This window comes from Pelobates fuscus, chromosome 9, assembly GCF_036172605.1.
Source record: "Pelobates fuscus isolate aPelFus1 chromosome 9, aPelFus1.pri, whole genome shotgun sequence".
NCBI lineage: Eukaryota > Metazoa > Chordata > Amphibia > Anura > Pelobatidae > Pelobates > Pelobates fuscus.
Genome location: NC_086325.1, coordinates 9926603 through 9998691, shown reverse-complemented (window position 1 = coordinate 9998691; position 72089 = coordinate 9926603). Strand labels below are relative to the sequence as shown.

Below are 72089 nucleotides of genomic sequence, written 5' to 3'. Positions count from 1 at the left end.
ACTGTATACTATACAGATGGTAACACAGTTATCAAAATGATAGTAGATCGGTTTTCCAAGATGGCCCATTTTGTGTCTCTTCGCAAGCTGCCCACGTCTAGGGAACTGGCACTTATATTTGCTAGAGAGGTGTTTAGGTTGCATGGCATTCCCGTATCTATTGTGTCCGATAGGGGTAGCCAATTTATTTCCATGTTCTGGAAAGCCTTTTGTTCGGAAATGGGTATTACTCTCTCATTTTCTTCCGCATACCACCCCCAGTCTAATGGAGCTGCTGAACGTGCCAATCAATCTCTGGAGCAGTACCTTCGTTGTTTCGTATCCCACCATCAGAACAATTGGTCTGACCTTCTTCCTTGGGCTGAGTTTGCTCGGAATAACGCCACTCATGATTCTTCCGGCAAAAGTCCTTTTTACGTTGTCTATGGCCAGCATCCCGTTGTTTTTCCAGCTGCTTTCTCCTCACAGGGCATGCCAGTTCTGGATGAGCATTTGGCTGGTTTACGTAATACTTGGGAGCAGGTTCAGCGTTCTTTGGTGGATTCCTCTGCTCGCCAGAAGGTGCAGGCTGACAAGCATCGCAGGGCGGCTCCTTCTTATGTCGTGGGGGACAGGGTTTTGCTTTCCACGCAGAATATTCGCCTCCGGGTGCCTTCTATGAAATTGGCTCCCCGCTTTATTGGTCCTTATCGTATTTTGCATAAGGTTAATCCTGTTTCGTATGCCTTAGGTCTTCCTAAGAATCTGCGTATTCCTAATGTCTTTCACACCTCGTTGTTGAAGCCTTACGTACGCAACCGCTATACGCGGCATACTCCTCCTCCCCCTCCTGTCTCTGTGGAGGGTCATGAGGAGTTTGAAGTTTCTGCTGTTCTTGACTCTCGTTTCCTTTGAGGTCGACTTCAGTACCTGGTGCATTGGAAGGGCTATGGGCCTGAGGAACACAGTTGGATTTCCGCTGACGCTGTTCACGCTCCTCGCCTTGTGTGTTCTTTCCATTTTCGTTTTCCTGCCAGGCCTGGCCCTCTCCGCCCGGAGGGCGTGTCCTCAGGGACCGGCCAGAGTCCTCTGTTCAAGCCGCGCGCGGTCCTGCTGCTGCACGAGCCGAGCGCGGCTCATCTGAAGGCAGGAACAGGAAGGTGTGTCCCGCCTGACTCTAAGAGCGCGCCGCGGGTCTCAGGCGCGCTCTTAAAGGGACAGTGGGAGCCTAAATTGGAAAAGGCCTCCCATTGGTCCCTGTCATGCCACACTCCCCATACACTTACCTTTTGGGGGCGTGGAGATGACAGGGACCAATCAAAATAGATGTTTAGTTATTTATACTCACCTTTTTCCCTTGGTTCCTTGCACTATCGTGGTTTCTGTTTCAGTTCCCTTTAGCACTTGTTGTGTTCAGTTGTGTTCCTTCGTACTTGACCTTGGCTTTGTTTTCTGACTACGTTATCTCTTTATCCTTATCTGTTCTGTTTGCCGGCTTGCTGTTTACTGTGTACCAGACCCCGGCTAGTCCTAGTTTGCGCTGTCTCTTTGTGCCCTTGACCTCGGATCGTTCCTGACTCTGTACTTCTCCTATATACGTCGAGTCCGGCCACTCTAAGGTCCGGTAGACATATCTCTCCTCTGTGTTGTCTTCTGTTTAGCTGAATCCTGCGTGTTGGGGTATATTCTCGTTACAGTATGTCTCTGAAATATTAACAATGAAGGCACAGTCGCAGTTTAGAAATTGCCCTTCAAATTTGAGCTGGCTAGAGTGGAGTTTCAATGAATGTCAATGGACGGCGTGAGTTGCAAACAAATGGTCATATTGTGAAAACTATCAGGACTATGGCTTAGCCGTGGACATTTCTAGTGGCAGCAGGGATAGCTGAACGTTTTGATATAAGATTTGTGTAGGTGGGCTTGAAAATGAAGGAGTGGTGGCAGTTTAGAAATCATGTCCTGATTTTTCAGCTTTTGCCAGCTCCCACTCTAGTTTTGAACATTTTGCCATTCATTCCTATGGGACAAATTTCGCCACAAGAACGACGATATTCCGTGAACCATTCGGCAAAACGTTCCACAAAGTAATTGCAATCCAATCGGGAACAATCAGCGCGTTTCGGTATATTTCTGTCTATGTAGTGTAAAAACTGTGGGAGGAGTTAGGGTGGTAAATTTGGCTATAATAATAATAATAATAACTAGAAAAGCTACAATTTCTGGGGAAATTGTGTGAAGTGTTCTTGCCTCCACCAGTAGTCTACAACTGAAGTGGGCGGAGTAACTGTTATCATTTATATAGCACATTTAATTGCTACGTTGTTGCACACTTACATTAAAACATACATTTATAAAAACATTAGCAGGTGTACAAAAGGCTCTGTCTATGACATCACTTGCTGCTGCAGCCTGGCACAGGTCAGAGTATTTTGGCGGTAGCCATCTTCAAACGGTCGTATTTAAAAAACTATAAATCCTACAGCGAAGAGCTTTATATTGTGAGAATCACAAGACCCAGACCTACATTTTGATGCATATTATGTCTCTGCAATATTAACAATGAAGGCACAGTCGCAGTTTAGAAATTGCCCTTCAAATGTGAGCTTTGCAGAGTGGAGTTTCAATTAATGTCAATGGACGGCGTGAGTTGCAAACAAATGGTCATATTGTGAAAACTATCAGGACTATGGCTTAGCTGTGGACATTTCTAGTGGCAGCAGGGATAGCTGAACGTTTTGATATAAGATTTGTGTAGGTGGGCTTGAAAATGAAGGAGTGGTGGCAGTTTAGAAATCATGTCCTGATTTTTCAGCTTTTGCCAGCTCCCACTCTAGCTTTGCCATTCATTCCTATGGGACAAATTTCGCCACAAGAACGACGATATTCCGAGAAACATTCGGCGAAACGTTCCACAAAGTAATAGCACACTCACTACCCCCCACACCACCCTCAGCCTCACTACCCCCACACCACCCTCAGCCCCACCACCCTCAGCCTCACCCCTCACCCTCAGCCTCACCCCCCACCACCCTCAGGTAAACTGTGCATCAATGTGTATATGTGACACTTTTTTGTTAGTGGGGCCTTATGTTTGAGTTTCGCCTAAGGCCTCATAAAGTTTAGAGCCGCCTCTGGGTGACACAGACAGAAGGAGCTATGGGACACGGAGTCTGTCCCTCCCACTGCAGGGTGACACAGACAGAAGGAGCTATGGGACACGGAGTCTGTCCCTCCCAGTGCAGGGTGACACAGACAGAAGGAGCAATGGGACACGGAGTCTGTCCCTCCCACTGCAGGGTGACACAGACAGAAGGAGCTATGGGACACTGAGTCTGTCCCTCCCAGTGCAGGGTGACACAGACAGAAGGAGCTATGGGACACTGAGTCTGTCCCTCCCACTGCAGGGTGACACAGACAGAAGGAGCTATGGGACACGGAGTCTGTCCCTCCCAGTGCAGGGTGACACAGACAGAAGGAGCAATGGGACACGGATTCCGTCCCTCCCACTGCAGGGTGACACAGACAGAAGGAGCTATGGGACACTGAGTCTGTCCCTCCCACTGCAGGGTGACACAGACAGAAGGAGCTATGGGACACTGAGTCTGTCCCTCCCACTGCAGGGTGACACAGACAGAAGGAGCTATGGGACACGGAGTCTGTCCCGCCCACTGCAGGGTGACACAGACAGAAGGAGCTATGGGGCACAGAGTCTGTCAATTGCACCTGTGTAATAATCATGCTGTCTAATCAGCATTTTGATATTCCACACCTGTGAGGTGAATGGATTATCTTAGCAAAGCAGAAGTGCTCACTAACACAGATTTAGACAGATTTGTGAACAATATTTGAGAGAAATAGGCCTTTTGTGTACATAGAAAAAGTCTTAGATCTTGGAGTTCAGCTCATGAAAAATGGGGGCAAAAACAAAAATGTTGCGTTTATAATTTTGTTCATTGTATATTCGGTTAGTCAGTCATTCATTATTTGGACAAACTCCCGAATCGGCCAAATTTTGTCTGAATTGCGGTTCGTCCAAATGTGAATGTACAAGTCTACTGGCTGAGAGTAAAGGTGGCGGTGTAGGATTTACATCATTTAAAATTTATTTCAAACCCTTTTTTGCTAACATTGCTGTTATTTATCGCCCCCCTGGTTCCCCTCTCCTCTACCTTGACCACTTTGCTGCCTGGCTACACTACTTCCTCTCCTCTATTATAACATCTCTAATTCTTGGGGACTTCAATATCCCCGTTAACCCACCTTTGACATCAGCAGCCTCTAAACTACTTTCAATTACTTCCTCCCTCGGGCTATCACAGTGGGCTAATTCTTCCTCCCTCGGGCTATCGCAGTGGGCTAATTCTCCCACCCATGTAGTTGGCAATACCCTTGACCTAATCTTCTCTTATGCATGTACAGTATCTAATATCTACAACATTCCATTTCCTCTCTCTGATCACCACCTCTTACCGTTTGGTCTCGAGTACCCCCTCACCCAACAACTTCAGCCTAACCCCCTCTTAACTCAGGAGGAACCTTAATTCTATTGACCTCCAGCAGTTGTCAGCTGCTATCCATCCCTTCCTTCTCCTGCCCCTCACTGGCCATTTCCACAAATAACACTACCCTCACCTCTGCCTTGAATGCTGAGCCCCACTCAAAACATGCACCTCGAGGAGGACACGCCCCCAACTGCGGCATACTAAATCAACGCGTTACCTGCAAAGATGCTCCTGTTGCACTGAACACTCCTGGAGGAAGTCTCGTACCCAGTCGGACTTTCTCCATTATAGATTCATAATGGGTTCATACAGCGCAGCCCCAGTCCTCGCCAAACAGTCATACTTTTCCTCTCTCATTAGTTCATGCTCTCGCAATCCCAGGCATCTCCCCACCTTCCTGATCTCTTTCTCAACCACACGTAGATCATGCTTTTCCTACCATTCAGACTTTCTCCCCGGCTGCTAAACAAGACGTGGCTGTTCTCCTTTCCTCTCGTCTCACCACTTGCCCGCTCGATCCTATCCCGTCTCACCTCATCAGATCTCTCTCCCCCTTGTCCTGTGCCTTCCTTAACGCACATCTTCAACTGCTCTCTCTTCTGGCGTTGTCCCTCCTGACCTTAAATATGCCACTGTAGTAACTATCCAGAAAGAAACATCTCTTGACCCGTCCTCCCCCTCTAAATATCGTCTCATATCCCTGCTGCCTTTTCCGTCAAAGCTTCTGGAAAGACTTGCCTTTACCCGTATTTCTCAGTTCATACTAATTCTTCTTTACCTCTCTGATGCCTTTGACACCGTTGATCATGCTCTCCTTTTTCAAACTCTTCAATCACTCTGTCTCTGTGACTCTGTCTTCTCGTGGTTTTCCTCTTATCTCTCCCAATGTTTATTTAGTGTCTCCTTTTCTAATGATACCTCCTCCCCTCGTCCTGTCTCGGTTGGAGTCCCCCAAGGCCCTGTGCTTGGTCCCCTTTAATTTTCTCTTTATACTGCCTCTCTTATCAAACTTATTACCTCATTTCGATTCCACTACCACCTGTACGCTGATGACACCCAGATATATCTCTCCTCCCCAGACCTCTCCCCTGCCGTCCTGCAACGTGTCACTGCTTGCCTTTCTTCCATCTCTGACTGGATGTCCTCCAGAAACTCAATCTCTCTAAGACTGAGCTCCTTGTCTTTCCCTACTCCTAATACTGATCCTCCTCTTTTGCTCACCCTTCAAGTCCATCACATAAGTCCATCCTTGCAAGCGCGCTGTCTTGGTGTCATACTTGACTCTGGCCCACCTTTGAGCCACACACCCAGTACATTGCCAAATCCTGTAGATTCAATCTTAAAAACATATCCCGCATCTGCCCCTTTCTTACACAAGATGCTACCAAGGAGCTTGTCCATGCTCTAGTAATTTACGGCATGGATTATTGTAACCCTCTCCTAATTGATCTTCCCAAAAGCCGTATTGCCCCGCTACAGTCTGTAATGAATGCTGCCGCCAGACTGATTTTCCTCTCTAGTCGGTCCTCTCACACCTCACTCCTCTGTCGGTCCTTACATTGGCTTCCTGTAACCTATAGGAGTCAATTCAAAGTGCTAACCCATACATATAAATTATAAATTATAGCCCCTCTTATATCTCCTCACAGATCCATAGTTATGCCCTTTCTCAGTCTCTCCGCTCTGCCCGTGACCTTCTCCTGTCCGCTACTCGCACACGTACAGCCAACTCACGCTTGCAGGACTTCTCGCGGATGGTTCCCTTCCTATGGAATAGCCTGCCTACAGCTATCAGACTCTACCCTAGTCTTCAATCATTTAAGAAGGGTCTTAAAACCCATCTCTTTAGGAAAGCTTAAGGTCTCCCAGAGTAACCTCTACCTCACATACCTGTCTCTTGCTCTCTCCTAAAGGGCAGCACTCTACGCTCTCCTCCAGCTCTGCTTCACTCCCACCTTAATTGATTGCTATTTCCTGTCCTAATGTGTTTTATACCCCACTACCTATAGACTGTAAGCTCGTTTGAGCAGGGTCCTCTTCAACCTATCGTTCCTGTAACTTGTCTTGTAATTGTCCTATTTATAGTTAAATCCCTCTTCTCATAATATTGTAAAGCACTACGGAATAAGTTTGCGCTATAATGGCAATAATAATAATAAGCTTTCCTCAAGAGATGGTTTTTAAGGCACTTCTTAAACGATTGAAGACTAGGGGAGAGTCTGATGGCAGTAGGCAGGCTGTTCCATAATATACTTGTATATGTATAGAAAAGCATATTTTTTTTTCTATAGCGTATTATTCAGAAGGCTCTCTGTGATGTCCTTCAAAATATAGTAAATAAATAAAACGTAAATAATAAAAGTAGGTGCAAACTGTTTATTTTCCATCAAATTATCCCTTATTTCATCTCATTAACTTTTAGCCAGACTAAAGAAAAAAATATCTTATTCACTAAATTAAAGGCCAAAGAAGCGGAAATGGAAACATTAAAGAATTTCTCCAATGCATCTATTTTGGTCTTAAATTTGACATTAATGTTGAATTCTTGACAATTTTCACTCTAGTGAATAACACGACCTGTATTTCTCCCCTTATTTGCTGTTGGGTGCATTACTCCATAGACACACTAGATGGCGCCCCAAGCCTTAATACCCAAACATAGCAGTGATTGCAGCTCCTTGTTATGAAATATGAATGTACCCCCTTAACCCCTTAAGGATTGAGCCAAATGTACACGTTGTGATCAAAACAAAACAAAAACTTGAATTTGCGCTATATGTCTGTTCAGGCGTAATTCGTCTCTTTCATATTATGTATAATTTTTTTTCAGGGGAAACACAGCTTTCATTTAACATCAAATATTTAGGTAAGAAACATAATTTAATATGAATAAAATATAAAAAAAATGGGAGAAAATGTTCTGCGTGATATTTTAACTGTGAATGTCATAATATGGTTTGCTTTTACTGCAATAAAGTACACATATTTGTATTCAGCGATGTCTCACGTGTAAAACAGTGCCCCCTATGTACAGGTTTTATTGGGTTTTGGGAAGTTACAGGGTCAAATATAGCATGTTACATTTTTCAGTTTTTTCACATTGAAATTCGCCAGATTGGTTATGTTGCCTTTGAGACTGTATGGTAGCCCAGGAATGAGAATAACCCCCATGATGGCATACCATTTGCAAAAGTAGACAATCTAAGGTATTGCAAATGGAGTATGTCCAGTCTTTTTTAGTAGCCACTTGGTCACAAACACTGGCCAAAGTTAGTGTTAATATTTAGTAAGACATAAAAAGGTAAAGGCGCACACAAAAGAAAGGAGGTAGTTACCTGACGTAAAATATAATATTTAGTAAGTGATGATAGATATCTCCTCCTTATATACAGCAAATGTATACGCTTACACTATACACTGGGACGCTTACACTATAACTAGCTGTGGAGTCTAAGACAAGGGACAGACAGAATGTACTCTGACAATCTCTCCGTTACAGCTTTAGCTTAGTTTGATTTTGTAGGCTCAGATAGCAGCCGCTTGGGAACTTAGCCGCAGGGACACTCAGCTACAAGGAAGTTCCGTTCTTTTGCTCCTATGATTTTGGAAGTTACTAGTGGACTAGATCGAACTTGTTGTTTTAAAGTTCACTATGCAGACTAGAATTCGAATGAACTTGCTCTAGGTTACTATTCAGCCGAAAATTCTAATGAGCTCCTATAGATAGCTGATTGAGGTCATTTTAGCGGCTGGGACGTGGTTTATGCAACAGCAAGGAGTTTTCTGTATTTTATTTTCTCCTGGGTGGTTTCAAGATTTAGAGGGGAGTTTTCCTACTATAGGACTGCAGAATATACTTTGTAACAATTGTTTCTACTAATTATGCTCCCTCTCTATCCTTCTATTATACCCATTTCTGTTGCTACATTATTAAAGGCTATTTAGCCTAATTGCCACTAAACCAAACGGTCTGCTATTTATAGCCTAATTTCGTTTACATATTTTTTGATAATTAATTTTCTTGACACACTTTTCAATGTTTGCTATTAAAAGGTATATTTTAATATTTACTATATATGTACATCTCATGGGTTGCCTACATGGTACTAGTTCCAATCAATAAACTGAGAATGAGACATTTCTTTCTTTATATTCTTTGCCTCTAGTTATACAGCAAATGTATTCAATATTGTATTGCCTATACAAAAAATATAAGCTTTTCTATAGCTTTTCTCTCCTGAAAGGTAATATTTTGTTCAAATTTCGTAAGGGGCTTAATATTGTGGATATCATCCAGGCATGACTTCTCGAACACCTTTATGGTATCTGTCTTAAGGAAGGTGGGGCAAAAATCTGTTTTTTTTTCTTTAGATCTGAATGTATAATTCCTAACCCCTCGCTCAGGGGTGGGCTGGGAAGGGGGGCAGGGAGGCAATTGCCCCCCAGGCCGCCCTAAACCCAGGGCCGCCCGCACCCAGCAAAAAAAGGAAAAATCTGAATCCCCTGCTTCTGGCTGAGGAGATTTTTCAACTTACTGCACTCTTCCTGCAGCCTGCAGTCAGCCGGCCTCTCCTGATGATGTCAGGAGGAGGGGGCGTGACTTCCACTGCTCTTCTCACAGGACCGCTGGGGAGTCTGGGAGAAGAGCAGAGGAAGCCACGCCCCCTCCTCCTGACATCATCAGGAGAGGACGACTTCACTGGCTGCTGCTGGTTGCTGCTCCTGTTGGCTGCTGTCCACCCCTCCCTGGCCTAAGGTAAGAAGGGAGGGGGAAATACACTTTAGTGTTTTTTTTTATTCCCCTCCTCAGCCCCTGTCCCCTCCTCAGCCCCTGTCCCCTCCTCAGCCCCTGTCCCCTCCTCAGCCCTGTCCCCTACCTCAGCCCCTGTCCCCCTTCCTAAGCCCCTGTCACCCTTCCTAAGCCCCTGTCACCCTTCCTCAGCCCCTGTCCCCTTAGTCAGCCCCTGCCCCCCCTCCTCAGCCCCTGTACCCCCTCCTCAGCCCCTGTCCCCACCTCAGCCCCTGTCCCCCCTCCTCAGCCCCTGTCCCCTTAGTCAGCCCCTGTCCCCTTAGTCAGCCCCTGTCCCCTTCGTCAGCCCCTGTCCCCACCTCCCCTTCGTCAGCCCCTGTCCCCTTAGTCAGCTCCTACCTCAGCCCCTGTCCCCTACCTCAGCCCCTGTCCCCCTTCCTAAGCCCCTGTCACCCTTCCTAAGCCCCTGTCACCCTTCCTAAGCCCCTGTCACCCTTCCTCAGCCCCTGTCCCCTTAGTCAGCCCCTGCCCCCCTCCTCAGCCCCTGTACCCCCTCCTCAGCCCCTGTCCCCACCTCAGCCCCTGTCCCCCCTCCTCAGCCCCTGTCCCCTTAGTCAGCCCCTGTCCCCTTAGTCAGCCCCTGTCCCCTTAGTCAGCCCCTGTCCCCACCTCCCCTTCGTCAGCCCCTGTCCCCTTAGTCAGCTCCTACCTCAGCCCCTGTCCCCTACCTCAGCCCCTGTCCCCTACCTCAGCCCCTGTCCCCTACCTCAGCCCCTGTCCCCTATCTCAGCCCTGTCACCCTTCCTCAGCCCTGTCCCCTTAGTCAGCCCCTGTCCCCTCCTCAGCCCCTGTCCCCACCTCAGCCCCTGTCCCCACCTCAGCCTTAGTCAGCTCCTGTCCCCACCTCAGCCCCTGTCCACACCTCAGACCCTGTCCCCACCTCCCCTTCGTCAGCCCCTGTCCCCTTAGTCAGCTCCTACCTCAGCCCCTGTCCCCTACCTCAGCCCATGTCCCCCTACCTCAGCCCATGTCCCCCTACCTCAGCCCATGTCCCCCTACCTCAGCCCATGTCCCCCTTCCTCAGCCCATGTCCCCCTACCTCAGCCCATGTCCCCCTTCCTCAGCCCATGTCCCCCTTCCTCAGCCCCTGCCCCCCTACCTCAGCCCCTGCCCCCCTACCTCAGCCCCTGTCCCCCTACCTCAGCCCCTGTCCCCTACCTCAGCCCCTGTCCCCTACCTCAGCCCCTGTCTCCTTGGTCAGCTCCTTTCCCCCCTCTCAGCTCCAGCCCCATTCCCCAGCCCCATGCCCCACACCACAGCCCCATAACATCTCCACTACAGCTCCTCTCCCCCAATTGCAACCCATATTACCCACACCACAGCCCCTTTCCCAAATTGTAGCCATAACTACAGCCCTGTCCCCTTACTCAGCCCCTGTCCACTGGTTTTAAAAGTGTAAAGTTTGGGTGTGTGTGTATGAGTATGTCTGTGTGTGTGTGTCAGTATGTCTGTGTCAGTCAGTATGTCAGTATGTCTGTGTGTGTGTGTGCGCATCAGTATGTCAGTATGTCTGTGTGTGTGCGCATCAGTATGTCTGTGTGTGTGTGTCAGTATGTCTGTCTGTGTGTGTGTGTGTCAGTATGTCTGTCTGTGTGTGTGTGTGTCAGTATGTCTGTCTATGTGTGCGCAAGTATGTCTGTGTGTGTCAGCCAGTATGCCTGTGTGTGTGTGTCAGTATGTCTGTCTGAGTCAGTATGCCTGTAACAGTGTCTTTCTGTGTGTGTCTGTGTGAGTACCAGTATGTATCTGTGTGTGTGTGTGTGTCAGTGTGTCTGTGTGCAAGTATGTCTCTGTGTGTGTGCCAATTTGTCTGTCTGTCTGAGTCAGTATGCCTGTAACAGTGTGTCTTTCTGTGTGTGTCTGTGTGAGTACCAGTATGTATCTCTGTGTGTGTGTGTCAGTGTGTCTGTGTGCAAGTATGTCTCTGTGTGTGTGCCAATTTGTCTGTCTGTCTGAGTCAGTATGCCTGTAACAGTTTGTCTTTCTGTGTGTGTCTGTGTGAGTACCAGTATGTATCTCTGTGTGTGTGTGTCAGTGTGTCTGTGTGCAAGTATGTCTCTGTGTGTGTGCCAATTTGTCTGTCTGTCTGAGTCAGTATGCCTGTAACAGTGTGTCTTTCTGTGTGTGCCTGTGTGAGTACCAGTATGTGTCTCTGTGTGTGTGTCAGTGTGTCTGTGTGCAAGTATGTCTCTGTGTGTGTGCCAATTTGTCTGTCTGTCTGAGTCAGTATGCCTGTAACAGTGTGTCTTTCTGTGTGTGTCTGTGTGAGTACCCCCCCCCCCCCCCCCCCCACACACACACACACACTTTCAATCACATGGGAAAGGTGTTTTTACTCTCCTCTTGATGCAATGGGCCACTTGACTGGATTTGCCCCCCAGGCCTAAAGCTGCCAGCCCTCCCCTGCCCTCGCTTGTTGAAGCAGTATTAACAATTTTAGCCGACATTGTCTGCTTATTAAAAAAAAATTTAAACAAAGTTTCCTAGTGTAGCTGTTTAGATCAAGAAATATATCGAACTTATTTGCTGAACAACTGGGTACAAATTTAAAACTTTTTGATAGAATTTTTTTCTCTATTGGAGAAAGGACTCTATTTGACAGATTAAAAATCCTTATCTCATCTCCTTTAACCTCCTTTTTCTTGGCATAATCTCTCCCTCCTCTCTTTCCTCTTCTGATCTTCTGATCCTTTTCCTTGGAGTTTCTTTTACCGGGGTATTTCTCCTGATTCTGTTTCCTAAAAAAACATCTTCCTTGGGTTCTATTCTTAGGGCCTCAAAACGATTTCTTATAGTTATCCGTGGAGAGTCCATTCTACCTGGGCTCCTTCTCCTATTGTTGGAAATCTTTCTTTCTCTATACCTATTGTGTCTCTGATAGGAGGAATCAGACTTTGGATAATTAGGTTTAGGTGGCTCTGGTTGTAAGGTCCCTCTAGATCTCTGGTGTTTTTCTTGTTGGAATTGGGAACCCATCCTTCTAGACCCATAGTTTTCCTCCATTTGAGATTGAGAATTCTTTCTTCTAGGTCTATAATTACTGTAATCTCTGGGGTACTGGTGGGTATAATTATTTCCATGTTCAGTTGATATTTTATTCCTAATTTCTGGAATCCTAAATCTCCCTTTCTGTCTCTGACGGTAATTATCCTTTTTAAGATTAGGTGTCAATCTAACCCTATTGCTTGCATAATCTTCAAGATCTCTGTTGAATTTCTTTTTTTTTTTTTTTAAATGAGACTTTTTTAAATTTAGTCTATTTTATTACTGATTCTCTCTGAGAGACTTTCAAAATCTTTAGTCCCTACAAAGGGTTCTAGTTTAGTTTTGATTACCCTAATCAATTCATCAATCTCCTGTAAATTATCCCTTCTCTCTGAAACAATAATATTAATCATGGTTATTGAAAATGATTCCAGGGCGGAGGTCCATCTTTTTACAAAACTCTCTTTTTCCCTATTAAACGTAGGGAACTTTGTAAATCTAAGCCCCCTTGGGGTGATTTCTTTCTCAAGATATTTATCAAGAGTGAAGATCTCCCATTTGATCTTTAACTCCCGTATAAGTAGTTTTTCTAATTGAAACATACGCTCATCTAGGTTATCACTCAGGATAATTTTGGGTTCAATTGTCTGATCTTCCTTCCCAAATTTTTCTTGTGCTAATTTGCACCAATTATGTCTTTGTTCAAATATTGACATATTCCTCAGCAGCCTCAACTATAAAGTGGCAAGAACTAAACAAGTGACAAAGAAATATAGAGAAGTGGCGCTTGAGGATAAAGATAATGAATGGTGCTGCTATACCCAAGTATATCGCCACTATGTATACTTAGAAAGAATTCAGTAAGACATAAAAAGGTAAAAGCGCACACAAAAGAAAGGAGGTAGTTACCTGACGTATAATATAATATTTAGTCACTGATGATACATATCACCTCCTTAAATACAGCAAATGTATTCAATATTGTATTGCCTATACAAAAAATATAAGCACAAAACAAAACATAGTGTAATCTGTATATAATACACAGTAAAGTGGGAATTTTTAAGCTGAAATCACTCACACTTTTCTGAGCCGTTTAAAAGTAGGCTAGAGAATTATGCAGCTTTTATGTCACTTACATGGGACATACGAATTTCCTCCTCTCTTCAGGCAAATTCTCCACTTATCTGAATAACCATCTGTTGGAAAGTTGGAGTCAGGAGCCAGGAGTGTCAGGATATATAAATAAAGAATGTATTTGTATAAAACAAAAATAAATATAAAAGTATTGCACAACGCGTTTCAACCATCTACTAGTGGTCTTCCTCAGGTGCTGTTCAGAGTTACAATGGACATACTGTTGTTAATATAGGGGATAGTAATGAGACTTTAATTACACAATTCCCTACACATGTAACACTAATTAAAGTACATTGCCTTATATGGTCCGAACCGGATGTGAACTGTCAATTGGAAGATATGACTACATATGTTAAACTTAAAAAGGATCCTTTAGAAGAAATTAAAAAGAAGTTAAAAATATTTCTGGAGAAGGGCCTAGAGGACAATATTCTTGATAAGAAAGAGTTCTCTTTCCTATTCCCAGAATACCCAAGACTTCCTGTTATATACATATTGCCCAAGATTCATAAAGATATTGTCAACCCCCCGGGACGTCCTATTGTTTCCAGGATTGATTCAGTTTTGTCTGCATTGTCCCAATATATAGACTATCATCTCCAACCCCTAGTAAGAAGTACCCCGGCTTTTCTACAAGACTCAATGAGTCTACTTAATAATTTAAAAGATTTTAGATGGCATGATGACTATCTACTTGCCACATGTGATGTATCAAGCCTTTACACAATCATCCAGCATGAAAAGGGATGTAAAGCTATTGATTTCTACCTCGAGGCATCTAATGTATATGGGGAACTACAGAGAAATTTTATCTTGGAAAGAATACGTATGATTTTACATAACAATTATTTTTGGTTTGAGGAGGAGTTTTTCATGCAAATTAGAGGCACAGCCATGGGGACCAAGTTTGCGCCAAGTTATGCCAATTTATTTATGTCTTTTTGGGAACAGTCCTTTGTGTTCCAGGGGCATGACTTTGGCACAAACTTGGTCCTCTACAAAAGATACATAGACGACATCTTCATTATTTGGAAGGGGTCGGAAGAGACTTTTCTCCAGTTTTTTACATATCTGAACCAAAATGATTGGGGAATTACACTCACGAAGAGTGTGAGTAAATGTAGTATTGACTTTTTAGACTTGAATGTTTTTATCCAGGATCAAGTTCGGATGACTAAGACCTTTTTTGAAAAGACCGATGTTAACAGTTTCATCGAACTAGACAGCGGCCATCATCGCCCGTGGTTAAACAATATACCTAAAGGGCAGTTTTTAAGGATACGTAGAAACTGTACTAAGAAAAAAGACTACACTATCCAAGCAATGTCTCTTGAAGATCAATTGACACAGCAAGGGTATGCAGAAGATGATTTGCAAGACAAAATAGACCAGGTTGCGAATATGGATAGGTCTCCTTTGTTACAATATAGAAAGAAAGAAGATTTTGGACAGAAGAATGATTAGATCCCTTTTATTTTCAATTTTTCCAGTAATATTGGTGCCATAAAAAAAAAATCATTAATAAAAATTGGCACATTTTACAACATGAGGAGGATATCAAACAGTATATAGGGAATAAACCTAAGTTTATATTCAGGGGAGCAAAAAATTTAAAGCAAATGCTAACATCTAGTTTTATTAAAACTGAGGCCCCTAAGATTTTTTTAAGCAATTGGACATAAGAACAAAAGGGCTTTTTTTATTGTGGAACTTGTCGGGCTTGTTGCAATACTTTAAGAACCAATAAGAAAATTGAAAATTTCCACTCCTCGGTTACTAAAATGGAATATCATATCAAATCTTTCATTACATGCCATTCCACCTATGTTATTTATCTCTTGCAATGCAACTGCGGATACCAATACGTGGGAAAGACGTCCCGCCAGCATAAAATAAGAATTAGCGAACACCTTAGAAACATTAGGAAGGGTTTTCCGAATCATGGTGTGTCAAGACATTTTTTACAACATCATGATTCGGACCCAAGGTTTCTAAGTTTTTTTGCAATTGAAAAAGTGGTAGGAAACTGGAGAGGAGGAGATATATCCAGAGCTCTTAGCCTGAAAGAATCCAAGTGGATTTTCGAGTTACGCACCTTAATCCCAAAAGGACTCAATATTGATTTCGAAATTAATACATTGCTATAATTGAGGTTCTTTAGTGGATTTAAGCAACAGTTTCTATTTCTTTGTGATATTTTATTGTATATTTAGATTTCACATTCTTCCTTTATATGGAACACTCTTCTCCCTATACTGTCTTTTAGACCTATTGCTATGAGAAAGGAAATGCTGGACAACTGGGTTTTTATGCACTTTATATTTTTAATTGCACTTTATAGATTTTTTGCACTTTATGCATGAGGCACTTTAAATCTTTTTTTTTTTTTACATGTTGTTAATATAGGTTTTATGAAAGATTAATATTTATTTCTTCTTTATATGTACAAAAAATTTTTCGGCATATATATATTTGTGGATATATGGACTAATTGCCCATTTTAAAGATGGCTACTTCAGCCTCAAACTGTATGGACATCATGATATTACGGAAAAAGAGAAGGGACATGGTGATTGAACCTCGGCGAAACCGGAAGTGACGCGACGGACAAACGGAATATACCCACAATATCCCCAACCACTTAGTCACCCACGATCTGGCTATATCGTGTAGGTTGACTATGATGGGGGGGGAGACAGTTATGCATTATTTTGGATTTCTGGTATTTTGGGAAAACATTATGAAATGTATGATCCTGATACTTTGTGTATCCGAACTGGATGTGGAGCCATATTGGAGGTGGCAGTTCACATCCGGTTCGGACCATATAAGGCAATGTACTTTAATTAGTGTTACATGTGTAGGGAATTGTGTAATTAAAGTCTCAATACCAGTGGCGTACATACCGGGGTCGCAGGGGTCGCGGCTGCGACCGGGCCCGGCCCACCAGGGGGCCCGGCCGCCCTGCGACCCAGGTATGTACCACTGGGCCAGCCTCTTCTCCTGGGGGGCCCGAGAGCCGGCCACCTCAGGCCCCCAGAGGCTGGCCCTGCTGTCACCAGGCTGGCGGGTGCGCGAGGGAGCACTGTCCCCTGCGTGCTCCCTCTTCAGCTCCCTCGCGCGCCGCGTACTGATACCGGAGCCGGAAGATGACGTCATCTTCCAGCTCCAGTATCAGTACGCGGCGCGCGAGGGAGCTGAAGAGGGAGCACGCAGGGGACAGTGCTCCCTCGCGCGCCCGCAGGACCAGCCAGCCGGGTGACACCACTGGACCCCAGGGAATCCCCTCAGCTCTCCCACAGGTAAGGAGGCTGGGGGGATTAAATAATAAAAAAAAAAATACATGTGTGTGTGAGTGTGTGTTAGTGTGAGTGTGTGTTAGTGTGTGTGTAAGTGTATGTTAGTGAGTGTGTGTTAGTGTGAGTGTATCTTAGTGTGAGTGTATGCTAGTGAGCGTGTGTTAGTGTGTGTGTAAGTGTATGTTAGTTAGTGTGTGTGTGTTAGTGTGTGTAAGTGTATGTTAGTGAGTGTATGTTAGTGAGTGTGTGTAAGTGTGTGTTAGTGTATCTTAGTGTGAGTGTGTGTTAGTGTGTGTGAGTGTATGTTAGTGTGTGTGTGTGCGCTAGTGTGTGTGAGTGTGTGTGAGTGTATGTTAGTGAGTGTGTGTGAGTGGATGTGTGTTAGTGAGTGTGTGTTAGTGTTAGAGTGTGTGTGTGTTAGTGTATGTTAGTGAGTGTGTGTATCTTAGTGTGAATGTATCTTAGTGTGAGTGTATGTTAGTGAGTGTGTGTATCTTAGTGTGAGTGTATGTTAGTGAGTGTGTGTATCTTAGTGTGAATGTATCTTAGTGTGAGTGTATGTTAGTGAGTGTGTGTTAGTGTGAGTGTATGTTAGTGAGTGTGTGTTAATGTGAGTGTATGTTAGTGAGTGTGTGTATCTTAGTGTGAGTGTATGTTAGTGAGTGTGTGTATCTTAGTGTGAGCGTATGTTAGTGAGTGTGTGTTAGTGTGTGTGTAAGTGTGTGTTAGTGTATCTTAGTGTGAGTGTGTGTTAGTGTGTGTGTGTGTGAGTGTATGTTAGTGTGTGTGAGTGTATGTTAGTGTGTGTGTGCGCTAGTGTGTGTGAGTGTATGTTAGTGAGTGTGTGTGAGTGGATGTGTGTTAGTGAGTGTGTGTTAGTGTTAGAGTGTGTGTGTGTGTTAGTGTATGTTAGTGAGTGTGTGTATCTTAGTGTGAATGTATCTTAGTGTGAGTGTATGTTAGTGAGTGTGTGTTAATGTGAGTGTATGTTAGTGAGTGTGTGTATCTTAGTGTGAGTGTATGTTAGTGAGTGTGTGTATCTTAGTGTGAGTGTATGTTAGTGAGTGTGTGTATCTTAGTGTGAGTGTATGTTAGTGAGTGTGTGTTAGTGTGAGTGTATGTTAGTGAGTGTGTGTTAGTGTGAGTGTATGTTAGTGAGTGTGGGTATCTTAGTGTGAGTTAGTGTGTGTGTAAGTATATGTTAGTGAGTGTGTGTTAGTGTATGTTAGTGAGTGTGTGTTAGTGTGTGTGTGTGAATGAGTGTATGTTAGTGAGTGTGTTAGTGTTAGAGTGTGTGTGTGTGTTAGTGTTAGAGTGTGTGTGTTAGTGTTAGTGTGTGTGTGTGAGTGTTAGAGTGTGTGTGTGTTAGAGTGTGCGTGTGAGTGTTAGAGTGTGTCTGTGTGCGTCTGTTAGTGAGCGTGTATGTATGTTTGTCACTGAGTGTGTATGTATGTCTCAATGCTTTCCTATGGACGTTCAGCGTCTTCTCACTGTGATTTTCACAGTGAGAATCGCAGAAAATCCTCTAGCGGCTGTCAATGAGACAGCCACTAGAGGCTGGATTAACCCTCAGTGAAACATAGCAGTTTATCTGAAACTGCTATGTTTTCAGCTGCAGGGTTAAAACTAGAGAGACCTGGCACCCAGACCACTTCATTGAGCTGATGTGATCTGGGTGTCTGTAGTGGTCCTTTAAGTGTATGTGTTTATGCATGCACTGGTGTACATACCGTGGTCGCAGGGGTCATAGCCCTGCGACCAGGTGCCCGCCGCCATGTGTTGCGGCCCCAGCCCACGCAGAGTAAGCGCGCGCGCACGGGGGGGGGCCCACGGATCAGTTTTCGCACCTGGGCCCCATGGGTTGTGTGTACGCCACTGCTCAATACTATCCCCTATATTAACAACAGTATGTCCATTGTAACTCTGAACAGCACCTGAGGAAGACCACTAGTAGATGGTTGAAACGCGTTGTGCAATACTTTTATATTTACTTTTACTATTGTTTTATACAAATAAATTCTTTATTTATATATCCTGACACTCCTGACTCCAACTTTCCAACAGATGGTTATTCAGATAAGTGGAGAATTTGCCTGAAGAGAGGAGGAAATTCGTATGTCCCATTTAAGTGACATAAAAGCTGCATAAGTCCCGAGCCTACTTTAAACGGCTCAGAAAAGTGTGAGTGATTTCAGCTTAAAAATTCCCACTTTACTGTGTATTATATACAGATTACACTATGTTTTGTTTTGTGCTTATATTTTTTGTATAGGCAATACAATATTGAATACATTTGCTGTATATAAGGAGGAGATATCTATCATCAGTTACTAAATATTATATTATACATCAGGTAACTACCTCCTTTCTTTTGTGTGCGCTTTTACCTTTTTATGTCTTACTGAATTCTTTCTAAGTATACATAATGGCGATATACTTGGGTATAGCAGCACCATTCATTATCTTTATCCTCAAGCGCCACTTCTATATATTTCTATGTCACTAGTGTTAATATTTGTTTGTGTGTGAAAAATGCAAAAAAACAATTTGAATGCCAATTTTAGCCAGTGTTTGTGACTAAGTGGCTACTAAAAAAGACTGGACATACTCCATTTTCAATACCTTAAATAATAAGTACAAAGGATGGCGTGGACGTGCTATGCCGCCCCCTGGCGTTTAGAGCTGGGTCCCCAAGGACGGCATAGCACACCCGCCGTCCTTAAGAGGTTAATACACAAATCATATGATTATTTTATTATTTATATAGCGCCATCAGATTCCGTAGCGCTGTACAATGGGATGAATCTGGTTTAGGACTTTGATCAAGTTGCATCCTTTAACCCTTCATAAAAGTGTGTGCCTGTTTATATACATTATAGAAACACAGTTGTATTCAAAACAATTCAACCCCCATTTAAAATCAATTGTTTTTTTTTTTTTGTCAAAATGTACAGACTTTGAGCTGTTTGCAATTGTAACGGACGCCTTCCGTTGACGCATGCTCCTAGCGCTTCCTGAGGACTCCAAGCACTGCAGAAGACTCCACAACCACCGCAGGCTCCACAACCGCCGTAGCTTAACTGGAGCCGCGTTGTCTTCCTTCCACCCTGTATGAACCTCCAGCATCCAGGATCGTATGGGGAAGACCTATACTCTAAGGAGAGCGTAACCGGAACAAACTCTCAAAAGAGCTAAGTGATTAAAGCTCAAGGGAATATGCAGTGCATAGCAATCCCCAGTGTGAATATAGCAGTTCCCTCCAATAACGAGACAAGGCTACGTATTGAGGGTCAAGAAGAACTCTGTTTATTGGCACCAAAAGAACCTTCTTTTATGCAGGTTTCCCTTAGATAGGACCACCCACAGGGCTTTACAAAACAACCAATCACACACGTACATTACAAAAAACACTCCCAGCATTTACGCACAAAATCCTCCCCTCTGCCTGTGATATAATTATGTTACACAAGGGATTAACATAATTATCACAGACAGTAAAAATACAGTTTTTACACATACACTGTAACTTTAAAACCATACATCCAATCTTCATAAAAATTACATATTATTAATCAGCACACTTTAAACATTCTATATTTTAAAAATCAGCCAAATCCATCCAGTAGATCAAAAGTTAGACGGAAGTCCTTTATGACCGACCGCAAGCACATTTCCCTGCCCAAAACAGTTCCATAGATTTGGGCTGTGCGGTCGGTCAATTTTATGCAGAAAAATGACTAAGTCCCATTCAAACATGCGTTCGAATCTTCGAACGGGACTTAGTCTCTGCAGCTGAAAGTTTAGTATAGGAGAAGTTAAGGGTCAGCGGTGTTCGCGGAAATGTGTAGCCGATTTTAGTTCCATGAATTTGGCTACACATACCGCTGACCTCGTTCGAAGAACCAAGATGGCCGCCGCCACGTGTTCGTTTGCACGAACTGCGGCCACCCAGCGCTCAGCAATTAACCTGCAGTAACCTCACAGCCTGGGAGGTAAATTGCCTGCACACTTCCACTTCTGGGTGGTTCGCCTGTGTGGTCAGTAAGCCCCATTTACTGAACCAAGTGGGAGAAAGCCAGGAAGAAGTTATTTTACAGGTCTGGGGACATAGTCTTAAAGGGGTATTGTTCACCAAAGTCCCAATATGTCCCCAGACGGTTCTTAAAGGGCCATACACACCCAATAAAAGTCCATACGTTTTCAGAGGCACAATCTCCCAGGGGCCATAGTCATGAGGAAGGAGGCTGGCAAATAGGCTTCTCCACAACCCAGGGAAGCAGGGCAATTTGTCATTTAAAGGGACAGTTACAAATGGCAGTTTGTAATGGCAATCAACAAATAAAACAAAAGAAATTGAAATAGCTCAAAACAAAGAATACTTCAACTGAAAATTTAACTTATAATGAATTCTCCAGTCTCAAAATTATCCAAACCAATCATGGCAAGCATCTTCAGTACTTGGTAGAGCACCCTTTTACCGTCATCACCTTTTGCAAACGAGATGCATAGCCAGGCACCAGCTCCTGGCCGCGTTCCTGAGGAATCATAGCGCATTGCTTATGGGCAATGGCCTCCAGTTCAGTAATATTCTTGGGTTTGCGTGCTGCAACCACCTTCAAATCCCACCAGAGATGTTCTATGAGGTTCAAGTCAGGTGACTGATGGCCACTGTAGAATTTTTGAGGACTACTTCTGTAGCCAAGCCTTGGTGGAATTTGAGGCATGCTTGGGATAATGGTCTTGTTGGAAGGTCCAATGATGCCCAAGATTCAGGTCCTCACAGACGGCATGACGTTTGATTCTGAAGCCCATAATTAGTTGCACCAGGTACGCTTGAGACAACACCAGATTTGCAGAATTGTGCTCTTGTGAGGGATTATTTTCAAGGGGTAGAATAATTTTGAGACTGAGGAAGTCCTTATAAGATGCATTTTAAGTTGAATTGCGAGAAACCACTTGAAGCATTCGTTGTGTCGAGCTATTTCAATTGCTTTAGTTTGATTTGTTCATCGCAAATAGCTGAAAGTCTATACATTTTGGCAATAAACCTGATTATCAATGGGTGTGTGTGTATATATATATATATATATATATATATATATATATATATGAAAAAAGAGGGGTTAAGGGCTGTGCTATTGTTCAGAGAATAATACCAGAAAGTAGAAACCAATTGGTTGAAGTATATAAACAGCAAGTCTCTTCTGCAATTATACAAAAATAACTTTTGTTATAAAATACACAATTTAAAACCATTAACGCGTTTCACCTATAAGGCTTTATACAAAAATTACCATTTTTGATACAGCCTTATAGGTGAAACGCGTTAATGGTTTTAAATTGTGCATTTTAGAACAATAAAAGTTATTTTGGTTACCTTTTTTATAGGACCAATCTTCTACTTATTTTATTGTATTCCATATACACTTTTACTATTATTATTCCTGGCATTTTTTATTATTTTTTTTATTATTCTTATTGTATCCCGTCTCAAGAAATCCATAGGTGGGGATAATTCCACCAGCACTGTGGCAATAGAGCAGTAATTTCTGCTCTACTCTTGTGAGTATATTTTATTTTATTGTTCTTACTGAGAGCACTATTTGCTGTTTCTTATACCTTGTGGAATACGACGGAACCCAAGCCAGACGGACCGACCTACCCTTCCAGTACATCCTTTAGTGTGGATTATACCACAAAGTGCCCTTCATCCCAGAGCTGGCCCTAGCTCCATCAAATGTGAGTGTACAATCCTCCTTTTTACTTATTTTTACCCTTGGAGCTACAATATTTCACTATTGGCAGTTTTCTGTGCTTTCTTTTATCTTCACATATACGGATTATCTACAGCCCGGACAGATCAACTGCTGAGGATTGTACACATACCCTATCCATATATTTGTGAGACTGTTTTTATTCAACATTTTTTATCATTTGATCTTTACTGAACATCTGGATGGACTGTTTTATTCATTATTTTTGTATAATTGCAAAAGAGACTATTATACCCAGGCTTTATCACTTGCTCTTTATATACTCCAACCAATTGGTTTCTACTTAATGGTATTATTCTCTGAACAATAGCGCAGCCCTTAACTCCTCTTTTTTCCTCCTACTTTAACAAGGGTCTTGAGGGATTCCCTTTTTAGGGTTGCTGCTTTCTTCTCTGTTATTAAGCGCAGACTCTTCCCCTCTTTTTTTTTTTTTTTTTATATATATACACACACACACACACACTGTATCTTATTTAAAAGCAATCATCTGTTCTTACTTGTCTAAATGTGTCACTGGAGACATATATATTCTAAATATGAAACCAGGGGGATACACTCACCTGAACCTGCATAAATCAGGTGCTGCTGGGGCCAAATTATGCAAGAGTGAGTGAGTGTGTGTATGTATATATCCATCCATCCGAGGTAGAAATTTACTGATCACTATGGCGGAGAGGAATGCAAATCTTAAAATAACAATCCAAGCATTATACACACTATGGCTCGCTGTAGTGGTTATGGTGGAAGGAATGTCTTCCCAAAGAGTGCGGCTCTGGCTTGACCATGCTTAGCTACAGCGAGATGGACGGCTTTTCTTGCAGAAGACCGTATCATGTGATGGCATCTGGGAAGCAAAGTGTTAAAATACTCAGGGTTATTTACATTTGAGAATTCCAGTGACCCAGTTGGTTTCCACTGGACTCAGACATGAACTGAAACAGAGGCTGCAAAACTCAGAACACAATAGCTTGAGTTGTGGTTGAACTGAAAAATGTTTCCAGATCAGCTTTTCTGACCTTAATTTTGCAAACTTAGCTTGGAACAACCTCGTTGGGGTATCGGTAAAATGAAACGTATAATATCTGTCTGTGGAATGTCTGTAATAGACAGGAAGGCAAGGTCAGAGGAAGTAAGACACAATAGTATTCCAGATAATCGGGTAAATAAGACATTCTGCACAGCATGGAAATCAAGACAATATCAAGAACAGGCCTGTAATTAATTATATTGTATCTAGACCCAAGGAATTCTTCAAATGTAGGGGGGGGGAAATAAATTAAATTTTCATAGTTATTTATATAGCGCCAACAGATTCCTTTAGGAGAGAGCAAGAGACAGGTATGTGAGGTAGAGGTTACTCTGGGAGACCTTAAGCTTTCCTAGAGAGATGGATTTTAAGGCAGGCTGATGGCGGTAGGCAGGCTATTCCATAGGAAGGGAGGCGCCTGCAAGTAGTCCTGCAAGCGTGAGTTGGCCGTACGGGTGCGAGCAGCGGTCAGGAGAAGGTCACGGGCATGAAACCTCTAGAAAATCATTTCAAGGGATTGCGTGTGAAATTAGTTGTTATATTCGGGTAATACATGCTTGTCTCTCTGTATAAGTTACATAAATAATGCTTTTGGCCACTATTATTTACCTACAATTTGACTAATGGCTAAAAATGAGAAATTTACTTTGAACTCCTAACAATTCCCACTTGCATATCATTTTTTTAAAAAAACAACAATCCACATTTGTAAGACCACTTCTCTGGGCAGCACCCTCCTTGCTGTACTGACCGTGAAACCTGTGTATTTGCAGAGCGAGTGTGTGTACCTCCATAGATAATTGGGGGGTTGATTAACATTAATGTTATATGCCCGGAGAGATCTGCTACATAAGGTTTGTACGGATTGCAATCTTCGTTGTAGGGGTAATAATTTCTGGCACAGACCCCTCTCATCCTAACACTGCACTCCACAAATTAGCCAGAAAAAAACACTAAATATTAAGGAAATGGCTTAAGATAACGATCTGTGTACATCTATTGTTTTATAAACGGACAATTCTGCTGAAAAAAAAATATATCCATCATCAGTTCTGTAGTAAGTTCCCGATTTAAACCACACAACATGCTGCAATGTGTGCATGTACACGCAGACCAACACAGTCCAACATGCTGCAATGTGTGCATGTACACGCAGACCAACACAGTCCAACATGCTGCAATGTGTGCATGTACACGCAGACTAACACAGTCCAACATGCTGCAATGTGTGCATGTACACGCAGACTAACACAGTCCAACATGCTGCAATGTGTGCATGTACACGCAGACCAACACAGTCCAACATGCTGCAATGTGTGCATGTACACGCAGACTAACACAGTACAACATGCTGCAATGTGTGCATGTACACGCAGACTAACACAGTCCAACATGCTGCAATGTGTGCACGTACACGCAGACTAACACAGTCCAACATGCTGCAATGTGTGCATGTACACGCAGACTAACACAGTCCAACATGCTGCAATGTGTGCACGTACACGCAGACTAACACAGTACAACATGCTGCAATGTGTGCACGTACACGCAGACTAACACAGTCCAACATGCTGCAATGTGTGCATGTACACGCAGACTAACAGTCCAACATGCTGCAATGTGTGCATGTACACGCAGACTAACAGTCCAACATGCTGCAATGTGTGCATGTACACGCAGACTAACAGTACAACATGCTGCAATGTGTGCATGTACACGCAGACTAACACAGTCCAACATGCTGCAATGTGTGCATGTACACGCAGACTAACACAGTCCAACATGCTGCAATGTGTGCATGTACACGCAGACTAACACAGTCCAACATGCTGCAATGTGTGCATGTACACGCAGACTAACACAGTCCAACATGCTGCAATGTGTGCATGTACACGCAGACTAACACAGTACAACATGCTGCAATGTGTGCATGTACACGCAGACTAACACAGTACAACATGCTGCAATGTGTGCATGTACACGCAGACTAACACAGTACAACATGCTGCAATGTGTGCATGTACACGCAGACTAACAGTACAACATGCTGCAATGTGTGCATGTACACGCAGACTAACAGTACAACATGCTGCAATGTGTGCATGTACACGCAGACCAACACAGTCCAACATGCTGCAATGTGTGCACGTACACGCAGACCAACACAGTCCAACATGCTGCAATGTGTGCATGTACACGCAGACTAACACAGTCCAACATGCTGCAATGTGAGCATGTACACGCAGACTAACAGTCCAACATGCTGCAATGTGTGCATGTACACGCAGACTAACAGTACAACATGCTGCAATGTGTGCACGTACACGCAGACTAACACAGTACAACATGCTGCAATGTGTGCACGTACACGCAGACCAACACAGTCCAACATGCTGCAATGTGTTCACGTACATGCAGACCAACACAGTACAACATGCTGCAATGTGTGCATGTACACGCAGACTAACAGTACAACATGCTGCAATGTGTGCATGTACACGCAGACTAACACAGTACAACATGCTGCAATGTGTGCATGTACACGCAGACTAACAGTACAACATGCTGCAATGTGTGCATGTACACGCAGACTAACACAGTACAACATGCTGCAATGTGTGCACGTACACGCAGACCAACACAGTCCAACATGCTGCAATGTGTGCACGTACACGCAGACCAACACAGTCCAACATGCTGCAATGTGTGCATGTACACGCAGACTAACACAGTACAACATGCTGCAATGTGTGCGTGTACACGCAGACTAACACAGTACAACATGCTGCAATGTGTGCATGTACACGCAGACTAACACAGTACAACATGCTGCAATGTGTGCATGTACACGCAGACTAACACAGTCCAACATGCTGCAATGTGTGCACGTACACGCAGACTAACACAGTCCAACATGCTGCAATGTGTGCACGTACACGCAGACTAACACAGTCCAACATGCTGCAATGTGTGCATGTACACGCAGACTAACACAGTCCAACATGCTGCAATGTGTGCACGTACACGCAGACTAACACAGTCCAACATGCTGCAATGTGTGCATGTACACGCAGACTAACACAGTCCAACATGCTGCAATGTGTGCATGTACACGCAGACTAACACAGTCCAACATGCTGCAATGTGTGCATGTACACGCAGACTAACACAGTCCAACATGCTGCAATGTGTGCATGTACACGCAGACTAACACAGTCCAACATGCTGCAATGTGTGCATGTACACGCAGACTAACACAGTACAACATGCTGCAATGTGTGCATGTACACGCAGACTAACACAGTACAACATGCTGCAATGTGTGCATGTACACGCAGACTAACACAGTACAACATGCTGCAATGTGTGCATGTACACGCAGACTAACACAGTACAACATGCTGCAATGTGTGCATGTACACGCAGACTAACAGTACAACATGCTGCAATGTGTGCATGTACACGCAGACTAACAGTACAACATGCTGCAATGTGTGCATGTACACGCAGACCAACACAGTCCAACATGCTGCAATGTGTGCACGTACACGCAGACCAACACAGTCCAACATGCTGCAATGTGTGCATGTACACGCAGACTAACAGTCCAACATGCTGCAATGTGAGCATGTACACGCAGACTAACAGTACAACATGCTGCAATGTGTGCATGTACACGCAGACTAACAGTACAACATGCTGCAATGTGTGCACGTACACGCAGACTAACACAGTCCAACATGCTGCAATGTGTGCATGTACACGCAGACTAACAGTACAACATGCTGCAATGTGTGCATGTACACGCAGACTAACACAGTACAACATGCTGCAATGTGTGCACGTACACGCAGACCAACACAGTCCAACATGCTGCAATGTGTTCACGTACATGCAGACCAACACAGTCCAACATGCTGCAATGTGTGCATGTACACGCAGACTAACACAGTACAACATGCTGCAATGTGTGCACGTACACGCAGACCAACACGCTGCAATGTGTGCATGTACACGCAGACTAACACAGTACAACATGCTGCAATGTGTGCATGTACACGCAGACTAACACAGTACAACATGCTGCAATGTGTGCACGTACACGCAGACTAACACAGTCCAACATGCTGCAATGTGTGCACGTACACGCAGACTAACACAGTCCAACATGCTGCAATGTGTGCACGTAAACGCAGACTAACACAGTCCAACATGCTGCAATGTGAGCATGTACACGCAGACTAACAGTACAACATGCTGCAATGTGTGCATGTACACGCAGACTAACAGTACAACATGCTGCAATGTGTGCACGTACACGCAGACTAACACAGTCCAACATGCTGCAATGTGTGCATGAACATTGCTTTAAAAATAGAGTACAGAGGAGGGGGAGTGGCCTACAGAGCTTGCAAGCAGACATGTTTCCTCTGAGCTCTGTTAGGGCCTAGGAGAAATCCGAAAAAAAACTGCCACAAAACCAAGCATCTACTGCACTACAATCGACACACACAGACACAGACACACAGACAATGGGGTGCAAAAATAAGAAGCCTTACCGCCAAGAAGCTCCCCAGCAACAAGATAATCGGCTTTCCCTTTTTAGAGGCCGGCGGCACAGCACCAGGCTAAAATGTGGATCAGGGGACGTCTGAGTTATCAGAGGCCTCACAGGAGGAGGAAGACCCACTGACCTCTCCCCGCTCAGGGGCTGAGTCCGGACAATCGGAGTCCGACGAGGACGAGACATCCTCAACAAAGGGGTATATCAGGAGGCTACTAACGGACCTCCGGAAGGAAGAGCTACAGACAGCAATAGGGGAGATCCGTCACAAGGTACAGGAACTGGAGAGCAGAGGCCTCCAGAAATAACCACATACAAGCCACAGACAAAAGACTGGATAGCCTCTCCTCCCAGGTGCAACAACTGATCCAAGCAGTGACTACCCTAGAAACGCGCTACAGGCAAAAAAAAACCTGCGCCTCAGAGGCATTTTAGAGCAGGTACCTGACGGGGTGACACTAACCTTCGTTACGGACCTAATAGGCACTTTGGGCATCAAAGACCCCCTGTTATTATTTCCTGCATTGCACTGCCCATACATACGGTTTTCTATGACAATGTTTTCTTTGACATACACAGCCTGATTGCGTCAATACATAATAACTATGCTTACCTATCCTACTCATAATACCATAAAGAGGTTTCATGATGAAAATTTTCAATAAAATTAAAAAAAAATAAAAAAATTAAAATTATATATATATAACAGAAGTGGTAAGTGGTGTCCCTCAGGGTTATGTTTTTGGGCCGCTTCTATTTAAAGGAGCACTATAGGGTCAGGAACACAAACATGTATTCCTGACCCTATAGGGTTAAAACCACAATCTAGCCACCCTGAGCCCCTCATGCCTCCATAAATATAGCAAAATCTTACTGTATTCAAGTCTGGAGCTGCTGGCTTTGTCACAGTTTCCTTTAGACCTGCCCACCACTGCCTGCTGACATTAGAAGTGGTAGCCGGATCCAATCACAATGCTTCCCTATAGGACTGGCTGAGACTGACAAAGAGGCAGATCAGGGGCAGAGCCAGCATGATTCAAACACAGCCCTGGCCAATCAGCATCTCCTTAGAGAGATGAATTGAATCAATGAATCTCTATGAGGAAAGTTCAGTGTCTGCATGCAGAGGGAGGATATACTGAATGTTTGGATGCATTTTAGGCAGCCGTGACCCAGGAAGGATCTCTAACAGCCATCTGAGGAGTGGCCAGTGAAGTTATCACTAGGCTGTAATGTAAACACTGCATTTTCTCTGAAGAGACAGTGTTTACAGCAAAAAGCCTGAAGGTAATGATTCTACTCAACAGAACAAATTCAATAAATTATAGTTGTTCTGGTGACTATAGTGTCTGTTTACCATGTTTATAAATGATCTTCAAAAAAGCATTGGAAGCCATGTTTCAATGTTTGCAGATGACACAAAGTTTGTAAAGTAATACAATGTGAGCAATATATTACATAGCTGCTGGGGGACTGGGCACTCAAATGGCAGATGAAATTTAATGCTGAAAAATACAAAAGATATGCACTTCAGGGTAAAGAATGCACAAGCAACCTAGTAGTGAATTAGGGATAACCACACACAAGAAGGATTTGGGAATTGTTATAGACAACAAATTAGGCAGCAAGATGAAATGTCAATCAGCAGTTGCTAAGGCCAGTAAGGTTTTTTCATGTATAAAATAGGGGCATGAATTCTAGGGATGAAAATATAATTTTGCCTCTTTATAAATCGCTGGTAAGATCACACCTTGAATATGCTGTGCAATTTTGGGGGCCTGTTCTAAAGAAGGATATTATGGCACTGAAAGAGTGCAGAGACAGGCTGCAAAATAAAAGGAATGGAACATATCAGCTATGAAGAAAGGTTAACAAATTTAAACCCCTTTAGTTTATAAAAAATGGCGCCTCAGAGGGCATATGATAACATTATACAAATATATCTGGGGCCAATACAAACCAATGTGTAGAAATCTATTCACAAACAGGACACGAGGTCACGCATTTAGACTGGAAGAAAGAAGATTTCGTCTAGGGCAAAGAACAGGCAAGAACAATAAGGATGTGGAATTCTCTGCCTGAAGAAGTGGTTTTATCAGTCTGTACAGATGTTTAACCCCTTAAGGACACGACATGTGTGACATGTCATGATTCCCTTTTATTCCAGAAGTTTAGTCCTTAATGGGTTAAACAGCAACTAGATGCATACTTGCAAAAAGACAATATCCAATTATATAATTCATCAACTGTACAATAATAACTTCTTGATCAAAGGATGAATCTGACTGTCGTTCTGGGGTCAAGATGGAATTATTTTCCTAGTTTGTTGCAAATTTGGAAGCGCTTCAAACTGGGGTGTTTTGCCTTCTTTTGGTTAAACAGCAAAAAAACAAATATGAAGAAGGCTGAACTTGATGGACACGTCACTTTTCAGCTATTTAACTATGTACAAACGACTGCAATGTGTGTAGATGCAGATTAGCACAGTACAACATAGTGCATGGTGTGCACACAGACTAAAATAAACATAATAAAAGGACAATGAAGTGCCTGGCCCTACAGACGAACCCCCTCATAGAAATCGAAGCTGGAAAGCCGTAATATGGATATGATGGAGCAGAGTAATAGATTCCCTGGTCCCCCCATTAAAGCATAGATTCTAGAATCACCTACCACATGACATACACACACACACACACGGAGGCTCACAAATATACACACCCACAATAGAAGGTGTAATGAGGTAATCTTTAATGCAGCTTTTACATAGAAATCGTTTTTTCTTTCTCATACCAACATGTAGCTCTCTGACCCCTGTTTGAGGAGGACAAAAGATAGACATATAAAAATATAAGAACTTTCTCTGCATTAAGCCGATCCCTGGAACTGGGCCTACTGGTGGACACAAAGGGCGCACAGAGTATCTCATAGCGAGGGTGTACTGGGTGTGCTAGGTGACTCCCAGGTTACAATGTAGCGGGGCGTCTCCCAGGTTACAATGTAGCGGGGCGTCTCCCAGGTTACAATGTAGCGGGGCGTCTCCCAGGTTACAATGTAGCGGGGCGTCTCCCAGGTTACAATGTAGCGGGGCGTCTCCCAGGTTACAATATGTTTCACTAACTCCATCTTGCTCTCTCATATCATCCTACCTCCAGAGGCCCTGCCACCCCTTATGTCAACAAAAATGAAAAGAAAAATAATGGCGCTCCTACTAATTCACCCTAAAGGTGTAAAATACTCTTCACACCTGCAGAGTCAATCAGATTTTAATCCGGATCCAAGTTACCTAAGCTGGCACTATGTGCTTCTCACTTCTCTAACATATGGAGTACTTTTCCAATTTATTTACCGGATCATCCAAAAATGATGTAATCTGGCAGCAGAATCCACATCACAACTGCCCTGACTGTAAATCAGAGCCTTCTCTTTCCTAACCTTACAGGATGTCCTAGTTCATGAATGATGCAGTATTTCAGGAAGTGTCTAAAATAATTTACCCTAGATCTCCTATTACGACCACCTGCTGAGACTTCATTCCTCAATTCCTATCTCCATCACTTTCCCAGCTTTCGCGTGATGACATGTCCCCCTGTATTCCAAGAGGGACAACATGTCAACACTTTGGGAATTCTGGCTTTAGCTCGTGTCCTATAGCTGTGTACCGCGTTCTCACATTAGATCTCCAAACTGGCCTGTTTTGCACTTTTCTGTTGTCAATTCTATCTGTCCCTGATCCTACACCAAACCCACCCAGTTCTCTCTCAATGACCCTTCACTGCCAAGACCAGGAAAAGCCTTCAAAAGGAATGCGGCGAGACTTCAGTTAGTCAACCACCACATTCCCTGATTTGAACATCCCAAGACAATTAACTGAATTTCCCCTTAAAACGTTATAGATGTTGGTCCAGTTCCTCTGCAATGATAATGATTTGTAGCACTCTAGCTCAGATATTTACTGTTCCAAGAAACTGGTGGTTCACTGGGATGTCCATTCACAGTTATCTCACTATCCAATGCTGCAAACAGTGGGGGCACTGGATTCCCATCTGCTGATGCTACAGACTCGTAATGTTCAGCACATGCCAAGGTAATATCAGCCGCCACTCCGAGAGTCTTGCACAGTATGACCAGTGGCCTCCTTCACACTGCTCCAGGACGGGACACGGGGACGTGAATACCTTTCTGTCCACTGGCTGATAGGGAGAATGGAGAAACTGTGAGAACAATGAGGGGGAGAACGAAAAGAGAGAGAAAGGAGGGAGGGACAAGCAATAAGAGGGTGAAAGGGAGGAGCTAGAGAGCAGTAACATAAAACAAGACACACAAGGATAACATAACTGAAAGCACAAAAGAGAAACCGCAAGAGAGAATGTGAGAGAAAGCAACAAGAGACAGTGTATATTGAAAGGTTTCTTGGAGACATGCTCTGCTCACCTAATCTGTATTTATCCTTCGCCTCTGCTCGCTCCTTCGCATCGAAATACCACACGGTAATGGCGTATCTGTGGGAGACAAAACGTCATGAATGTCACAACACCCACAGAAAACTGGATTCAGTACATGCCGGCCCGGTACGGAGGGGGGGCTCCTCCACTAAACCATGCCGGCCCAGTACGGAGGGGGGGCTCCTTCATTAAACAGTGCCGGCCCAGTACGGGAGGGGGGGGGGGCTCCTTCATTAAACAATGCCGGCCCAGTACGGGGGGGGGGGGGGGGGCTCCTTCATTAAACAGTGCCGGCCCAGTACGGAGGGGGGCTCCTTCATTAAACAGTGCCGGCCCAGTATCGGAGGGGGGGCTCCTTCATTAAACAGTGCCGGCCCAGTATGGGAGGGGGGGGCTCCTTCATTAAACAGTGCCGGCCCAGTATGGGAGGGGGGGGGCTCCTTCATTAAACAGTGCCGGCCCAGTATGGGAGGGGGGGGGCTCCTTCATTAAACAGTGCCGGACAAGTATGGGAGGGGGGGGGGGGGCTCCTTCATTAAACAGTGCCAGCCCAGTACGGAGGGGGGGCTCCTTCATTAAACAGTGCCGGCCCAGTACGGGAGGGGGGGGGGCTCCTTCATTAAACAATGCCGGCCCAGTACGGGGGGGGGGGGGGGGGGCTCCTTCATTAAACAGTGCCGGCCCAGTACGGAGGGGGGCTCCTTCATTAAACAGTGCCGGCCCAGTATCGGAGGGGGGGCTCCTTCATTAAACAGTGCCGGCCCAGTATGGGAGGGGGGGCTCCTTCATTAAACAGTGCCGGCCCAGTATGGGGGGGGGGGCTCCTTCATTAAACAGTGCCGGCCCAGTATGGGAGGGGGGGGCTCCTTCATTAAACAGTGCCGGACAAGTATGGGAGGGGGGGGGGGGGCTCCTTCATTAAACAGTGCCGGCCCAGTATGGGGGGGGGGGGGGGCTCCTTCATTAAACAGTGCCGGCCCAGTACGGGAGGGGGGGGGGGCTCCTTCATTAAACAGTGCCGGACCAGTACAGGGGGGGGGCTCCTTCATTAAACAATGCCGGCCCAGTACAGGGGGGGGGGCTCCTTCATTAAACAGTGCCGGCCCAGTATCGGAGGGGGGGGGCTCCTTCATTAAACAATGCCGGCCCAGTACGGAGGGGGGGCTCCTTCATTAAACAGTGCCGGCCCAGTATCGGAGGGGGGGGCTCCTTCATTAAACAGTGCCGGCCCAGTATGGGAGGGGGGGGGCTCCTTCATTAAACAGTGCCGGCCCAGTATGGGAGGGGGGGGGCTCCTTCATTAAACAGTGCCGGACAAGTATGGGAGGGGGGGGGGGGGCTCCTTCATTAAACAGTGCCGGCCCAGTACGGAGGGGGGGCTCCTTCATTAAACAGTGCCGGCCCAGTACGGGAGGGGGGGGGGCTCCTTCATTAAACAATGCCGGCCCAGTACGGGGGGGGGGGGGGGGGGGCTCCTTCATTAAACAGTGCCGGCCCAGTACGGAGGGGGGCTCCTTCATTAAACAGTGCCGGCCCAGTATCGGAGGGGGGGCTCCTTCATTAAACAGTGCCGGCCCAGTATGGGAGGGGGGGCTCCTTCATTAAACAGTGCCGGCCCAGTATGGGGGGGGGGGCTCCTTCATTAAACAGTGCCGGCCCAGTATGGGAGGGGGGGGCTCCTTCATTAAACAGTGCCGGACAAGTATGGGAGGGGGGGGGGGGGCTCCTTCATTAAACAGTGCCGGCCCAGTATGGGGGGGGGGGGGGCTCCTTCATTAAACAGTGCCGGCCCAGTACGGGAGGGGGGGGGGGCTCCTTCATTAAACAGTGCCGGACCAGTACAGGGGGGGGGCTCCTTCATTAAACAATGCCGGCCCAGTACAGGGGGGGGGGCTCCTTCATTAAACAGTGCCGGCCCAGTATCGGAGGGGGGGGGCTCCTTCATTAAACAATGCCGGCCCAGTACGGAGGGGGGGCTCCTTCATTAAACAGTGCCGGCCCAGTATCGGAGGGGGGGGCTCCTTCATTAAACAGTGCCGGCCCAGTACGGGAGGGGGGGGCTCCTTCATTAAACAGTGCCGGCCCAGTACAGGGGGGGCTCCTTCATTAAACAGTGCCGGCCCAGTATGGGAGGGGGGGCTCCTTCATTAAACAATGCCGGCCCAGTACGGGGGGGGGGGGGGGGGAGCTCCTTCATTTAACAGTGCCAGCCCAGTAAGGGGGGGGGGGGCTAATTTCCTGTTATAGATATCTTTCGATGGGAACACTTATTTTATACTTTTCGCAGCTTAGGAACGTCATTTACTTGAAGTATTACTAGATATATAATGCACTTCAAACCAAATCAGGGTTTTAGTTTTATTTAAATTGCCAGATGGGGATTCTAAACGGGCAGTTAAATAAAACCAATGCTTTCAATGGACTGTATTCAACCTGTTACAATGTCGACTGATTTCCAAACATTGGTTACACATGTTGCAGTGGCTGATGAACCAATTAGAACATGCAATGTTTTATTAAAGATACAAATCATAGCGCGAGAGTGCATGCAGGGATACACATCTACCGTGCTCACCGCGTGGCGTACGCTGGCTTTACTTCATGAGGATTCCTCCGGTCAGACCAGAAAATAAGTAAACGATCAAATATTGGCTCAATGTTAGCAACAACTGAACGGCCCTCCGGGAAAATCTGTAGGAGACCACCATGAACCTGAAATCAGGACAAATATCCAGTTATCATAATTATACCTCATAATTGCTCCTACATGGGACTGTCCCTTTAACCCATTAAACATGTCACTGTCATTAGGTCACTTTGCTCCTATATGGGACTGTCCCTTTAACCCATTAAACATGTCACTGTCATTAGGTCACTTTGCTCCTACATGGGACGGTCCCTTTAACCCATTAAACATGCCACTGTCATTAGGTCACTGTGTTCCTTCATGGGACTGTCCCTTTAACCCATTAAACATGTCACTGTCATTAGGTCGCTTTGCTCCTACATGGGACCCATTAAATGCAGCCTCACCTTTGTATCCCAGTTCTGATTAAGGTAGTATATACAAGTTAGGCAGCGTCCATCTCTGTTCGGATTGTCTACATGTCGCACATATCCCATCCCATTGCCAGGATAGCAAGCAACCATCGCCTGTACACAGAAATAAAACATTACATGCTTGACAGAAATACACCGTGTAGAGCATTCTAAATTACTGTATTGATATGCTCAGTATCATTATACAGAGCGACGTGTTCATTATCAGCGTATAGATACTCAGTATCATTATACAGAGCGACGTGTTCATTATCAGCGTATAGATACTCAGCATCATTATACAGAGCGGTGTGTTCAGTATCAGCGTATAGATACTCAGTATCATTATACAGAGCGCTGTGTTCATTATCAGTGTATAGATACTCTGTATCATTATACAGAGCGACGTGTTCATTATCAGTGTATAGATACTCACGATCATTATACAGAGCGCTGTGTTCATTATCACTGTATAGATACTAAGTATTATTATACAGAGCGCTGTGTTCATTATCAGTGTATAGATACTCACGATCATTATACAGAGCGCTGTGTTCATTATCAGCGTATAGATACTCAGTATCATTATATAGAGCGGTGTGTTCATTATCAGTGTATAGATACTCAGTATTATTATACAGAGCTCTGTATTCATTGTTAGTGTATAGATACTCAGTATTATTATACAGAGCGCTGTGTTCATTATCAGCGTATAGATACTCAGTATTATTATACAGAGCGACGTGTTCATTATCAGCGTATAGATACTCAGTATTATTATACAGAGCGACGTGTTCATTATCAGCGTATAGATACTCAGTATTATTATACAGAGCTCTGTATTCATTGTTAGTGTATAGATACTCAGTATTATTATACAGAGCGCTGTGTTCATTGTTAGTGTATAGATACTCAGTATCATTATACAGAGCGACGTGTTCATTATCAGCGTATAGATACTCAGTATTATTATACAGAGCGACGTGTTCATTATCAGCGTATAGATACTCAGTATTATACAGAGCGATTATCAGCGTATGGATACTCAGTATTATTATACAGAGCGATGTGTTCATTATCAGTGTATAGATACTCAGTATTATTATACAGAGCGCTGTGTTCATTATCAGTGTATAGATACTCAGTATTATTATACAGAGCGCTGTGTTCATTATCAGTGTATAGATACTCAGTATTATTATACAGAGCGCTGTGTTCATTATCAGTGTATAGATACTCAGTATTATTATACAGAGCGATGTGTTCATTATCAGCGTATAGATACTCAGTATTATTATACAGAGCGATGTGTTCATTATCAGCGTATAGATACTCAGTATTATTATACAGAGCGATGTGTTCATTATCAGTGTATAGATACTCAGTATTATTATACAGAGCGATGTGTTCATTGTTAGTGTATAGATACTCAGTATCATTATACAGAGCGACGTGTTCATTATCAGCGTATAGATACTCAGTATTATTATACAGAGCGACGTGTTCATTATCAGCGTATAGATACTCAGTATTATACAGAGCGATTATCAGCGTATGGATACTCAGTATTATTATACAGAGCGATGTGTTCATTATCAGTGTATAGATACTCAGTATTATTATACAGAGCGCTGTGTTCATTATCAGTGTATAGATACTCAGTATTATTATACAGAGCGCTGTGTTCATTATCAGTGTATAGATACTCAGTATTATTATACAGAGCGCTGTGTTCATTATCAGCGTATAGATACTCAGTATTATTATACAGAGCGATGTGTTCATTATCAGCGTATAGATACTCAGTATTATTATACAGAGCGATGTGTTCATTATCAGTGTATAGATACTCAGTATTATTATACAGAGCGATGTGTTCATTGTTAGTGTATAGATACTCAGTATCATTATACAGAGCGACGTGTTCATTATCAGCGTATAGATACTCAGTATCATTATACAGAGCGCTGTGTTCATTATCAGCGTATAGATACTCAGTATTATTATACAGAGCGACATGTTCATTATCAGTGTATAGATACTCAGTATTAATATACAGAGCGCTGTGTTCATTGTTAGTGTATAGATACTCAGTATCATTATACAGAGCGCTGTGTTCATTATCAGTGTATAGATACTCAGTATCATTATACAGAGCGCTGTGTTCATGGTTAGTGTATAGATACTCCGTATCATTGTCAGTAGATACTAGGTATTGTTGTGGATTGCCGTTAGTCTAATCTCTTGCTCTCCTTGTGTGGGGCCCCATGTGCGTCAAACCTTAGGAAAACTCAGAATATCCTCCAGATAAGTCACCCAGCAGCGCGGCCAGTGGGAGGATGTGAAGGCGTTTGTCCTGCGTAAACCATGAATATTTTCTTTATCTGATTAATGGGGGGATTCCTCTCTGACATGGTGGGAAAAAAAAAAAAAATTTAACTGTAAAACATAAACTAAACTAATGTTACGAACCCCTTACAGAAATGTATAGGCTCAGCCCTACAGGAAAGGGGAAGAAGAGAGCCTCCGCTAATATGAAAACGAAGAGAAGTGTATAAAAAAATGGGATGATCCCACAGACATATACAAGCAGTGCGTTACCCTATGGAATGTATGGGGTGTGAGTGGTATATGAGATCAACAGAATATATAGCGATATAAGATGGGTCCCGTACAATATACAAAATATAGCGATACAATACGGGCCCTGTATAATATATCACGTAGGATACAGAATGTATGGCGATACAATACGGGCCCTGTATAATATATCATGTAGGATACAGAATGTATGGCGATACAATACGGGCCCTGTATAATATATCACATAGGATACAGAATGTATGGCGATACAATACGGGCCCTGTATAATATATCACGTAGGATACAGAATGTATAGCGATACAATACGGGCCCTGTATAATATATCACGTAGGACACAGAATGTATGGCGATACAATACGGGCCCTGTATAATATATCACGTAGGATACAGAATGTATGGCGATACAATACGGGCCCTGTATAATATATCATGTAGGATACAGAATGTATGGCGATACAATACGGGCCCTGTATAATATATCACGTAGGACACAGAATGTATGGCGATACAATACGGGCCCTGTATAATATATCATGTAGGATACAGAATGTATGGCGATACAATACGGGCCCTGTATAATATATCACGTAGGACACAGAATGTATGGCGATACAATACGGGCCCTGTATAATATATCACGTAGGATACAGAATGTATGGCGATACAATACGGGCCCTGTATAATATATCACGTAGGATACAGAATGTATGGCGATACAACACGGGCCCTGTATAATATATCACGTAGGATACAGAATGTATGGCGATACAATACGGGCCCTGTATAATATATCACGTAGGATACAGAATGTATAGCGATACAATACGGGCCCTGTATAATATATCACGTAGGATACAGAATGTATGGCGATACAATACGGGCCCTGTATAATATATCACGTAGGATACAGAATGTATGGCGATACAATACGGGCCCTGTATAATATATCACGTAGGATACAGAATGTATGGCGATACAATACGGGCCCTGTATAATATATCACGTAGGATACAGAATGTATGGCGATACAATACGGGCCCTGTATAATATATCACGTAGGATACAGAATGTATAGCGATACAATACGGGCCCTGTATAATATATCATTGTGGCGAAACCAACCTCGCCACTGGGCCCTGGAGAAGCTTGTTTGCTAGCCTCCTACCTGCTGACTATGGCCCCTGGGTTATTTGGGGTATATTGTACTTTATATTGCTGCAACTGGCCCTTTTAAAATCATCAATGGACATATCAGGACTTTTTGGGATTGTGGCGAAACCGACCTCGCCACGTGTCCTTGGAGGGGGCCGATTGCCCGCCTCTTGCCTTTGGACTATGGACCAGGCTTTATGGGAATGTGATACCCCAGATAGCTATACCATGGAGCCTATTCATAATGAAAGACTATGGGAAAGACTTTAGCTCCATGGCAATTGTACTGTGTGAGTAGGAGCTGCGCGCTATTCGGTAGTTTTGTGCGCGCAGATCCCAGCTATCTGGGGATAGGTGAAATGTCTGTGTGTTATGTGTAAAGGTGAATTTATGTATTTTAAAGTGTTTTACTGTCTTTGTGTCCCCATGTGCTTAATGGAGTCTGTCTCTGTGCTGGGTGATTATTGGATTACTTCTCCAGCACAGAGAAGGCCCTGGAAAGCTAGGGGTTTTAAAAGATACTTTTAGTAACTTTTGAACCCCTGGTCTGATCCATGCCATGTTTTAATATGTTGTTCCCCTGAATGGATTGATTGTGGATATGTAATTTTGTGTGAATGTGATGTATGGTTTTGAAGTTATAAATATTGTGTAAAAAGTATATTTTAAACTGTATGAATAATGGGATTATGTGTCACACTAAGGGGAGGGGATGTGTGGGAGGTAACATCTATGTCATTGGTTCTTTTATGCCTCCCCCTGGGTGTGGCCTGTATGTGTGAGTTGGAAATAAAAGCCAGGCTGGATGAGCCAGTCCAGAGTTCCAGTTTTACCCTCAAAGTGAAGTGTCGTCTCATTATTGGGGGAAGGATTTATTGCATGCTGTTCCAGTTGACTGCTAGGAGTGCAAGCCTATTCGTATGGTTCCTATTCAACTGTCTACAGCATTCAGAGGCTTGAGAAGATTCATATGCTTCTCCGATACGGTGATTGTGGTGTTTGCCAGAGTGCTTGGAGTCCTCAGGAAACGCTAGGAGCATCCTAACGGAGGTACTCAGTCGGGGTGCCAGGTGATCCGTTACTATCATGTAGGATACAGAATGTATGGCGATACAATACGAGCCCTGTATAATATATCACGTAGGATACAGAATGTATGGCGATACAATACGGGTCCTGTATAATATATCACGTAGGATACAGAATGCATGGCGATACAATACGGGCGCTGTATAATATATCACGTAGGATACAGAATGTATGGCGATACAATACGGGCCCTGTATAATATATCACGTAGGATACAGAATGTATGGCGATACAATACGGGCCCTGTATAATATATCACATAGGATACAGAATGTATGGCGATACAATACGGGCCCTGTATAATATATCACGTAGGATACAGAATGTATAGCGATACAATACGGGCCCTGTATAATATATCACGTAGGATACAGAATGTATGGCGATACAATACGGGCCCTGTATAATATATCACGTAGGATACAGAATGTATAGCGATACAATACGGGCCCTGTATAATATATCACGTAGGATACAGAATGTATAGCGATACAATACGGGCCCTGTATAATATATCACGTAGGATACAGAATGTATGGCGATACAATACGAGCCCTGTATAATATATCACATAGGAAACAGAATGTATGGCGATACAATACGGGCCCTGTATAATATATCACATAGGAAACAGAATGTATGGCGATACAATACGGGCCCTGTATAATATATCACGTAGGATACAGAATGTATGGCGATACAATACGGGCCCTGTATAATATATCACGTAGGATACAGAATGTATGGCGATACAATACGGGCCCTGTATAATATATCACGTAGGATACAGAATGTATGGCGATACAATACAGGCCCTGTATAATATATCACGTAGGATACAGAATGTATGGCGATACAATACGGGCCCTGTATAATATATCACGTAGGATACAGAATGTATGGCGATACAATACGGGCCCTGTATAATATATCATGTAGGATACAGAATGTATGGCGATACAATACGGGCCCTGTATAATATATCACGTAGGATACAGAATGTATGGCGATACAATACGGGCCCTGTATAATATATCACGTAGGATACAGAATGTATGGCGATACAATACGAGCCCTGTATAATATATCATGTAGGATACAGAATGTATGGCGATACAATACGGGCCCTGTATAATATATCACGTAGGATACAGAATGTATGGCGATACAATACGGGCCCTGTATAATATATCACGTAGGATACAGAATGTATGGCGATACAATACGGGACCTGTGTAATATATAGGTGATATATGATATATAGAATGTATAGGGTGTGATTGAAGAAGATGTGTCCTGTACAATATATAGGGAATATGTGATGTATGATTATAAAATGTATAGGGGGTGACAGAAGACAGGTCCTGCATTATATAAGATTGGGTGTTCGTTAAATCCAGCCTGGCATTGTAAGAGTTAAACTCTTCTCAATAAAACGGACAGCACAGTGTGACGTCCCACACATAGTATTTTGCCACCAACATATAGAATTTCCTGTAAGGCAGGACACAGCTAAAAGATAAAGACGCCAGGAAACCGTGACTCAGACAAAGCGTGATCTGAATGAATTCAGCCAGGATGTATACAAACCGTCATGGTCACATCCAGCTGTGAAACTTATAGGACCTGCACCACACACACACACACACCCCATCTGATCCATCCCTTCTATAGGATCTCCTTATACCAATCCAGCTGGGGAACCTATAGGACCTGCCCTATACACACACACACACACACACACACACACACCCCATATGATCCATCCCTTCCATAGGATCCCCTTATACCAATCCAGCTGGGGAACCTATAGGACCTGCCCTATACACACACACACACACACACACACACACCCCATCTGATCCATCCCTTCCATAGGATCCCCTTATACCAATCCAGCTGGGGAACCTATAGGACCTGCCCTATACACACACACCCCCCCCATATGATCCATCCCTTCCATAGGATCCCCTTATACCAATCCAGCTGGGGAACCTATAGGACCTGCCCTATACACACACACACACCCCATCTGATCCATCCCTTCCATAGGATCCCCTTATACCAATCCAGCTGGGGAACCTATAGGACCTGCCCTATACACACACACACACACCCCATCTGATCCATCCCTTCTATAGGATCACCTTATACCAATCCAGCTGGGGAACCTATAGGACCTGCCCTTTACACACACGCACACACACACCCCATCTGATCCATCCCTTCTATAGGATCATCTTATACCCATCGAGCTGGCTGTGTGCATTATTCTAGGATCCCAATTATATACAATCTAGCTGCCCTTATACAAATCTATAGGAGTAATTCTGATACACTGCCCCTGTAACCAAGCATTGCCCCTGCCACCCAGCAGCTGAGAGATTAACAGGTCCTGTGACTCAGGCTTGTTTAGTCATCCTAGAGGCTGTGATGAGGGTCGGTTAGTAGTCTTAGAGGTTGTGATGGGGGAGGGGATGGGGCCACATTTTTGGAATTGTTTTGCTTCTACTCTGTATATTTGGGATTCCACAGCCAGCTTTTCTACACATGGGGGTGGGATGGACCGCTTCCATCATTCACATCCACCTCAGCAGCCATGTGTCCCCAGCATACCACTGCCATCACTCACAGCCATGTGTCCCCAGCTTATCACTGCCATCACTCACAGCCATGTGTCCCCAGCATACCACTGCCATCACTCACAGTCATGTGTCCCCAGCTTATCACTGCCATCACAGCAGCCATGTGTCCCCAGCATACCACTGCCATCACTCACAGTCACCTCAGCAGCCATGTGTCCCAGCTTACCACTGCCATCACTCACAGCCAGGTGTCCCCAGCTTATCACTGCCATTACTCACAGCCACCACAGCAGCCATGTGTCCCCAGCTTACCACTGCCATCACTCACAGCCATGTGTCCCCGGCTTATCACTGCCATCACAGCAGCCATGTGTCCCCGGCTTATCACTGCCATCACAGCAGCCATGTGTCCCCAGCTTATCACTGCCATCACTCACAGCCACCACAGCAGCCATGTGTCCCCAGCTTACCACTGCCATCACTCACGGCCAAGTGTCCCCAGCATACCACTGCCATCACTCACGGCCAAGTGTCCCCAGCATACCACTGCCATCACTCACAGCCACGTGTCCCAGGATACCACTGCCACTCAGCCACCTCAGCAGCCATGTGTCCCCACCTTACCACTTACAGAAAATCTTTATTCAGACCCTAACTGAACTCACCAACCACAAACTGCACACGTGAAATCTATAAATTAATACCTCCATTAGGGACAGACTGAGAAAGAGTAAACACTCTCTACTACACCATGATCTGTATACACAGTGCCACCCCCCACTACTACACCATGATCTGTATACACAGTGCCACCCCCCACTACTACACCATGATCTGTATACACAGTACCACCCCCCACTACTGCACCATGATCTGTATACACAGTACCACCCCCCACTACTACACCATGATCTGTATACACAGTACCACCCCCCACTACTACACCATGATCTGTATACACAGTACCACCCCCCACTACTACACCATGATCTGTATACACAGTGCCCCCCCCACTACTGCACCATGATCTGTATACACAGTACCACCCCACCACTACTACACCATGATCTGTATACACAGTACCACCCCACCACTACTACACCATGATCTGTATACACAGTACCACCCCACCACTACTACACCATGATCTGTATACACAGTACCACCCCACCACTACTACACCATGATCTGTATACACAGTACCACCCCACCACTACTACACCATGATCTGTATACACAGTACCACCCCACCACTACTACACCATGATCTGTATACACAGTACCACCCCCCACTACTACACCATGATCTGTATACACAGTGCCCCCCCACTACTACACCATGATCTGTATACACAGTGCCACCCCCCACTACTACACCATGATCTGTATACACAGTGCCACCCCCCACTACTACACCATGATCTGTATACACAGTGCCACCCCCCACTACTACACCATGATCTGTATACACAGTGCCACCCCCCACTACTACACCATGATCTGTATACACAGTGCCACCCCACCACTACTACACCATGATCTGTATACACAGTGCCACCCCCCCCACTACTACACCATGATCTGTATACACAGTGCCACCCCCCACTACTACACCATGATCTGTATACACAGTACCACCCCCCACTACTACACCATGATCTGTATACACAGTGCCACCCCCCCACTACTACACCATGATCTGTATACACAGTGCCACCCCCCCACTACTACACCATGATCTGTATACACAGTGCCAACCCCCACTACTACACCATGATCTGTATACACAGTGCCACCCCCCACTACTACACCATGATCTGTATACACAGTGCCACCCCCCACTACTACACCATGATCTGTATACACAGTGCCACCCCCCACTACTACACCATGATCTGTATACACAGTGCCACCCCCCCACTACTACACCATGATCTGTATACACAGTGCCACCCCCCCACTACTACACCATGATCTGTATACACAGTGCCACCCCCCCACTACTACACCATGATCTGTATACACAGTGCCACCCCCCCCACTACTATACCATGATCTGTATACACAGTGCCACCCCCCCCACTACTGCACCATGATCTGTATACACAGTGCCACCCCCCCACTACTACACCATGATCTGTATACACTGTGCCACCCCCCCACTACTGCACCATGATCTGTATACACAGTGCCACCCCCCACTACTACTACACCATGATCTGTATACACAGTGCCACCCCCCCCACTACTTCACCATGATCTGTATACACACTGCCGCCCCCCACTACTACACCATGATCTGTATACACAGTGCCACCCCCCACTACTACCCCATGATCTGTATACACAGTGCCGCCCCCCCCCCACTACTACACCATGATCTGTATACACAGTGCCCCCCACTACTACTACACCATGATATGTATACACAGTGCTCCCCCCACTACTACACCATGATCTGTATACACAGTGCCACCCCCCCCCCACTACTGCACCATGATCTGTATACACAGTGCCCCCCCCACTACTACACCATGATCTGTATACACAGTGCCACCCCCCACTACTACACCATGATCTGTATACACAGTGCCCCCCCCCACTACTACACCATGATCTGTATACACAGTGCCACCCCCCACTACTGCACCATGATCTGTATACACAGTGCCACCCCCCACTACTACCCCATGATCTGTATACACAGTGCCGCCCCCCCCACTACTACACCATGATCTGTATACACAGTGCCCCCCACTACTACTACACCATGATCTGTATACACAGTGCCACCCCCCACTACTACACCATGATCTGTATACACAGTGCCACCCCCCACTACTGCACCATGATCTGTATACACAGTGCCACCCCCCACTACTACCCCATGATCTGTATACACAGTGCCGCCCCCCACTACTACCCCATGATCTGTATACACAGTGCCGCCCCCCCCCACTACTACACCATGATCTGTATACACAGTGCCCCCCACTACTACTACACCATGATCTGTATACACAGTGCCACCCCCCACTACTACACCATGATCTGTATACACAGTGCCACCCCCCCACTACTACACCATGATCTGTATACACAGTGCCACCCCCCCACTACTACACCATGATCTGTATACACAGTGCCACCCCCCCCACTACTACACCATGATCTGTATACACAGTGCCACCCCCCCACTACTACACCATGATCTGTATACACAGTGCCACCCCCCCACTACTACACCATGATCTGTATACACAGTGCCACCCCACCACTACTACACCATGATCTGTATACACAGTGCCACCCCCCCACTACTATACCATGATCTGTATACACAGTGCCACCCCCACTACTACACCATGATCTGTATACACAGTGCCACCCCCACTACTACACCATGATCTGTATACACACTGCCGCCCCCCCACTACTACACCATGATCTGTATACACAGTGCCACCCCCCACTACTGCACCATGATCTGTATACACAGTGCCACCCCCCACTACTACTACACCATGATCTGTATACACAGTGCCCCCCACTACTACTACACCATGATCTGTATACACAGTGCCACCCCCCACTACTACACCATGATCTGTATACACAGTGCCACCCCCCACTACTGCACCATGATCTGTATACACAGTGCCACCCCCCACTACTACACCATGATCTGTATACACAGTGCCACCCCCCCCCACTACTGCACCATGATCTGTATACACAGTGCCCCCCCCCACTACTACACCATGATCTGTATACACAGTGCCACCCCCCACTACTGCACCATGATCTGTATACACAGTGCCACCCCCCACTACTACCCCATGATCTGTATACACAGTGCCGCCCCCCCCACTACTACACCATGATCTGTATACACAGTGCCCCCCACTACTACTACACCATGATCTGTATACACAGTGCCACCCCCCACTACTACACCATGATCTGTATACACAGTGCCACCCCCCACTACTGCACCATGATCTGTATACACAGTGCCACCCCCCACTACTACCCCATGATCTGTATACACAGTGCCCCCCACTACTACTACACCATGATCTGTATACACAGTGCCACCCCCCACTACTACACCATGATCTGTATACACAGTGCCACCCCCCCACTACTACACCATGATCTGTATACACAGTGCCACCCCCCCACTACTACACCATGATCTGTATACACAGTGCCACCCCCCCCACTACTACACCATGATCTGTATACACAGTGCCACCCCCCCCACTACTACACCATGATCTGTATACACAGTGCCACCCCCCCCACTACTACACCATGATCTGTATACACAGTGCCACCCCACCACTACTACACCATGATCTGTATACACAGTGCCACCCCCCCACTACTATACCATGATCTGTATACACAGTGCCACCCCCACTACTACACCATGATCTGTATACACAGTGCCACCCCCACTACTACACCATGATCTGTATACACACTGCCGCCCCCCCACTACTACACCATGATCTGTATACACAGTGCCGCCCCCCACTACTACACCATGATCTGTATACACAGTGCCGCCCCCACTACTACACCATGATCTGTATACACACTGCCGCCCCCCACTACTACACCATGATCTGTATACACAGTGCCACCCCCCACTACTACACCATGATCTGTATACACAGTGCCACCCCCCACTACTATACCATGATCTGTATACACAGTGCCACCCCCACTACTACACCATGATCTGTATACACAGTGCCACCCCCACTACTACACCATGATCTGTATACACACTGCCGCCCCCCCACTACTACACCATGATCTGTATACACAGTGCCGCCCCCACTACTACACCATGATCTGTATACACACTGCCGCCCCCCACTACTACACCATGATCTGTATACACAGTGCCACCCCCCCACTACTACACCATGATCTGTATACACACTGCCGCCCCCCCACTACTACACCATGATCTGTATACACAGTGCCCCCCACTACTACACCATGATCTGTATACACAGTGCCCCCCACTACTACTACACCATGATATGTATACACAGTGCCACCCCCCACTACTGCACCATGATCTGTATACACAGTACCACCCCCCACTACTACACCATGATCTGTATACACAGTGCCACCCCCCCACTACTGCACCATGATCTGTATACACAGTGCCACCCCCCCACTACTACACCATGATTTGTATACACAGTGCCACCCCCCCCACTACTGCACCATGATCTGTATACACAGTTCCACCCCCCCCACTACTGCACCATGATCTGTATACACAGTGCCACCCCCCCACTACTACACCATGATCTGTATACACACTGCCGCCCCCCCACTACTACACCATGATCTGTATACACAGTGCCCCCCACTACTACACCATGATCTGTATACACAGTGCCCCCCACTACTACTACACCATGATATGTATACACAGTGCCACCCCCCCACTACTGCACCATGATCTGTATACACAGTGCCACCCCCCCACTACTGCACCATGATCTGTATACACAGTGCCCCCCCCACTACTACACCATGATCTGTATACACAAAAAAAAAAAAACACACACACACACACACACACACACACCTCTTTTCAACAGTTAAACACTTTTTTTTTTTTATAAATGTCACTGTGACTCAAACTGGACCTACCTAGAGATCAGTAACCTGCCAGAAGCAAAGTTAGGAAATCAGCAAATAGAAGTTTAATCCAATTATTTCCTTCTTGTCCATTATGCCCAACATAGAATGCAACAGCAGATAAGAACCATTCGGCCCATCTAGTCTGCCCAATTTTCTAAATACTTTCATTAGTCCCTGGCCTTATCTTATAGTTAGGATAGCCTTATGCCTATCCCACGCATGCTTAAACTCCTTTACTGTGTTAACCTCTACCACTTCAGCTGGAAGGCTATTCCATGCATCCACTACCCTCTCAGTAAAGTAATACTTCCAGATATTATTTTTAAACCTTTGTCCCTCTAATTTAAGACTAAGTCCTCTTGTTGTGGTAGTTTTTCTTCTTTTAAATATAGTCTCCTCCTTTACTGTGTTGATTCCCTTTATGTATTTAAATGTTTCTATCATATCCCCCCTGTCTCGTCTTTCCTCCAAGCTATACATGTTAAGATCCTTTAACCTTTCCTGGTAAGTTTTATCCTGCAATCCATGAACCAGTTTAGTAGCCCTTCTTTGAACTCTCTCTAAGGTATCAATATCCTTCTGAAGATAGGGTCTCCAGTACTGTGTACAGTACTCCAAGTGAGGTCTCACCAGTGTTCTGTACAATGGCATGAGCACGTCCCTCTTTCTACTGCTAATACCTCTCCCTATACAACCAAGCATTCTGCTAGCATTTCCTGCTGCTCTATTACATTGTCTGCCTACCTTTAAGTCCTCAGAAATAATCACCCCTAAATCCCTTTCCTCAGATGTTGAGGTTAGGACTCAAATATCAAATATTCTGTACTCTGCCCTTGGGTTTTTACGTCCAAGATGCATTATCTTGCACTTATCCACATTAAATGTCAGTTGCCACAACTCTGACCATTTTTCTAGTTTACCTAAATCATTTGCCATTTGGCTTATCCCTCCTGGAACATCAACCCTGTTACATATCTTAGTATCATCCGCAAAAAGACACACCTTACCATCAAGACCGTCTGCAATATCACTAATAAAAATATTAAAGAGAATGGGTCCAAGTACAGATCCCTGAGGTACCCCACTGGTGACAAGCCCAAGCTTTGAATATACTCAATTGACTACAACCCTCTGTTGCCTGTCACTCAGCCACTGCCTTACCCATTCAACAATATTGGAATCCAAACTTAAAGATTGCAATTTATTGATAAGCCTTCTATGTGCAACAGTGTCAAAAGCCTTACTGAAATCTAGGTAAGCAATGTCTACTGCACCACCCTGATCTATAAATTTTAGTTACCCAATCAAAAAAAATCAATAAGGTTAGATTGGCATGATCTCCCTGAAGTAAACCCATGTTGTCTCTGATCTTGAAATCCATGTGTTTTTAGATGTTCAACAATCCTATCCTTTAACATGGTTTCCATTACTTTCCCCACTACTGAAGTAAGGCTTACTGGCCTATAGTTGCCCGACTCCTCCCTATTACCTTTCTTGTGAATGGGCACAACATTCGCCAACTTCCAATCTTCTGGGACTACTCCTGTCATCAATGATTGGTTAAATAAATCTGTTAATGGTTTTTGCTAGTACACCACTGAGCTCTTTTAATAGCTTTGGGTGTATTCCATCAGGTCCCATTGACTTATTTGTCTTTACTTTTGACAGTTGAAATAGAACCTCTTCCTCTGTAAACTCACATGTAGCAAAGTTATTTTTCATCTGTAAATACTGAACAAAAATATTCATTGAGGCAGTCAGCTAGACCTTTATCCTCTTCTGCATACATCCCTTCTTTTGTTTTTAATCTAACTAATCCTTGTTTTACTTTCCTTTTCTCATTTATGTATCTAAAAAAATGGTTTTGTCCCCCTTTTTTACTGACTGTGCTATTTTCTCTTCTGTGTGTGCTTTGGAAGCTCTTATAAACTTGCTTAGCCTCTTTCTGCCTAATCTTATAGATCATTCTGTCTTCCGCACTGTTTTTTTTTTTTCTATAATTACTAACTTTTTGTTTTTTACTAGTTTGGCCACATCTGCGGAGTACCACAGTTGTTTCTTAAAATTTTAATTTCTTGAATACCCTCTGTAATACTCCCACCTCCCATACTGCCCTCTGCAATACTCCCAACTGCAATACTCATTGTCTTCACCTGTAATACCCCAACCTGCCATATGTATTACTACCATACTGCCCTCACCGGTAATACTGCCACCTCCCATACTGCCACCTTTACAAATGAAACAAGACTTGTGGGAATGAGATTTCACTTACACTAGTGGATTCTTTACAGCAAGAAAAGTCAAGCTGCTGTTCGATTAGATTCAATGATTGCCTGATTGATCCAGGGAGAACTACGATTGTGTGAGGGAAATTCTGTACCCAAACCATTCCCCAAAAATGTCATGAGAAATAAGAGATGATAATGCAGAGGGAATTAATTTAGAGGAGAAAAATAGCGCAAATAAAAATGTGCCAAATTCAAGCAATTCCACCACTTTTATTCTGAATGCATTTTCTGTTGGAAACGGGAGACGGTATGATGAATGTACGTTTTGGGATATAATTGTGCGTCTAGTATCATAGAATAGAAAATTTGGAGGATTCTTCAACGCTAAGTGCCAGGAGGCAACTTAAAGGTGATATGAGAGAGCTCAGAAGCTAGCATCGGCAGAAAAGGGATATTATTTCCATGTGAAGTTAATGGGGTACCGTAGGCACTATAACAACTACTGTGTGTTGATGTTGTTATGGTGCCAGGTGTCCCAGGGTGCCGTCTACTGGTAATCTGTCACACTGTTACTGAATTGTTTAAACACCTACCTTGCAGTGTCCAGGGTCCTTCCAGTCAAGGTTGGTCCAAATAAAAATAAATAAAGTTCATACATCTACAGTACAAGCTAATACCAGGTTTAAACTGGTCTAAATCTGGTACGAGTTTGTATGAAAATGTGGAAAGCAGACCATTACATACCCGAAGCAGCGAGGGCAACGGTCACAAAATCTGTGAAACAGTTTACGAACAGTTGCATTACAACCATGTAGCGCCCAAGGACTCCTGACACTGTAGTGTTTATGGTACCTTCAGTGCCCCTTTAAAGAAACTTGTTCCTCCTAAATACTTTTATTTACCCTTCTTACATTGTATGATCTCAGCTAGATTATTCGCTAGACAGCAAGTTACACTGAACTGAAAAACCAAATCACTAAATTCAGGCGTTCGGGATTTTTATATACTACAATTCAGTGTCCAGTCAAATCAGTTTGTCGGTTAATGCTATAGTACCAGATTGCAATGAAAGAAAATTAAGTAATTAAAATATGAACAAAAAAAAAAAAAACACCCCAGACAGATGAAGCATTCCTTGGGGGTAAAATTCTTGTGAATCGGGACAAATGTTTAAAGAATTATAGTGTAGCTTTGTCCTGCACGTCTCCTGATTGAACCAGCAAAACGGGAACAAGAAGCTTATGGGAGAGGTCTCTGCCGAGCCAAAGACAAATGTTTAAAATACAAGGAATTAAATATAGGAAGTCCGATTAATAAAAGGGATTGCGAGATACTGCAATACGCCATTATCCTGCATCCCTGGACTAACACAGACACATAGAAAAAGAAAAACCAAAATAACGCAGCGTAGCAACAGGCCCATCAAACAGAGAACTCTATAGAGAACTCCATCGTGAAAACATAAAGACATATGAACTGAAAACCGGATCGTGAAATATTGGATAAAAAAAATAAAAATAAAAAATACAAATTATATATATATAATAAATAATAATAATAATAAAGCCAGGCTCTGGCGATGGCTTTTTTCCCCCCAAACTCAGTTTCAAACAATTAGACAAAGAATTTGCAATTTTAAAGTCAAACTAGCCGAGTTGGAAAAGCAGCTTTAATTTGGCTGTTTTGACCTTTCCAGCTCTCTGGTCAGTTCCCGGCAATTCACGGCGTCACTTTACATGGAATAGGAATAATAATAATAATAATAATAATATTTCCACATCCCATTAGTCAAACTGTTGCCAATGACATCAGGAAAATCCTACAACCATAACGCCTTGCTGCCTCGAAATGATGCGTTTCGAATCCCATAAGGCCTACCGGCAGCCAGACACTAAGCATTGTGGGAGAGTGTCACAGTGTTTGGATTATTGGGGGGGGGGAGGGGGTCTGTGATGGACACCTTGCACGACCTACCTGAAGGTTAACGGATTATATCTTTGTACAGCCAGTTCCCTTTAAAGGAGATTGTAAAACAAGGTGACCCTCGGGGTCACTAAGAGCCAGCTTGTTCATGGAACGAGTTCATTCTGTGTCAGAGCAGCAGAGGAAAAGTATTGGAAAGTAACGTGACTACGTGTACGCACAGAGCTCGCAGCAAGGGAGATAGGAGACGTATATTGACACCAGGAGCCACGAGTGCTGCACAGATAAGGCACAGACCAACTGTTACAGTGTCACCATCGCTGATAAACAGAATTATCAAAGAAAGGGATGGTGAGGGCCTTGAACAGACCCAGTGTGCTGAGTCACTGCAACACAGCAGATTACAGGGTGACACTGACAGAAGGGGCTATGGGACACGGAGTCTGTCCCTCCCACTGCAGGGTGACAGACAGAAGGGGCTATGGGACACGGAGTCTGTCCCTCCCACTGCAGGGTGACACAGACAGAAGGAGCTATGGGACACGGAGTCTGTCCCTCCCACTGCAGGGTGACACAGACAGAAGGAGCTATGGGACACAGAGTCTGTCCCTCCCACTGCAGGGTGACACAGACAGAAGGAGCTATGGGACACGGAGTCTGTCCCTCCCACTGCAGGGTGACACAGACAGAAGGAGCTATGGGACGCGGAGTCTGTCCCTCCCACTGCAGTGTGACAGACAGAAGGAGCTATGGGACACGGAGTCTGTCCCTCCCACTGCAGGGTGACACAGACAGAAGGAGCTATGGGACACAGTCTGTCCCTCCCACTGCAGGGTGACACAGACAGAAGGAGCTATGGGATACGGAGTCTGTCCCTCCCACTGCAGGGTAACACAGACAGAAGGAGCTATGGGACACGGAGTCTGTCCCTCCCACTGCAGGGTGACACAGACAGAAGGAGCTATGGGACACAGAGTCTTTCCCTCCCACTGCAGAGTGACACAGACAGAAGGAGCTATGGGACACGGAGTCTGTCCCTCCTACTGCATGGTGACACAGACAGAAGGAGCTATGGGACACAGAGTCTGTCCCTCCCACTGCAGGGTGACTCAGACAGAAGGAGCTATGGGACACGGAGTCTGTCCCTCCCACTGCAGGGTGACACAGACAGAAGGAGCTATGGGACACGGAGTCTGTCCCTCCCACTGCAGGGTGACACAGACAGAAGGAGCTATGGGACACGGAGTCTGTCCCTCCCACTGCAGGGTGACACAGACAGAAGGAGCTATGGGACACAGAGTCTGTCCCTCCCACTGCAGGGTGACACAGACAGAAGGAGCTATGGGACACAGTCTGTCCCTCCCACTGCAGGGTGACACAGACAGAAGGAGCTATGGGATACGGAGTCTGTCCCTCCCACTGCAGGGTAACACAGACAGAAGGAGCTATGGGACACGGAGTCTGTCCCTCCCACTGCAGGGTGACACAGACAGAAGGAGCTATGGGACACGGAGTCTGTCCCTCCCACTGCAGGGTGACACAGACAGAAGGAGCTATGGGACACAGAGTCTGTCCCTCCCACTGCAGGGTGACACAGACAGAAGGAGCTATGGGACACAGAGTCTGTCCCTCCCACTGCAGGGTGACACAGACAGAAGGAGCTATGGGACATGGAGTCTGTCCCTCCCACTGCAGGGTGACACAGACAGAAGGAGCTATGGGACACGGAGTCTGTCCCTCCCACTGCAGGGTGACACAGACAGAAGGAGCTATGGGGCACTGAGTCTGTCCCTCCCACTGCAGGGTGACATAGACAGAAGGAGCTATGGGACACGGAGTCTGTCCCTCCCACTGCAGGGTGACACAGACAGAAGGAGCTATGGGACACGGAGTCTGTCCCTCTCACTGCAGGGTGACACAGACAGAAGGAGCTATGGGACACGGAGTCTGTCCCTCCCACTGCAGGGTGACAGAAGGAGTTCATGGTGCAGTAGGTTCGCACACTATTCTCAGAGTGTTACTCAGTTACTCTGCTCCGGTTTAAAGTGACTGTTTCACAGGGATATTTCCTGTTTATTTCCGATTGGCTTCCTCTGTATGACGGATGGCACAAACAGAAGTCTACACCGGCCCAATATACTGCGTCTGTCTCACTCACAGACTGGACAATTCCTGGACTTGGATAATGGTTTCAGTGCTATTTTTGTAAACATCAGCCAGTTATTCATTCATTCTCCTATCAGAGGATTATACAGAGGCTATCTGTGCTGACCCTGCAGTGGGAGGGACATAAGGGACTTGTAGGACACAGTATTTGCCCCTCCCACTGCAGGGTGACACACAGGGCCATGCAAGGATTTCTGCCACCCCCCCCTCATGTCACTGACAGACACACACACAGTCAAACACTCACCTCCCTGGGGTCCAGTGTGGGGCAGTTCCTCACTCCTCCAGTCTGCTGTGTAGTATGCCGGGTCTGGAATGACGTCATATTCCGGCTCCCGGCATCACAGAGGGCGCGCGAGGGAGAAGTGAGAGGCTGCAAGAAGAGCCTCCCTCGACGCCTGGCTTTTACGTCCCCCTCCGGTCACTGGTATTTGTTGGCAGAGCAGGCACCTGACATCAAGGTAAGCAGGTGCCTGCTCTGCCTTACCTAGCACTGCTTCGGGGGTGCCCTGAGGTGGCCAGATGACCCCCTTGTGACAGGGCTCCTCTCGGTGCCCCCACCTTCACACCCCTTGAGAAATCGGCCCGGCACTGGGGGTGGCTCAAGAGCCACTCACCTAGCGCTGTGGACACAGACAGGTGGAGCCCACCAGGAAATATCCTGGTGGGCGCCCTCAGCAGGTCGGTGCCTTAGGCGAATGCCTAGTTCGCCTAACTGTAGCGCCGGCCCTGGTGACACAGACAGAAGGGAGTTATGGGACACAGAGTCTGTCCTTCTCACTGCAGGGTGACACAGGTAGAATTAAGATAAATACACAGGTTAGGAGACATGGAACCACCTACCTTGTATTTGGTGTAACTTAAAGATTCAGCAAAGCAAGAATTATTAATAATAAATAATATATATCTTCCAATTTCTGCTTTATGCTTCAAGTCTCAGCAAAGCGCACTGCGTACTTAGGCAGCCCTCTTTCAAAAACTATAAACATTTTGTTCTAAATGCAAAATACTCCAAAACGTGTCCCCCCCCTTACCTTGGTCCTGCCGTTGATAATGTAGCTCCCAAGCTGCCCGCTGCAATTCATGATGACTTCATCTATCCTAGACATGAGTGCACCAATGTTCTCGCACCCAGGTTCCTTCCCTTCCACCCAGGCAATCTGATCTCCCCGGATGTTCTTAGATGGGATAGTCCTCTGACTGACCAACTGGCCATCGCGAAATTTCCCACTGCTATTCAGCAGCTCCACTTCATTGAGAACCCTGGACCCTAGCGTCTCTCCCAAGAAGTTGTCCTTCACACATATCCCATAATACCTCATGCATGGCGCAATGTAGTCCAAAGCCATTTGCTGAGGAGCCACGACGGTGGCATAGTTTCTTGGGTTGAGACATACTTCCTTTATGCTGTTGGGTTGCTGATGAGTTTGGGCATCACCTAGTACCTCGGTCTTCCACCTCTTGCCCTCCATAGGAGGGAATCCTAAAGAGTCATTTTCGGCTATCAAACCATCAACAGCAGTCAACCCATTTTCTACCCACTTTCTTTTAACCGACAAGCCCTCTGTCCTACCATTAATGGGCATCCCTACTTCTTGGCACTGCTGGTGGCTGGCATCTGTCTCCCTTGTCAAAGATCCCACCAGTTCTCTGTTGCCCACAGGCCCACTCCTTATCAGTCCATTAGCCAATCCAAGTGCCCTAGAGGAACTCACTCTGCTGGCCAAGTGACCCACCTCTTCTTTGCTTTGAGCAGGCTGACTGCCCACACTGGCCGGCAGAGAGTGCCAGCGGTGCCCTCTGTCCAGGGAGTTGGTAGAAGGGTGGACATCAGAAGGTGGGTGAGATGCCTTCACAGGATGTTGTGGGATACTTTCAACCCCCATGTGTGCGCCTTGTAAACTGGACACCACCTTATAATCCCATGGACTCTGTCTCTCTGAGTGGACCTTGCACTTTAAATGCTTTCCCTGCTGGTGAACACCATCCATGTTAATGGGATCATGTCCTTTGCACGTAGTACACGTCCAGGCTCCATAATTCAGCTGCTGCAGCGACTCCCAGACAGTGAGGAGAGGGGAATGGGGGACATTCTAATGTAAACTTCACCACAATGATTCCTGCTTGTAATATGCCTGGGAAGAACAGTCCAAAGACAAGGGTTTCCTACAGAAGGTGACAAAACCAGAAAAACCACAGTGAGATAGTCATCCTAATTACTAAACTGTGTTAACCCCAGATCTCCTGGCTAATCCCAGGAATACAGGAGAGACATTATCTACAAACAGATCTAACGGTAACAATGTAATCTAAAGGAAATACATTGTGTCTATCAGTCAGGGCTGAGTACATAGATCTGGAATTACCAAATCCCTTTCACAGAAATCAATGGATATTAACAAAAAACATGGCAATTCTGTCAAATAAACAGGACTTACCGAGATAGCAGCAGCCAGTCCTGAACTCCAGGCAATCTAATAAAGTGAATTACAGGGATTTCCACTCCCAGCACTCTCTGTCTCCTGGATCCTGTCCTGGGGTCCTCATCAGATCAGGGGGTGCGGGGCTTACTGCACATGGAGCACAGAGAGTCTCACCTGGAGACAGTCAGCCCTGGGAGCTGGATGTGAGACAGTCAGCCCTGGGAGCTGGATGTGAGACAGTCAGCCCTGGGAGCTGGATGTGAGACAGTCAGCCCTGGGAGCTGGATGTGAGACAGTCAGCCCTGGGAGCTGGATGTGAGACAGTCAGCCCTGGGAGCTGGATGTGAGACAGTCAGCCCTGGGAGCTGGATGTGAGACAGTCAGCCCTGGGAGCTGGATGTGAGACAGTCAGCCCTGGGAGCTGGATGTGAGACAGTCAGCCCTGGGAGCTGGATGTGAGACAGTCTCTCCAGTAGACAGTCAGCCCTGGGAGCTGGATGTGAGACAGTCTCTCCAGTAGACAGTCAGCCCTGGGAGCTGGATGTGAGACAGTCTCTCCAGTAGACAGTCAGCCCTGGGAGCTGGATGTGAGACAGTCTCTCCAGTAGACAGTCAGCCCTGGGAGCTGGATGTGAGACAGTCTCTCCAGTAGACAGTCAGCCCTGGGAGCTGGATGTGAGACAGTCTCTCCAGTAGACAGTCAGCCCTGGGAGCTGGATGTGAGACAGTCTCTCCAGTAGACAGTCAGCCCTGGGAGCTGGATGTGAGACAGTCTCTCCAGTAGACAGTCAGCCCTGGGAGCTGGATGTGAGACAGTCTCTCCAGTAGACAGTCAGCCCTGGGAGCTGGATGTGAGACAGTCTCTCCAGTAGACAGTCAGCCCTGGGAGCTGGATGTGAGACAGTCAGCCCTGGGAGCTGGATGTGAGACAGTCAGCCCTGGGAGCTGGATGTGAGACAGTCAGCCCTGGGAGCTGGATGTGAGACAGTCAGCCCTGGGAGCTGGATGTGAGACAGTCAGCCCTGGGAGCTGGATGTGAGACAGTCTCTCCAGTAGACAGTCAGCCCTGGGAGCTGGAGGTGAGACAGTCTCTCCAGTAGACAGTCAGCCCTGGGAGCTGGAGGTGAGACAGTCTCTCCAGTAGACAGTCAGCCCTGGGAGCTGGAGGTGAGACAGTCTCTCCAGTAGACAGTCAGCCCTGGGAGCTGGAGGTGAGACAGTCTCTCCAGTAGACAGTCAGCCCTGGGAGCTGGAGGTGAGACAGTCTCTCCAGTAGACAGTCAGCCCTGGGAGCTGGATGTGAGACAGTCTCTCCAGTAGACAGTCAGCCCTGGGAGCTGGATGTGAGACAGTCTCTCCAGTAGACAGTCAGCCCTGGGAGCTGGATGTGATCCTGTGCCCTGTCTGTAGGAGCACCCTGGTAGTGAGGTAGGTTGTGGTGTAGTAGGAAGTCCTCCCTCCTCCCAGCAGCTCTGACTCTCTCTCCATCAGGCTTTGTGTCATCTACACGTGCACCAAGATCATGTGACAAGCGACATAGAGCGAGCGCTGCATTACACCCTGACCGCCAGCAGGGGAGCAGCTGAGCAACTCTGCATAGAAACCGAATCATTTCAGAGTTATGCATCCAACAGGAATGGGCAACTACCCACCCCAGACATTCATATACCTCCCCACCCCATTCATTCATATACCTCCCCACCCCATTCATTCATATACCTCCCCACCCCATTCATTCATATACCCAGACATTCATATACCTCCACACCCCAGACATTCATATACCTCCCCACCCAATTCATTCATATACCCAGACATTCATATACCTCCCCACCCCATTCATTCATATACCCAGACATTCATATACCTCCCCACCCCATTCATTCATATACCCAGACATTCATATACCTCCCCACCCCATTCATTCATATACCCAGACATTCATATACCTCCACACCCCAGACATTCATATACCTCCCCACCCCATTCATTCATATACCCAGACATTCATATACCTCCCCACCCCAGACATTCATATACCCAGACATTCATATACCTCCCCACCCCAGACATTCATATACCTCCCCCACCCCAGACATTCATATACCCAGACATTCATATACCTCCCCACCCCAGACATTCATATACCTCCCCACCCCAGACATTCATATACCCAGACATTCATATACCTCCCCACCCCAGACATTCATATACCTCCCCATCCCAGACATTCATATACCTCACCGCCCCATTCATTCATATACCTCCCCGCCCCATTCATTCATATACCCAGACATTCATATACCTCCCCACCCCAGACATTCATATACCTCCCCACCCCAGACATTCATATACCCAGACATTCATATACCTCCCCACCCCAGACATTCATATACCTCCCCACCCCAGACATTCATATACCTCCTCACCCCAGACATTCATATACCTCCCAGCCCCATTCATTCATATACCCAGACATTCATATACCTCCCCCACCCCAGACATTCATACACCCAGGCATTCATATACCTCCCCCACCCCAGACATGCATATACCTCCCCCACCCCAGACATTCCTATACCCAGACATTCATATACCTCCCCACCCCAGACTTTCATATACCCAGACATTCATATACCTCCCCACCCCAAACATTCATATACCCAGACATTCATATACCTCCCACACCCCAGACATTCATATACCTCCCCACCCCAGACATTCAAATACCTCCCCCACCCCAGACATTCATATACCCAGACATTCATATACCTCCCCCACCCCATTCATTCATACACCCAGGCATTCATATACCTCCCCATCCCAGACATTCATATACCTCCCCACCCCAGACATTCATACACCCAGACATTCATATACCTCCCCATCCCATTCATTCATATATCTCCCCACCCCAGACATTCATATACCTACCCCACCCCATTCATTCATATACCTCCCCACCCCAGACATTTATATACCTCCCCCACCCCAGACCTTTATATACCCAGACATTCAAATACCTCCCCCACCCCAGACATTCATATACCCAGACATTCATATACCTCCCCCACTACAGACCTTTATATACCCAGACATTCATATACCTCCCCACCCCATTCATTCATATAACTATACATTCATATACCTCCCCACCCATACATTCATACACCCATACATTCATATACCTCCACACCCATACATTCATACACCCATACATTCTTATACCTCCTCACCCATACATTCATACACCTATATATTCATATACCTCCTCACCCATACATGCATACACCTATACGTCCCTATACCTCCACACCCATAAATTCATACACTTATACATTCATATTCCTATCCACCACCCATCCATACATTCATACGCTTATACCTTCATATTCCTCCCCACCCATACATTCATACACCCATATATTCATATATCTCCTCACCTATACTTTCATATACCCATACATTCATATACCTCCCCACCCATAAATTCATACACCTATGCATTCATATACCCAAACACCTCCCCACCCATACATTCATATAATTATACCTTCAAATTCCTCCCCACCCATACACTCATACACCTATACATTCATATACTTCCCCACCCATACATTCATACACCCATACATTCATATACCTCCTCACCTATACATTCATACACACATACTTACATATACCTCCTTGCGCGTACATTCATTCACCTGTACGTTCACATACCTCCCCACCCATACATTCATACACCCATACATTCATATTCCTCCCCACTCATACACCTCCTTTCCCAAACATTCATACACCCATACATTCATATACCTCCTCACCTATACACCCATACGTTCATATACCTCCCCCCATACATTCATATACCTCCTTACCCATATATTCATACAATTATACCTTCATATTCCTCCCCACCCATACATTCATACACCCATACACCTCCCCACTCATACATTTATTCAACTATATATACATATACCTCCCCAACCATCCATTCATACACCTATACATTCATATACACCCCCAACCATACATTCATACACCCATACATTCATATACTGCTCCACCCATACATACATATACCCATTCATTGATCTAACTCCCCACACATACATTCATGTACCTCTCCACCCATACATTCATATACCCATACATGTGTAATTCTTTTTATCTGGAGGATCATTTGGTTCTTTTACAAGAAGGGGATTACCTACTCCACAGGGATTTTAAAGGGGTGAGGTTCTCCCGAAGGATCCTAAAGCGATATGCACCAGAGCCAAGTGTCTCTATGGCTCTTTACTTGTGAGTTCACTTTCATTATATGCTGTTATATAAGAAGTTCATCTGCACTATTATTTCTCCCTCTCTCTTTAAATTAAGAATATAAGAAGAGAGGAAAGTATTGTGTGTGTGTGTGTGTGTACATATATATATGTGCACATTATTCTGTTATAGAGCTCCACCCTATGTGTATTTGTAGACATACACACAGATGCACACACTGACACACATGCAGATACACACTGACTACATACAGATACAAAGATACACACACACACATATATATACTGAAATACAGATATACATACAGATACAGACACACTGTGACTGACTGACACACACACACACACACACACACACACACAGACACACTGTGACTGACACACACACACAGATACACTGTGACTGACACACACACACACACAGATACACTGTGACTGACACACACACACACAGAGATACACCGTGACTGACACAAACAGAGAAACACTGTGACTGACAAATACACACACAGACACACACTGTGACTGACTGACACACATACACACTGTGACTGACTGACACACACACACACAGACACACTGTGACTGACACACACACAGAGATACACTGTGACAGACACACTGTGACTGACACACACACAGAGATACACTGTGACTGACACAAACAGAGAAACACTGTGACTGACAAATACACACACACACACACAGACACACACTGTGACTGACTGACACACATACACACTGTGACTGACTGACACACACACACACTGTGACTGACACACACACAGAGATACACTGTGACTGACACACACACAGAGATACACTGTGACTGACACACACACAGAGATACACTGTGACTGACACACACAGAGATACACTGTGACTGACACAAACAGAGAAACACTGTGACTGACACAAACAGAGAAACACTGTGACTGACACACACAGAGATACACTGTGACTGACACAAACAGAGAAACACTGTGACTGACACAAACAGAGAAACACTGTGACTGACACACACACACACACTGTGACTGACTGACACACTGTGACTGACACACACACACACACTGTGACTGACTGACACACTGTGACTGACACACACACAGACACACTGTGACTGACACACACAGACACACTGTGACTAACACACACAGACACACTGTGACTAACACACACAGACACACTGTGACTGACACACACAGACACACTGTGACTAACACACACAGACACACTGTGACTGACACAGACAGACACACTGTGACTAACACACACAGACACACTGTGACTGACACAGACAGACACACTGTGACTAACACACACAGACACACTGTGACTGACACAGACAGACACACACACACACAGACAGACACACTGGATACCCTCCTGTCACTCCTCTACTTCGCAGGCCACAGCTCATCAGGGAGGAAGTGACTCGCAGCTGTCACTTCCTTCCAGGTTAACGCCAAGAAGGCCAATGGCACAAGTGCTTACACCACTCATAAGCAGGCACATTTCACACATACCTTGCTATGATCTATGCAACTCTGTATGCAGCCTTCCTAAATTCACATACCTTCCATTCATCTATATATAGACATAGCACTCAGCCCCTACTAATACAGACATTCCCCGTTCTTCTAATACACAGACATCAGGACACCTACCTCTCCCCTCCTAATACACAGACATCAGGACACGTACCTCTCACCTCCTCCTAATACACAGACATCAGGATACCTACCTCTCACCTCCTCCTAATACACAGACATCAGGATACCTACCTCTCACTTCCTAATACAAAGACACCAGGACACCTACCTCTCACCTCCTAATACACAGACATCAGGATACCTACCTCTCCCCTCCTCCTAATACAAAGACATCAGGACACCTACCTCTCACCTCCTCCTAATACACAGACATCAGGATACCTACCTCTCACTTCCTAATACACAGACATCAGGACACCTACCTCTCCCCTCCTAATACACAGACATCAGGACACGTACCTCTCACCTCCTCCTAATACACAGACATCAGGACACGTACCTCTCACCTCCTCCTAATACACAGACATCAGGACACCTACCTCTCACCTCCTCCTAATACACAGACATCAGGACACCTACCTCTCACCTCCTCCTAATACACAGACATCAGGACACCTACCTCTCACCTCCTCCTAATACACAGACATCAGGACACCTACCTCTCACCTCCTCCTAATACACAGACACCAGGACACCTACCTCTCAACCTCCTCCTAATACACAGACATCAGGACACCTACCTCTCACCTCCTCCTAATACACAGACATCAGGACACCTACCTCTCACCTCCTCCTAATACACAGACATCAGGACACCTACCTCTCACTTCCTTCTAATACACAGACATCAGGACACGAATCTCTCACCTCCTCCTAATACACAGACATCAGGATACCTACCTCTCATCTCCCCCTAATACACAGACATCAGGACACCTACCTCTCAACCTCCTCCTAATACACAGACATCAGGACACCTACCTCTCAACCTCCTCCTAATACACAGACATCAGGACACCTACCTTTCACCTCCTCCTAATACACAGACATCAGGACACCTACCTCTCACCTCCTCCTAATACACAGACATCAGGACACCTACCTCTCACCTCTTCCTAATACACAGACATCAGGAAACATAATAGCACCTGTTCTATATAATTACCACCAAGCAGTAGGATAAATAAACAAGCCATGCAGGATGGACAAGTTCTCTCAGTATCTTCCTCCCCCCACCCTACCCCTGCTGGGTCCTCTCCATCAATCCCCCTCACTCCCCCTCTCATTACCACTAGTGAGACGTGCAAAAAAGCACACAGACAGGCGCATACACATTGCAAGGAATTCTGGGAAATGGATTGCTCTCAGCATATGGCACTGACCTTGGCTTTGAGGACCGGATGGCCTGCGTGCAAGGTACTGAGGAAAGGACCCATTCACTAACACACTGCCAATTAGAGTTCTGTGTACTAACAGCGCTCTTACACATTCAGAGGCCTCAACATCAGTCCCCAGCGCCCAAACAATGCAATAAATAAAAGAAAAATAAACGAGAAACATAACATTCTGATAAAAGGAGTACACTGGGCTAACAACACAAATGTCCATCATTTCAATATACAAAATGATAAAAGGAACTTCATTTATATGAAAGTGCATGTTTTTACATTCCTTGTAATTATCTGAAATAAAATTTTCATTGATATCTCGATTCATTTATTTATTTTGTTCAGAAAAAAAGGATCAAATAGAAGTTATGACACTATTTTATTCCGCGATATTAAGGAACAGAGAGCATAAGTCTTGTTTCTTCCCAAGTGAAGTAACGTGTCTTCAGTCCGAGGGCTCCGGAGAAACTGTTTGCCGTAGTGTGTCAATATAGTGAAATAATATACACATAATATATACTGTATCCAGTCATACAGAGCTAAAAAAAAACAAAAAACAACAACCCACAAACTAAATCACCAATATAATATACCGGTAAGTGGCGTAGTGAACTTTACAGGAAATATATTACAAATATAATACTGTTTGAATTGGTGGGTCACTTTTAGGGCAGAAGCTGTTGTTGTGATGTATAATATATTTGTTTAATTATAAAATATTTTACCAGGAAGGATAATACAACTGAGAATATAGCCCCCACCATATTCCCCCGTGCTGCGTACCTTACACAGGGTGGGCAAGATTCAGAGTAGGGTTTGAGGAGTCAATACCTTTTTTTTTTATTAATGAACCAATTTCCATGTTATTACACACAATGAATGCTTAACGTATGGAGATTTGTTTGACGAGGTACGGATGATGACATCTTTTCAATGAGCTCCATTTGACGCCTCACAAAGTCAGGCTCTTTGGATTGCATCGTTCGTAACGTTAGTTAACGTTTGAGGCTCGAACGCTTGAATTTCTGCACCAATATTCTCCTTGAGCTGCTAAAGTGAACGCGGTTTGTTCACGTACACCCGCTCCTTCAGATATCTCCACGGGAAGTAATCGGGAGCTGAATGGTCGGGTGAACATGGCGGCCAATTAATCTGAGAATTTCTTCAAATTAGCTGCTCGCCGAACAGTTTTGAAAATAAAATCCCACAATTTTTCATTGATGTTCCCTTATAAAAATACCCCTGACGAATCTCCCAAGACTCAGTTATAATATGTACCTGCAACAAAAAAACTGAAGTACTATCAAACTTATTTACCGCATTGTTGAAAAAAATATTTAGTGTTTGAATTTTTTGAGAATACCCAGCATGCCCCAGGAGGCCAAGATTCCATAGAATGGTACAAAGTACATCTCCGATGGCACCACTGGCCACGGTATTCATGAACATATGAATTGCCCGGAATTCATTATAGCCTAAATCAAAATATTCCCTAAATCAGCTAGATTTTCACTTCACCTTTTGTAACCTAAAATCTGACACGCTTTATTGAGAATTCTAGAGGAAACTATCCCCTAATTGTCCCCCAGTAAACATTATCAGAGAGTGAAACACTAAGTGAATGAAGTAAAAAGGTAAATTACTGCATCCGTGCAAATCAAATAATGGGCACCAACACCAAATGCCTTCTGCAAAACTCCGTACATTTGGTTACGAATAAACTCTAACTCCCATGACCAAAACCAACATTCACTGAGTATCTACTGCAAAGGCGAGCATCTCTTCAGTATCCCTTAGTAAACTTTAATATAGATTTATCGGGGTGAAAAAAATACAAAAAAATTGCCACAAACAAAAACTCTCCATCCTTAGAGTTGTGATCACATGATTGATTTACTTGTGTACTATAAAGGGGTTGCTACATCAGGGTCTCTTTGTGATACAAACATTTTAAATATTTAGATGGTGTTTATGGGATATCTGAAAAGGGTACTTTGTAACTCACTGTTTTGTCACAGCTTGCTGTTTCCTTGCCTACTCTAAGCTTTTCTGTTCTACTCGACTATAAGATAAGGATAACATCTTCCTGTATGGGGAGCAAAGTATTGTGGGAATTGCAGTCCTGATAAACATTGCTTTGGGTCTCTGGCATTAGGGTATGTAAAGTTCCATTGAAAATGTTACCATTAGCTTGCCAACACACTGGCTAAGGATTCTGGGATTTGTAGTCCTAAGCAGTCTGCACTGAGACAATTCCTGCCGCCAATTTAGATTGTATTCAATAAACTGGAAATTGTAAAGAGCAGACACTGAGCCAAATTTCAGAGTAAGAGAATTTGTGTGGTTCTTCTGTTTCTCGTCTAGGATTCACTCGTCCGTGCGCCACAATTCTAAATTTACAGAAAAAAAGCTACAGTGAGGGCTACTCACTAACTGCAATGTCAAACGGAGGCTAAAACAGCTAAGATGTGACTACGGTTAAGATGGAGAATGTTTCCGATTGAGCTATTTTAGGCTGCGTTTTCCCATTTCAAACTGGGCCTTGATCTTATACGTTTTACAAAGGATTCTATACTGTCAGAAGGCTTTAATGGTGACTTTTGTAGACAAATAGTTTGGAACGTGTTTCTAATAGTATTGAAAGCTTATTAAATTAAGGCCTTAATTCTCTACAACTCCGAGTTTAGTGAATAACCCTGTAAATATAATGAAATGACCCAGTAATCTGAAATTGTGGATCTAAATAACAGTTGCCACCACTTTGAACCATTTTTGTGAGTGCATTTTTTTTTATATATCTTTCATCTTTTTCAATGAAATTTCTATCAGATAGCACCATGTCTCTATATTGCATATTATAGAATCCGGCACAGACTCGATATATTGCAGGAACTCTGAGGTCTTAAATGATGCAATATCCTGAGTAAGATTGTATCATCCTAAGATTTCATTTTAGGATATAAGACTGATACTATATTATATTTTCCTGCTTATACTATAGTAGGCAATTTTTGTGGGACCGCACCTAGCTGATCCAGCCTCTCAATCAATGTGCAATACACATTCAAGATTGTTAAAGACTTTGTGATTGTTTTATGATACCACTGGTTAGTAGATCGGCCACGTACCAAGGTCTATGTGCAATTGGATTTTTCTTCTTATTTTTAACTATTTTTATTTTTCCATTTCTGCTATACCATATCGTTTATACTTGTATTTTCTATTTCACTATATCTACCTACGCCTAGTCAGTTTATTGCGTTTTTTCCCAGTTGAAATTTGTATTTTTCTTTTATAGCTCAAGGTGGTAGCTATTGTTTTTCCAGTGAGATAGTAGTTATGGTTGCTTGGTCTAGGTCTCCTAAATTGTACTTAGCTGGGATATCACGACATTAAATTGATTTTTATATATTTATATTTTATCTATCTTGGGTGTGATTTCCCATCTTTAACCCCTTAAGGACCAAACTTCTGGAATAAAAAGGAATCATGACATGTCACACGTGTCATGTGTCCTTAAGGGGTTCAGTTTATACTCATTCTATATCAGCTATTTACTAACCCTGTATATCTGGGATATAGCTCGGCTCTTTACTAACCCTGTGTATCTGGGATATAGCCATTTACTAACCCTGTATATCTGGGATATAGCTATTTACTAACCCTGTATATCTGGGATATAGCTATTTACTAACCCTGTGTATCTGGGATACAGCTATTTACTAACCCTGTGTATCTGGGATATAGCTCTGTACTAACCCTGTATATCTGGGATATAGCTATTTACTAACCCTGTATATCTGGGATATAGCTATTTACTAACCCTGTATATCTGGGATATAGCTATTTATTAACCCTGTATATCTGGGATACAGCTATTTACTAACCCTGTATATCTGGGATACAGCTATTTACTAACCCTGTATATCTGGGATACAGCTATTTACTAACCCTGTATATCTGGGATACAGCTCTGTACTAACCCTGTATATCTGGGATATAGCTCTGTACTAACCCTGTATATCTGGGATATAGCTCTGTACTAACCCTGTATATCTGGGATAGAGCTATTTACTAACCCTGTATATCTGGGATATAGCTATTTACTAACCCTGTATATCTGGGATAGAGCTATTTACTAACCCTGTATATCTGGGATAGAGCTATTTACTAACCCTGTATATCTGGGATATAGCTATTTACTAACCCTGTATATCTGGGATATAGCTATTTACTAACCCTGTATATCTGGGATATAGCTATTTACTAACCCTGTATATCTGGGATATAGCTATTTACTAACCCTGTATATCTGGGATACAGCTATTTACTAACCCTGTATATCTGGGATACAGCTATTTACTAACCCTGTATATCTGGGATATAGCTCTGTACTAACCCTGTATATCTGGGATATAGCTCTGTACTAACCCTGTATATCTGGGATATAGCTCTGTACTAACCCTGTATATCTGGGATAGAGCTATTTACTAACCCTGTATATCTGGGATATAGCTATTTACTAACCCTGTATATCTGGGATATAGCTATTTACTAACCCTGTATATCTGGGATACAGCTATTTACTGACCCTGTATATCTGGGATATAGCTATTTACTAACCCTGTATAGCTGGGATATAGCTATTTACTAACCCTGTATAGCTGGGATATAGCTATTTACTAACCCTGTATAGCTGGGATATAGCTATTTACTAACCCTGTATATCTGGGATATAGCTCTGTACTAACCCTGTATATCTGTGATAGAGCTATTTACTAACCCTGTATATCTGGGATTTAGCTATTTACTAATCCTGTATATCTGGGATACCGCTATTTACTAACCCTGTATATCTGGGATATATCTATTTACTAACCCTGTGTATCTGTGATATAGCTTGGCTCTTTACTAACCCTGTATATCTGGGATATAGCTCTGTACTAACCCTGTATATCTGTGATAGAGCTATTTACTAACCCTGTGTATCTGTGATATAGCTTGGCTCTTTACTAACCCTGTAATGTAAGCTCATGGAACAGGGCCCTCCACCTCTTTGTTCCTGTACGTCCAGTTGTCTGGTTACAATTACATGTCTGTTAGTCCTCCCATCGTACAGCGCTACGGAATTTGATGGCACTATATAAATAATAAAATAATAATATATGCTGGATACACCTCTCTACTGAATGCATATAAACAATTACATTTTGGGCAGCAGTGAGTCTGTCTACTAGTTTTTAAGCGATTGGTCATTAGATTTGATTAAAACGAATCAGGCATTTATAACCCTTTACAAAAGAGGACATAAGGTTGCGCCAAAACAGAATAGACAAAGTATAGTTACAAATAAATATAGTAAAAATCAGATATAGAAAAAAATTATAAGTTTAATAAAAGTCCCAAGTTCAGGCTTTTATTAGACTTATTTTTTTATATTTGATTTTTTTTAAATATATATTTGTAAATATACTTTGTCTATTCTGTTTTGTCACAACCTTAAATCCTCTTTTGTTTAATGTTTACTTACTTGTAGGGCTTAGAGGGAGCCCTATGGAATTTACATATATTCTAAATTTTGTGTTTGCTTTTAAGAACGCTGATCCTTTTCCGTTTCATTTATGACCCTTTAAACCACATCATTTGTTTAAAAGGATGACAAGTTTGGTAGCCAGTGTCCCTCACACATGTGCTACATCACAGAACCAGACAACATATACTGCATATTTGCCAAGAGTGCTGAGAGTAGTAATGATAGAATCCTAGATGGGGTACGTGATGTGTAATGAGATGAACAGAAGCAATCACTAGACAGAACTGGATTTTAATTCGGAGAGGACAGAGCTCGATATGTAAGAGAGAATTTGCCAGCAGCTATATTTAACCCAACACAGGAATAAACACATTTTTAAATTTAATTGTCCAATTCATAATAGTTGCATGCCATTTTTTCACAAGTCTTCTTAATTAAGCTACTCTTTCTTGTTGTAGGAGATGCAGACATGGCCAGAGGAAATTTAACCTTCTCACCAAAACTTCCTGCCCTATTTTCCCCTCCAACTCCCCTCCCTCTTCCTCCCAGGAAGACAAGAAGAGGTTGTCACGCAAAATCCCCATTATAGAATTCCTAGGAAAACATATGCGTTGTGTGTACGTGTCAGTTTAATGACAATGGCAAGGGTAGAGGGTTAGTGACATGTTAAAGAGACAGTCTCATGTAGAAGACAAGTGACCTAATGACAGTGACATGTTTAATGGGTTAAAGGGACAGTCCCATGTAGGAGCAAAGTGACCTAATGGCAGTGACATGTTTAATGGGTTAAAGGGACAGTCCCATGTAGGAGCAAAGTGACCTAATGACAGTGACATGTTTAATGGGTTAAAGAGACGGTCCCATGTAGGAGCAAAGTGACCTAATGACAGTGACATGTTTAATGGGTTAAAGAGACGGTCCCATGTAGGAGCAAAGTGACCTAATGACAGTGACATGTTCAATGGGTTAAAGGGACAGTCCCATGTAGGAGCAAAGTGACCTAGTGACAGTGACATGTTTAATGGGTTAAAGGGACAGTCCCTTGTAGGAGCAAAGTGACCTAATGACAGCGACATGTTTAAGGGGTTAAAGGGACAGTCCCATGTAGGAGCAAAGTGACCTAATGACAGTGACATGTTTAATGGGTTAAAGGGACAGTCTCATGTAGGAGCAAAGTGACCTAATGACAGTGACATGTTTAAAGGGTTAAAGAGACAGTACCATGTAGGAGCAATGAGACCTAATGACAGGGACATGTTTAATGGGTTAAAGGGACAGTCCCATGTAGGAGCAAAGTGACCTAATGACAGGGACATGTTTAATGGGTTAAAGGGACAGTCCCATGTAGGAGCAAAGTGACCTAATGGCAGTGACATGTTTAATGGGTTAAAGGGACAGTCCCATGTAGGAGCAAAGTGACCTAATGACAGTGACATGTTTAATGGGTTAAAGGGACAGTCCCATGTAGGAGCAAAGTGACCTAATGGCAGCGACATGTTTAATGGGTTAAACGGACAGTCCCATGTAGGAGCAAAGTGACCTAATGGCAGTGACATGTTTAATGGGTTAAAGGGACAGTCCCACGTAGGAGCAAAGTGACCTAATGGCAGTGACATGTTTAATGGGTTAAAGGGACAGTCCCATGTAGGAGCAAAGTGACCTAATGACAGCGACATGTTTAATGGGTTAAAGGGACAGTCCCATGTAGGAACAAAGTGACCTAATGACAGCGACATGTTTAATGGGTTAAAGGGACAGTCCCACGTAGGAGCAAAGTGACCTAATGGCAGTGACATGTTTAATGGGTTAAAGGGACAGTCCCATGTAGGAGCAAAGTGACCTAATGACAGCGACATGTTTAATGGGTTAAAGGGACAGTCCCATGTAGGAACAAAGTGACCTAATGA

General features: G+C 44.6%; 1 protein-coding gene across 1 annotated transcript; it reads right to left on the bottom strand.

Moving 5' to 3' along the window:
• Positions 1–30807: 30807 nt before the first annotated feature.
• On the bottom strand, positions 30808–57641 carry EGLN2 (egl-9 family hypoxia inducible factor 2). Its single transcript, XM_063431134.1, has 6 exons — positions 57432–57641; positions 56028–57159; positions 35559–35678; positions 35101–35237; positions 32515–32582; positions 30808–32273 (listed from the first exon to the last, which is right to left on the bottom strand). Exons 2-6 carry the CDS (start codon positions 56982–56984, stop codon positions 32221–32223), a joined length of 1335 nt encoding a protein of 444 aa, XP_063287204.1. The 5' UTR covers positions 56985–57159; positions 57432–57641; the 3' UTR covers positions 30808–32220.
• Positions 57642–72089: the final 14448 nt, after the last annotated feature.

Bases quoted from the DNA above. Each gene is read 5' to 3' on its own strand.
- EGLN2 (XM_063431134.1), bottom strand. From the start codon at position 56,984: ATGGATGGTGTTCACCAGCAGGGAAAGCATTTAAAGTGCAAGGTCCAC. The intron at 35,679-56,027 runs GTAAGGGGGGGG...TTCTGTGTACAG, and splicing joins TTATCAACGGCAGGACCAAG to GCGATGGTTGCTTGCTATCC. The intron at 32,274-32,514 runs GTGAGCAGAGCA...TCTCCCTATCAG, and splicing joins GAAGGATAAATACAGATTAG to CCAGTGGACAGAAAGGTATT.